The following is a 72,089-nucleotide window of genomic DNA, read 5'->3' on the forward strand; positions in this document are numbered from 1 at the left end:
ACATCCCTGTTGTAGGGGGCTGTTTGTAAAACCAGATTAGATGGTAATGATTATCGTGTGAATACTCTGTTAACAGGTGTTATGTTTTGTAATAAAATTCTGATCACTCAAATCTACCAGATCTGTGATACAGTAAAGTGCCACACTTCCAACTAATACGTGTTTGTTGTAGACACTGATACTTTTGATTGCACAATTCTTACTGCTAGAGGAAGGAGGAAAGGGGCATTATCCCCTTCCTTTATAAGGAGCCTAACCTTAGTCCAAAGTTCCTGTTTAAAGTGGAAGAATGCTCCTCATCAGTGAGCATGACAAGTTTGATGGGAACTGCCAGTCTGTTCCACAACTGACCCAACTTGATTAGATAGGTCTAATTCTATGGTTATGCTGCTCAGATTCTAATAGCAAATCCTTTGTGGACTATAATAATAAATTACAGTATTAATGAATAAAGCCAAGATAATAGCAGCATTCATGGGAAGTATGATATACTGGCAAGGCAAAATAGGTTCACGAGGGAACGTATCAAATTAAAAATGCCAAGCATAAGGTTGCCATGGAGTCTCTTGATAAATTCTAAAACCTTGTACATAGCAATTAATAATGGAAGCACTGGATTGCACAGAGTCATTAGATATAAATTGGAGAAAATTATTCTCGCACCACATATGGGATTAGTGAGGGTAACTTAGAATAATGTATGACATTCTAGTCACCTTATTAAAAAACGAACAAACAGCAGATGCTGTGGCATTAGGAATTCAAACAGGCTGGAAAAAAAACCCCTCATGTAGCTTTTTGAAGAAGATGAACCAAAGATCTTCAATGAGAGGCAGAGAGAGAGAGGGAGAGAGAGAGAGAGAGAGAGAGAGAGAGAGAGAGAGAGATGATTTTAAAAGCAAACCAAGATAAGTATAAGGTATGTGTCAAGTTTTAGAGGGGGGGAAATGAAGGACATGAGGGCAAGGTCAACTACACAAGATCAATTACAACAAAAAGGTTTTATTCCAGGAAATAGACCTTATTTTTATGAAAATGGAAGAAGCCAGCCTTAATAAGGAATATAATATTTATGATTTGGATTCAGTAACTTCACTTTCCTATTTCCCGTGATACTATGGTGGCTTTAAAAGGGCAGGAGCTACTCATGCATTGTATGGAAAGGAAAGCTGCCGGGGAATAGTGTCTTCAGGTTAGTAATTTACGTTATCAAATGCCATCCTAGATAAATAGAATAGTCACTGTGGGAAAGAGGATAAATTTAAAAAGCAGGCAAAATTTCCAGCAAAACACTGCACATTCTAACATGTTTTTGTTATTTTTACATGTTGTTTCTCATTGTACATGATTTCAACCAAGTTTTCATTTCTCTGACATTCCTTCTGTATATTTTATATACTTTTTTCTTTCTGCTTTATTGATTTTACTCTGCCTGGGAGAAAGAGAATACAGCATAATAGAACCAAAAAATGTGAACTAAAAAAACTGGTAAACACCAACACAAACTGATCAGATTAGTATATAAAGGTTTCAAAAGAACAATATCTCATTTAAGATGCCTAAACTGCAGCTCAGCTGCCCTGGAGGGAATTAAAGGGTCATAAGTATCTATAGCTGAGAATTCTAAGCCAGCTTTCTGAAAATAGCCCTAAAACTAGTATGTTACACCACAGGGAGCGGCAAAGCAAAGTGGTCAGTTGAGCATTGAAGAGAAGCACAGAGACTTGGCAGTGCCTTGTTCTGCCATTCCAAAGCTGATAAATTCTGCCTTTGGGCAGAATTTAGGACCAGGATGCTAAGAATTATTGTTGATTAATGACAGAGCCTTAGATATGTGATGTGACAAAGGAACAATTCCACTTCCCCCTTATTTTTCTAATTGTTGTGGCTTCTATACAGCAGGGAGCTATACCATACCATATTGTTGAGTAAACAGAGGATGTTCTCCCAGTCATTTCAACTGATATACAACTGTGGTTAGAAAATGACTCACATAGTTGGTGCAAGGTACAATTAATCCATGTGCAGGAGGAAGAGGGATGCGGAACAGAAAAATGGGCAGCAATACCAATACAAGGCATTTAAAAACATGTACTTCAACATGGAGGGAGGGGTTATATCTGATCTGTGTTACTGAGCCATTCAAGGTGACTTGTAACATGAAGGCAACAATAAAAACAGGTAAAGAATATTAAAATCAATTATAATGCAGAGTAAGGAGACTCACCAAAACAATTTGCAGAATTAAGCAGATTTCAGTTGATTGGCAGGAGGGCATTTTGGCTGGAATAAGAAGTGACATCACTGGTTGGCATTAAAACGGCCACAGGTTTATTATCCTCCCACATGAGGGTTGGCAACAAATGGGACAGGGAGCTAGCAGTCAGTAGACTGCACCAAAACCCACTAGAGATGCCCCAGGGATCCACAGCATTCCCATCTGGGATAGCAGATCCCCTTGCCTCCTGGAGTCCACCCCTAAGGGAAGTGATCTATGTGGAAGGTCAAAGGGCATGAACTTCATTTGGCTGCCACCCAGGCCTCCTGGTAAAATGAGTCCCTAGACTCCCAGCCAGGTCAGCCACTGTTCTTTACATGTCACCTCTTATGGATAGCCCAAACCCCAGCGAGTCCGATAGCAACCAGACCTCTTGCCAACAGGCTCCATCCCATGCAAACCCACAGCTGTGATGAATTGCTTGACAACATCTGAACCATCAGACTCAAACAACGAGAACCCAGTTACACAACAACAATTCCTAGGCGGGTGGGAGGGAAGCTGTTCCTTTGGTGTCTATTGACCAAGAGACAGAGCCCATACACCTTTTATAGGTGTCGCGGGCTCTCCTCATACCTCCCCCACCGCACAAACAGCACGTGTCCCTCGAACTGACCCTCCGCAGCATCAACTTGTGGCCCCGGTGAGTCACGGCCACACACTATAATAAATGCTCATAAGTCCTGACATTTCTCCCTGAGCATTAACAGTGAGTTAAAAATATATAATTAGCTTGAGGTATGAATTCTATAACACAGGGGTGGCTGCCCTCAAAGCTGTGTTCTCTCCCACCATTTTTCTAACACGATAATATAACTTCCCAAGTCTCTCAATTAGGCCTCAATAACATGGGGGGAAGGGAAGGGCTTTGGAGAATATAGGCCCAGATTTGGGCTTTTAAGGCATGGAGCCATGAAGGTCATATGATTCCAAATGAGACCACACTATAGATCTGTACACAGTATTCCAAAAGAGGCCACAAAGGGGCATTACAATATTGTCTGTTTTATTTTCAATCCGTTTCATAATAATCCCTAACACAGTATTTGCCTTTTTCACTGCTGCATCATACTGGGCTGAGATGTTCATTGAGCTATCCTCTATGGCCCCCTCACATTTTCAGCAGGTTTAGACCCATTAGCCATTTAAACAGATCCATTGATTCCCCTGAAGAGTCTCAAAGTAGCTTACCCTTGTTATTTGCATTAAGATGTATTGGATTTCGGGTACAGAACCCCTTATATTCAGGACATGCATAAATCAGCTGCTCATATTTTATGAATCTTTCCATTTCTTTATTTGTAATTATGTTCAGTTACTGTTACCTCTATCAAAGTAAAACTTGGCAACAGATACACATTCATCCTTCATATGTCCCCCAGAGAGCATTACACTCCTCAGACACCAACAAGCTGGCGATCCCTAGCCCCAGGGAGCCTCGCTTGGCCTCGACCAGGGCCAGGGCCTTTCCTGTCCTGGCCCTCACTGATGGAACGTGCTCCCAGAAGAGCTGAAACAATTCTGCAGGGCCTGCAAAATGGAGCTTTTCCACTAACCTTTCAATCAAGGCCCGTGAAACAACTCCACCAATCCAGAGCCCAGAGGCCCCTCCCACCATCAACTATTTCTTGTAGATATTTTAAAAAATTGAAATTGCAGACCAGGAAACAATATACAACTGCTGAGTTGTAGAGATGAAATGTAATTCCAAGTGTTAAGTGTTAAATATTTTATTGTTACAAATTCCACCATTTGAAATGTTATATGACTATGATCCTTGTAGTGTACCATGAAAATGTTTCATTGTAAACCACCCTGAGCCACAGGGGAGGGCAGTATATAAATATAAATATAATTTGCCTACTGTATATATCTTGCTCAAACCCCCTATTTATGAGAACATATAGAGCATAAACAACACATAGAGTCTTTGCTAGGGTTGGGCATGAACCAAACATGGTTTGCAAGCCAAAATTTGTGACAAGTTTACTATTACAAACTTCCACATACTTTTATGCAGTTTGTGGCGGTTCATAGATAGAGCAGAATGCCACAAAAGTAGCTGTTTTGGGGGATTTCTTGTGCCGTCCCTTTAAAGAGACCACGTGAGAAAGGGATACAGCTGCTCATCTGATTTTTGGGCTTTTTGCAAACCTCATTTAAAGGGACTGTGGTCCTTTTCAGTGGGGTACGCAGGGTCATAAATCACAAATTAGTTCAGTTCATGAATAAACTTCCCCCTTCAGTTTTTTTTAGAATCATAGAATCATAGAATCATAGAGTTGGAAGGGGCCATACAGGCCATCTAGTCCAACCCCCTGCTCAACGCAGGATTAGCCCTAAGCATCCTAAAGCATCCAAGAAAAGTGTGTATCCAACCTTTGCTTGAAGACTTCCAGTGAGGGGGCGCTCACCACCTCCTTAGGCAGCCTATTCCACTGCTGAACTACTCTGACTGTGAAAAACTTTTTCCTGATATCTAGCCTATATCGTTGTAGTTGAAGTTTAAACCCATTACTGCGTGTCCTCTCCTCTGCAGCCAGCAGAAACAGCTTCCTGCCCTCTTCCAAGTGACAACCTTTCAAATACTTAAAGAGGGCTATCATGTCCCCTCTCAACCTCCTTTTCTCCAGGCTGAACATTCCCAAGTCCCTCAACCTATCTTCATAGGGCTTGGTCCCTTGGCCCCAGATCATCTTCGTCGCTCTCCTCTGTACCCTTTCAATTTTATCTACGTCCTTCTTGAAGTGAGGCCTCCAGAACTGCACACAGTACTCCAGGTGTGGTCTGACCAGTGCCGTATACAATGGGACTATGACATCTTGTGATTTTGATGTGATGCCTCTGTTGATACAGCCCAAAATGGCATTTGCCTTTTTTACCGCTGCATCACACTGCCTGCTCATGTTTAGTTTACAATCCACAAGTACCCCAAGGTCTCGTTCACACACAGTGCTACCTAGAAGCGTATCCCCCATCCAGTAGGCATGCTTTTCATTTTTCTGACCCAGATGCAGAACTTTACACTTATCTTTATTGAATTGCATCTTGTTCTCATTTGCCCATTTTTCCATTGTGTTCAGATCTCGTTGAACTCTGTCTCTATCTTCCGGAGTATTTGCCAGTCCTCCCAATTTGGTGTCATCTGCAAACTTGATGAGTAGTCCCTCCACCCCCTCATCTAGATCATTAATAAATATGTTAAAAAGTACCGGGCCGAGCACCGAGCCCTGAGGTACCCCGCTACTCACCTCTCTCCAGTCTGATGAAACACCATTGACAACAACTCTTTGAGTGCGGTTCTCTAACCAATTCCCTATCCACCTAACTATCTGAAAATCCAGATTGCAGTCCTTCAACTTATCCATCAGAACATCATGGGGAACCTTGTCAAAAGCTTTACTAAAATCCAAGTAAATGACATCAACCGAATTTCCCCGATCCAGCAAACCTGTTACTTGGTCAAAAAAAGAAACTAGGTTGGTCTGGCAGGACCTGTTGGAGACAAATCCATGCTGACTTCCTTGGATCACCAAATTGTCCTCCAGATGTTTGCAGATCGCTCCCTTTAATATCTGCTCCATTATCTTCCCCACAACAGAGGTCAGACTCACTGGTCTGTAGTTTCCTGGGTCATCCTTCCTCCCTTTTTTGTAGATCGGAATAACGTTTGCTCTTTTCCAGTCCTCCGGGACATCTCCAGTCCTTAAAGAGGTTCCAAAGATGATGGACAAGGGCTGTGCAAGTTCTCTGGAAAGTTCTTTGAGTACTCTCGGGTGCATTTCATCTGGACCAGGGGATTTGAACTCATCCAGTGCAGCTAAATGCCTCTCGACAACCTCTCTATCCATGTTAACCTGCCACCCAGACACTATCCTTTGGCTACAGCCATCTCTAGATGTGCCTAAACACTTTGACCTGTGGGAAAAAACTGATGTAAAATAGGCACTATTTTTTTTTCTTTTTCTGGTTCCTGCTCATCCCTAGTCACTGCAATCTTGCATTGCAAAATGCTATTCTTGTGCTGCAAATGTTCAATAGATAATTTCAAAAACTTCTCCAAAGAGCTTCTAAAGAAAGTACACTACAGCTTATGAATAGTTTGTGATCTCAGCCCTATACTCCATAATCAGAATTTCTTTTGTTATTTATACAGTATTTTGACAATACAGCCCAGTTCTGTCACATATTTAATCCAGGCTCTCTTATCTTCTCCCTTACTAAATTCCTTTGCTTTTCTCTATCAAAAACAATGACTTTGTATAACAGCCAAAAGAAATAAAGACATTAGCCTAAATCAGTCCTACCTGATAAAATCATTAAAATTTTCTCTGTAACTGACAGAATAATGTAAAGAAGTCCTAAAAAAGATTGAACTAGTGGTTGGATCACGCATGTCTGATATTAATGAAGAAGGGAAGATAATGTGCCAGATCAGCAGAAGCCCAATCATCTATACATGTGAGCTTAACATATAAGCCTGGCTCAACTGAACATCTGATTTTATTCATTTTATTAGCAGCAGCATCCTGTCCATCTGTTGGAAGAGGTCACATGATGTGCCCTTCCATGCTTTTATTCTGATTCCAGCTCTGAAAAGTAAGCTCGGCTGAGAGATAGCGATGGTCCCAAAGTTACCTAATAAGCTTACACTCAGCCATATTCTACTGTTGTACAGACTATTTAGGCTATGTGGTAATAAGCTCTCCTACCACAAATGTGCATTATAAGATTTCTTGTCATTTCCATTGCCCACTGTGTCCTTGTACTTTACTAAGACATTCTATGTCTATCTAATAGCTAAAAGGATACCATGTTTAGCATAAACAAGAGAAGCTACCTACACTTTTGAGATTTTATATACTCAGGGATCTATAAGAATGGACTTACCGTGAGAATGGGGCTTTTAATTTGGCATGGCAATCACCACTTAAACAATGTGTTCTTAGAATGTAAACATCTCTCATTTAAATATTTAAGTTCTAATGACTGTGAGAATAACAAGGTACCTAAAGAGGGTAATAAGTAGTACAAAACATGGAGAACCAACTTCTTCAGCCTGGAGCTGGATCCACCCTAATTGCCTCTATTCCCTTCCCTAAGCAACATGTCAGCTGTCTAGGACAGGGGTAGTCAAACTGCGGCCCTCCAGATGTCCATGGACTACAATTCCCATGAGCCCCTGCCGGCGAGTGCTGGCAGAGGCTCTTGGGAATTGTAGTCCATGGACATCTGGAGGGCCGCAGTTTGACTACCCCTGGTCTAGGAGAAGCCTGGCCTAGTACTCAAATATTGTTTCCCCATTTAGTAAGAAAGGTTGGCTGTGGTCATGTATCTAGAAGCCCAAAACTGTTATTGATAAGGGCAAAAGCCATAGTTACACTACTCCTTGTTTAGCCAGAAAATATAATTATGTACCTTGGAGAAAATCTTATGTCTGTGAAGAAAATCCCAATGGAGAAAATCTTAAAATGGTAGCAGTGACAGATGTATGTCAAATAATGAAGCAAAGTATATTCACAAATGCCTTACTTTCCCATGTCTTCTGCAAGAATTAATTGTGTACAAGGGCCTCTTGTGGCGCAGAGTGGTAAGCCATCTGAAAGCTTTACTCATGAGGCTGGGAGTTCAATCCCAGCAGCTGGCTCAAGGTTGACTCATCCTTCCATCCTTCCGAGGTCGGTAAAATGAGTACCCAGCTTGCTGGGGGGTAAACGGTAATGACTGGGGAAGGCACTGGCAAGGCCACCCTGTACTGAGTCTGCCATGAAAACGCTAGAGGGCGTCACCCCAAGGGTCAGACATGACTCGGTGCTTGCACAGCGGATACCTTTACCTTTTAAGAATCATTTACTACATCAGAAAAAAATTCAATGAAGATCAGATTCAGGTTTTTCAGATTCAAATACCTTTATTGGCATAAGATTTGATATACATACACACAATGCCATTAATACATTTAATACATTTAAAGTGACCAGCTCACCCCAGAAGCTACTATTGGAATTGGATTCAACTGAGGAACTGTCTGCTGTGCTCACTCCCATGTTGCCAACTTCCTGGACCCAGTATCATCATCAAGCAAGGGAAGAACTAAAGAGATGAGAGGCTGTACTCATTTCCTGGCATCTGTCATACAGCTCTGCCCCATTCAGGCCTTACAAACTTTGGTTCAATGAAGATCATGAGCTGTCCAAACACAGAACCCCTCACACCTTTCCTACTATATATGAACTACAGAATGTGAATTTTTGTCCTCAGCATTATTCTATACTATTTCATTTCCACTGAATGTCTTAACCAGTATTATTGCCAAGTAGGATAAATTGCAGAGGTGTTGCAATTGCTATGTCAAAGCACAGCACTCACAACTCTGCTGGGAGCAAATTAACTTGATCTCTGAAGAATCTAAAATGTTGCCACAGGCAAAGACCGTTTTTGCATTTGCAATATCATTCAGCATTTTTAAAGTCGACTTTTTCATCCGCTTCTGCACTAAAATTTGCTACTTCAGGTGCAGTCCTAAATGGCTGCCTCACTTGCCCAGCAGCAAAGGAATTCCCAGAAAACTGGACTTCATCTTTTTGGGCTGCCTGATGCAGAAATGCATGCAATCAGGTTTTTTTTCTCCAGGCCCACCATTTTGGGAACACCCCTTTCCTCGTCACCATCCATGCTCTCTCTCCCTCCATTCTGAAAAATCTGCCTTAAAAATGGGTCTTTTATGTTACAACCCTGTTTCTAAGGGTTTTTTTCTTTAAGCAGTCTTACACAGCAATGTCATGATGTGAGATTGTTATAACCCAAATTACATTGAGGACACTTTGGGGGGAAGGGGGAGAGGAAATCAAGGGCACAGAATGGTGGGACAAAGAGGTGAAAACAAAAGTGCAAGCAGGCAAGCAGGCAAGCAGGCAAAAAACAAAACACCATTTTTGGAAAAGGGGAAGGGAGCAAAGCATGATGGGAGGCTGTCTCCATTGGAGTCAGTGCTGGAAGTATATCATGAATTTCAGGCTGGGGAATGAGGGGAGGAAAGACCAAATGTGGAAAGGCTAGAGACAACTTGCAGCATCCAAAGGAAATCCAAAGTGAGGGTAAAACAAGGTATGTCTCCTAATGTGGAAATGGTCTTAAGTTTGCCAGGGGAAATAGAGCTATTTCATCAGGATCCAGAAGCAGAGAAGGCAGTTTCATTTTACTTCTCACCATTCACGTTTCTTTTGTGGACCTAGCTCTGCTTTATAGCTGTGAGCAGATCTATATTTCAGTATGGGATCTGCCACTGCAATGTCTAATTAAGGCATCCGTGAGCAAAACCAACAGAACAGAGGTGTTAGGAAGTCGGGCAAGAAGGGATTTTGATATGTTGGAATGTTTTCATGCAGCAGCATTCAGATTTACCACAGCCTTCACATTCCTCATTCCATGGGAAGCCGATATAATGAAATCCACCTTAGAAATGTTGTTGCATTTTCTAGGCTTAATAGACCTTATTAAATATGGGCTGCTTGGAGTCTCGGAAGCAGAGTTTCCAAAATGACAGCTGCTTGATAGTATACTTTTGTAATGGATGTATTTACATCTATATTCACTTGATAGCTATGCTGCTCAGTTCTACAGAGCTCACAGTTGTACACAGTCAGACAATATGCATATTCTGCTGGTAAAAAAAAAATAAAAAGGAAGGAGCATTTCCCTGTGGCAGCCAAAAAAATCTATGTGATAAATCATGGGATCTGCAAGTATGGGATCTCCATGTGGCAGAGGGACGGTAGTAAGGGAGGCAATTAGGCAAGACTGAGTAAAAAAGCTGACTGGATCTAAACAGTTATTTTGCTTAGCTGCAAAAAAAATATCACCACCGCTGTTTCTGTTTCGCAGCAACTGGAGAGCCTAAATACCCCTAATGATGTCTGTGTCTGAATACAGAGGATGGCAGAAGAAATTAAACGAGGCCAAATGAAAGTTGGGACATGCCGCATTGGCTGGGACTTTAAGTGAATCTGATTCCCATGGATGGTACAGCAGCCTTCCATATGGATTTCCCCATTAGTTATTTTTTTTACAGAGCTGCACTATCTTTCTAAGGTAACTAAATGAAAAAGAAGCTGACCAAGGAGTTCCCCCCCCCCCCACACACACATGCAATTCCCCTTTGCCTTTGCCTTCCTTAGGAGTAGCATAAGGTGTGCAAAAATTGCCCATTTGGTATTTCTCAAAGCAGCATGCCTTATTAGTCTCAACTTTCAAAAGTGACCTCAGCTTAACAGGTGGTCCCCAAGGACAACATAAAGCAGCAGGGCCTGCAGCAATATAGGCACCCGGCTGATTCATCACTATTTGCTTTCTGCTGGTGGCTACGTGGCAAAACTGCACTGCAGCTCTTCCCAGATTCTAAGTTACTTCTTCTTCTTTTTTCATACCCGAAAGATATGATTAACACGCTGGGTAGGAATAGAGAGAAAATTGTGGCATTGCTAGCAATCCCTGTCAATTATGACAGTCCTGCTTGTTTAATATATTGATTACAGAGGCATCAGCTAGAGCTGCACAGCAACATCAAAGTCATTTCTGGCCTTACATTGTATAGCCCTTTTACACATGCCAAAATGTCTTTTTTTCTCCCTACTAGTTTAATGGATTGTGTTTCATGAGCCAACATAGCAGTAATTATAAGGCCGCCTACGCACTAAAGACATCGAAAAGGGTTATTTTGTGCCAAATTAACTGTGATTGACTCAAAATCATGTAAACAGGGCACTGGATGGGCCACACGTTAATAACAGTAAGCCATAAAACATTTTCTGATGGAATGAAATTAAAAAATCCCCTACAATTAGCAAATAATAAATCAAATAACATTAAACTCTCATTCACATCCCAGTTGGAATGATGCTGGAGGAGAATCAGATTCTATTCCCCTTCAACCCACGTTGCAGGCATTTCTGCTGCAAAGCCAGCAGAGTGACTCTGAGGTTGTCACAAAAGTGAAGAAGGGTCCTAACACCAACAAATATCTGCTGTGAATGTTTTGCTAATTATAGAGTAGAAGCATATTTACGTATCCTGGGAGGCCAGCAAGCACACATATCAAAAGGACGCTGAATCCTGATACGTGCCATTACCATGTTGTAATGAGTCCTGATACATGCCATACTGTATTGTCCAAACAGGGTTACCAATGTGTTTTGTATGTGTGCACAAATTCACATGAATTAGAACTGTGGGGAAACAATGATTGGATTATATGTACTGAAACTGTAAGAACATGCAAATTACATGCAGTGCTAGAGCATTTAAGTTTGGGACTCACCTAGAACTTGACACAGCTTTGTTCTCAAGATAAAGGACATCATATTATGGGAAATGAAAAGAGAGGGAAGAAGGTGTCTGCCTTCTTTCAGTGTAATAACTCTGTAATAACTCGAAGTGATGGCACAGAATTGCTACCCAGTCTCTAGATGTTAATAGGTGTTACCCTAAATGCTCTAAATGTGGGGGGAATCAGCAGAGCAAAAAGGGGAGGAACTAGTGAAGACTGTTTTGCCACTGTTTACAAGGTGATTGAACCCTTTTAATAACCCAAGGTAGACAACAAATATTAAAAGACTTTAGTATATTAAAAATAAAGAATGTGGTTTTATTAAAGAAATAAACACAAGATAAATAATAGACTGTATGCAATTACACTAACACATGTATGCAGAAGAAATGGCTAGGTTTCAGGGAAACCATTCTGGATATGGGGAGCATATATAGAAGGAGCAGAGCAATGCGAACAAGCCAGCATTTGAGTTGGGTTTCTGGCAGGATCCTAGATTATCAGAGAGGCAAATTGGGGGAGTCCAAGTGAAGGGATTTGATACCCTTTTCCTAGCCAGGTACATGGTAAAAAGTCAAGTAGGCTAAAGTGGGCTTTAGACAAAATGTGTGATTGCCTTCTGATTGGTATGACAAAAAGATCTGAGTGCTCTAGTATGGCACAGATAAAAGAGGGATGTTTGGGGAAGAATGGGAAACTTCAAGAAAACTCTGTACCTGGGTTGAAATTCTAATATCTAGTTGATGAGAGTAATAAAACTCCTGGCAATCTGGCATGATGGTGGGGACAGAAACGGTGTTCTTGGGGTGAACAAAGTATTTATGAGGTTCTGCTGATTACCACTTTAGGAGAACAATGGTTAGCATGGGGAGGGATATCAGGAAGGAGGATGTTCTTTGTCTTGATTGAAGATACATTATGTGCTTCCTAGCCAGTGCAAGGATGCAGTAAGGTCAGTTGGTCATGATATGTCCACTGTTACTGTCTTTAGAGTGCATTGTGCTATTGGCTTGACTTGTTTTTGCCTAAGCCAAAGTGGAAACCAGAAGTGACTAGACTGTAGTGGCTCAAGGATGCCACTCTAGTCCATGGTGAGGTCTGTTGCCATGGATAGCATAGGGATAAGCAGAAGATCAATGGAGGATAAGGGGAATAGGCATATATCTGGCTCCCAGTGAAAAGCCCTCAGAAAGCAAACTCAACCAAACCATCAACTTCTACTCCACTGTTATAGGCCTTCTATGACTGTGGATGGAGGTAATTTAAAGATTGTCTTGCAGCCTTCCATTTAAGAGTTTCCTTTCAACCCTGCTCTCTGTTCCCCTGTATTCTGAAGTACATAGAAATTCTTGGGAATACCTCCCCCTTGAGACTCTGCTGGCCTACTCTAATGTTATTTAGGCTCTGTCAAAACATTTCTCATTACCGTGGGTTTTAATTTAATTTTTTAATTTAATTTTTTTTAAATATACATTTGGTTGCCTATTCTACAGCTAGGATCAGAAATTATCCCCCAAGGGTTTTGACTTTCTTGGGACTACCTCTATTTGAGCACCCATCAAGACAAGAAATATCTCTTTGCTGCACTTCTTTTTTTGGATTATTTACTTCTCAGAGCCTTGTACCCAGTTTTGGTATTTTGGCTTCTCTTTAGACCACTACCAATAAGTTTCTATAGACATCTGCCTCCCACTTACCTCTTGGTTTTCTTTTTTTCCCTCTTGAGTGGGAAAAAAAGGTTGTTTTACTTCTCTTTGTCTGTTTCAAACTCAAACTGCAGATACCTTTTCTACATACATATACACACCCAATGTATGTGTGTGTATATGTATGTGTGACAGTCTCAAACTCTGATGAATCCTTAAACATAATAATGAAATGAACAGGATGCCAACTTCTGTCAATTTATTTCTAATGAAACGTCTACTACTACTTTAAAAAAATCCTATTAACATTCTTTCATTATAAGCCCTGGCCCCAGTACTTGAACAGCAGTCTCACAATAACATGTTCATTAAGTACAAGAGAGATTAGGGGCAACAGGTTTACTTTACTATTGACTAATGTGCATTCTGTTTTATGGATACCAATATTTCTCTGCACAGATCAGATATAAATGTATTTGGAAAACAACAAAAAATGCTGTAAATTACACACATGCAAACACCTTTATCTAATCTGGGTTCAATAAACACATTTTTTCCCAGTACATCAGTAACCTGAAGCTATGAATGTTATTTAGAAGTAAAGTGAGTAACTTTTTGTTATTGGGGACTTTTTCTTTATCAATTAGTAATCTCTTGAAATGTACATTTAAATGCTGAAATTTATGTTCCATTACTGCACCATTGCTATATTTTATTTTAGTATTTTTCTGTTTTTCACAAGCAGAAGCTACATTTTATATACAATTAACGTAATGCTCATGGCAACCAAAAATTACATTTGTGAGTTTTGCTGCAAATAGCAATTCTGAATAAAGTCTAGGAAGACAATTTTGGCTTACAAAGACAGGACTCCTAACAATAAAAAATATAGTGAGTGGCAGTCACAGCATATCGTTACATGGAACCTCATACTGAGAAATTTAGGTCTAGTTCACACATTAAAAAAATATTTCATGACTCTCTTATGTGTTAAATCTGCTCAGGGAACTGTAATATGTGAATGAAATCCCCATGGATTATATGAATGCATCCCTGGGATTGCAATAGTGCATCAGAATTTTTTTTCCATTTCGTTTCATTAATTTGACAGTGCAGACAGCATATTCTTTAAACCCTGAGAATAGTTTCATATGACAGCTGTGTTAGTCAGCAGTAGAACAGCTAGAGACCAACAAAATTTTAGGGGAGTGTGTTTGTTGGTCATGAAAATTTTGTTGATCCCTAAGGTGCTGCTGGTCTTGAATCTAGCTATTAAACAGAGAACTGATTCAACCATTTCTGTTCTGATAAAGTGCAGTCCTAAGAACATACAAAGAGCTCTGCCAGATCAGACTCATGGTACATTTAATCTAGTCTCATACAGTGGTCAACTAGTTCCTCTGGAGTTCCAGCAACAGGGCACAGAGAACAAAACCATCCTCTGATGTTGCTTCCTCATACTGGCATTCAAAGGCTGACTGCCTCTGAAAGTGGAGGTTCTTTTTACTCACCATGGCTAGTAGCCACTGACAGACCTATCCCATATGAATCTGTCTAATCCCCTGTGGCCATTGCTACATTCTCTCACTAGCCTATTGTTGTATCTATGGGTTCAAGGAATCCAGGACCACTAGACGCTCAATCAGCTCTTTATTAGGATCTCAGCATGGTGGTACAAGACACAAAACTGAACAGAGAGACCCCTCAAAAACCCAACACACACACATGGATCTTCCCACCAGTGACCATGCTATTGGTCACTTTCAAGTGACTGGATCCCGAGACGGGGAGCTGGCAGCACACTGGTCAATTACATTGCCTGCACTGATCCTACCATGGACCCAAGCTCAGTCCTCAGTAGAATTGTTAACAGAACCACATACATGACACCTAAAATACAGCGTAAAGGGGGGAGTTAATAGATTGATCTGGACAATACCACTCTCCATGTGGAAAACTTATATATCATGAAGATAGCATTTGTTGGAAGATGACACCTTAAGAACCAGTTCAAATAGGCAAATGCAAATATAGTATAATTTGTCTCATTTAGTCTTCTTCAAAATCTGTGCAGACTGAACCATATATCCTTTCTATACATTTGAATCAATTTTCATAATGAGATCATGACTTGCAAAAAGCTGCAGAATGAAAGAGTCAGTTTCTAAGTTACTAGAACAGACTAACTTCTACATTGAGAGGCCTCTATATAATTACAACATAAGATAGGTTAATTAGAACGGGGCCTTATGGCTACAGAATAATTTAATACAATGATTATTGTATTAACCTGTTGATGTGACTTTCAGTATGATTCATTTATGATCAGGGACCACACACAGTTTAAGAAGTTCCTGTTTTTTCTAGGGGGGCGGGTGCAGGATGAAACTTATAAATAGTGAATGGATGGCAGATGGAAAGGAGTGATAGTTATAAGAAAAAATGATTTTTCCAAAGTGTCAAGTATGTGTGTGTATGTGTATGTGCACGCTCATGTGTGTGGTGGTAAAGAAGGTGAATGCAGTCTTGGGTTGTATCAACAGGGATATCACATCAAAATCACAAGATGACATTGTCCTGCCTTACACCTCATTGGTCAGAGCGCACCTGGAATACTGTGTGCAATTCTGGTGGCCCCACTTTAAAAAGAATGTGGACAAAATTGAAAAGTGCAGAGGAGAGAAATAAGGATGATGGTTGGGGACCAAGCTCTGAGGAAATGGTGAGAGACTTGGGAAGGTTCACCCTGGAGAAGAAGAGGTTGGCAGGATTGCTCTCTCTAAGTATATGAAAGATACTTGGAGGAGGGAAGGGAGAGGTTCCTGCTGGCATCAGAGGAAAGGATCCACAGTAATGGCTTTCAAAGACATGAGGAATGGTAATGGTTATATATCAGGGGCGGGGGGAATTCACAGAGTAGTTCAGCTGTGGAATAGACTCCCCCTCACTAGCAGTCTTTAGACAGTGGCTGGACAGATGTTTACGAAGAATGATTTTTAGGCTGATCCAGTATTGAGCAGGGGGTTGGACTAGATGGCTTGTATGACTCCTTCCATTTCTATGGTTCTGTACATTTTCAAAAGGAGAGCAATTTTCAGGGATTTTTTTTCTACTTGTTATTCATAGTTTTATGATTTCTCAGCTACGTCTTTTAAAAAAAAAATACAGAGCTTGGCTCTCCTCATCTCCAACAGTATGCAGACTTAGTTGTATACTCATGTTTCAGAAATCAAGCTGTAAAACCATTTGCCAATCACATCCTTTATTATTATGCTATTACTATAAAGTATAAAGCACTTTCCATCACAATACTTGAAATATATTACATGAATCTAAAATACATTACAAATATTCCCAAGCTGAAAATATGTGTGTTTAGGATGATTTCAACTGATACTTTCATTTGCCTATTGTACTCAGGTATGCAAAAACTATAGATTTTCCTATTGTTAGGGGTTTTAATATTCAAAATGGCTTGCTTGATGTCTTCCTGAGCTATTTTTCCAAAAAATGTAAATTTAGATTATTCCTTTATTCTGCCATGATATTTTAACCTGTTTAAGATGTACTTTAGAAAAGTAATTAACACGTTTCTTTCCATGGGCTGGTATTGTCCTGTGTTTCACTGTACAATTCTATGCAGAGTTCTAGCTGTCAAAGTCTATTGAAAAATTTAGAAGATTTGTAGTTTTTGTTTTCTGTCCATTTGCAAACAAGAAGAATCTTAATTTACTCTTTGACAACTAGCATGTCCCTCATGGACTGCAAGCAATCCAAAATACAGTGGCACAGGTTATTTAACCTTCAAGGCCATCTGTGGCCTGGGTCCCATGTAGCTGAGGGACTGCCTGGCTGACTATGCTCCTCGTAGAGCTTTGTGCTTCCTGGCCCTCAAGAAGTACATTTGGCCTTAACCAGGCCAGGACCTTTTTCAGTCCTGGCCCCAATCTTGTAGAATGACCTCTTCAGGAGACTTCATAGTTATAAAGAGCTTGCAAACCAGAGCTCTTCCACCAGGCATTTGGTTTGGGTCAATGAATTACAGAATAACATCAAGTTGGCCCCCTCCTACAAGAGCCCATAACAGCTCTCCCCCTGGAATAGGAGTAGCAACTGCAAGGAGGCTCATACCAGTGACGGAATCCTATGCCTCATATATTTTTAATTGCTTTAACTGTTTAATGTTTTATGTTGCAAACCTCCGCAAGCCTAGGAGAGGCAGTCATATAAATCCAAATGTGAATAAATAAATAAATAATAAAACAATCCTTTTCTTCTTTTTTATCTAGGTGCAAGTGAAAATGATTGTAAACTGATTTCCTTCTCCTATCCTGAGTGGATATTTGCATCCCATCCTTTTATCCTGTTTTAGGAAACAAAAACAGTTTTAAAGCACTGAAAACATTTCCATGATCCAATCAATTTGGTTTTAATTAGTAGTTACAACTGTTGCTGGTATGGGTCACCTTCTCCAGGCTTCAATGGATAGGGTGAGGAAATGTGCTCTCTGAAAGACAGCTGCTAGAGTTAGCAACCTCCAGAAGTGCCCCACAAATTTCCTGGAATTACCAGTGATCTCCAAACTACATAGATCAGTTCCCCTGGAGAAAAAAAAAATTACTGCCTTGGAGAGTGGATTGCATGGCATTATACCCCAACAAAATCCCTCTCCTCCTCAAACACCTTCTCCAGACTCCACCCCAAATATCCAGGAAATACCCAACTCACAGTTGGCAACCTTAACTAATGCTCATTCAGAAAACAATAGTTCACCATTTAGGGTCTTGTGACCTAATAATAGAATATTCAGTCAACATTTGGTTAAGCAATACTGCTAAAGAACACAATAAGATGTTTGGAAGGAACTCACAAAAATGCAAATAATAGGGGACTAATGGCACACAGTCACAAAAGGAAAAAAAAAGTAAAGGAGCATATGAGAAAACAGACAATGATTTTTTCTTTTGCATCCCTGGCTCGCCTTATTCTTAAACTAAAAAGGCAAAGAACAGGAGAAGAGGCAGTGTGATTTATTTGTCCTTTTTCTGCTAGTGATCAAAATTAATACATACAATCATATGTATGGATACATATATACCCATAAAAAAACTAATTGGGAAATGCAGTTCTTCTACTGAATACACAGCATGATAAGGACATGTATCTATAGAGAGAGCAGCAAACGTTAACAAAATAATCAATGGAAGGGATCAATTATACCTTTAATTACAAATTCAATGTTGCCTTCCATCTAGGTAATCTGTGAGTAAACAAATACTACACATTTCAGGGGAGAAGAAAAGGGAATACGGTAAGAAAGACTGTCCTCTAGCTTCTGGAAGTGGAAGAAATGGCAGCATTGCACTGGTATGTGCTTGGTAAAGTTTTTCAGTGTGGACCACTCAGGAGCAAAACCAGGTTAAGGAAAATTCAACATTTGGTGTCAGGAGAAGGCAAGGAATTATGTATCTTACTAGAAGAAAAGCCTGTTGTATAAAAAAAATACAGTGGCTTCTAACGTCTACACAAACCGGACAGCCCCAGTGACACCTCACCAGGCTGCGGCGAGGCTGGTCAGGACGAGGGCAAACTCTGGCTAGCGCTATCAATCAGGGAGGTGTGGGCAGTTTATGGTGGCCCATCCCCTACCTGATTGGTGTTCTGGGGTGAGTGACTCCCCAGGGGCCCAATCAAGGAGGCAATGAGTTCCAACTCCTCCCACCATCCCTCTCTGGCTTTATTTATAGTACAGAATATGTTCTTTTAAACTAGCAAGAAAGCCCATTGCAACCAGGAATGCAATGGGTGCTAGGACCCAGGGGACACCGGAAGGTGCAGATCTCTCTCTCTCTCTCTCTCTCTCCCTCCCTCCCTCCCTCCCTCCCTCCCTCACAGCAGGAGCCATAGCAGGTAATCAGGGGTTGCTTGTGGTTTGGCAGGGCTCTCTGTGCCTCAGGTGTCTGGGAGCAAAGTGGCCAGCATCCAGTGAAGGAGGGAGGGAGCTGTAGGGGCAGGGCCCTATTCCAACTTGGACACCTTGGACTCGTTCCACCCCCCCAGGCTGTTTCACAAATTATAAGAGGAATAATGGATAAGGATATCAATATCCCATCTTATTTCCCTAGGCTCAAGGCAGCTAACAATGCGACAATGAGTTGCAAGGATATAAGCAGCAAGAAACGACCAGTCAAAAGGCACGTGAATATAGATGACAAACAAGAAGTCTAGCTGTGACAAGTGGGTCTGTGAGGGACAGCTTTGCTCTGCAGAGTAAAGGTAATTGAGAAACATAATTTATCACTTCGGAATGTCAAATAACGACCAATGCTTTTGAATTCTACCTTTAAAATATTATTTTAATGTTATGCCAAAATTTTCCTGACACAGGACTGATTTTTTTGTCTTCAGATAATTTTTCTTTATTTGCAACCACAAGAATGGAATCACCTCTAACTGTTCTAACCAGCTGTTCTTTTTAACTGGTTGCTTTTAAAATCTTTATTAACTGTACACTTATTTTAAAATACATTTTCCATTTGGTAATTTAATAACTTATTTTTATGGGACTCGGCTCTTACAATTATGAATTATATTACAGATCCCCATGAAGAACTATGCAAAACATATGAAGATTTAAAAAAAAATTGGACAATAAATATTCTTCATTGCAACCCCAACTTTATATCTAGATTTTAATGCAAAAAAAAGTACAGGTCCCCAACCTGTGCTCTTGAACTGGAAAGCATGCTCATGCTATCTTTTGTGCAAAACAAAATACATAGTAATACATGGAACAGCCCACAGTATCAGAAATGTTAAGCTACAAAGTAGGGTTTTATGAACAGAAGGGAGGAGACTCCAAGTGGTCTGGCCACCATTGAAGGCCATTTCAAATCACTCCACATGGAAGCTCTTATCACGTACTAAGCTGTTCTGTGCATAATGGTTCACATACAATTGCAGCAATTTTCTTCATACCGGAAGAAAATCTGAAAGAAGAGATTTGTGCTTATGTGGAGAAAATTATCTGAACCATGTGCTAAGCTGTAGCACACAAATGGTTTGCTACATGAAAACAGCAATCGTGCTGATTAATTTAAAGTGAAAACCATGTGGTGGCCATAATGTGTATCCTAGCCTCAACATGACTGAGAGTGTGAGAGTGAATGTACAATGAAGAGAAAGAAGAAAGGAAGGTGAGTTCAATGTCACAAAACATCCCAAAAGTGTTCAGCCAACAAAATCATTAGCAGTGAACTATAGTCACAGGAGGAAAGGCTTCTAGGCTTCAGGGCTTAAGATAAGAGAAGAAAGAAGGTGACAGATATACATGCTCGATTGACATAGACAAGGGATATGACATTTGCCTTGGACCCAAGAAATTAAATCCTGCTCTGAAAATCACCCCTCAGGTGATTGATCAAATGCTTTAATGACATCTTTGTTTTAAAGTTGCAGCACTAACTTTTGGCTGGCCCATTTTAAAAAAATAGATCTCCCTATTCCATGGATTCAATTGATAGGACAGTCCAGCAGCACAAGGATTTTTGTCTCACTGGTGGGGCTTGAGTGTTCCCCTGTATTTGCACACAAGTAGGTTGTAGAGACAAATGGTAAGAAAGGACATTGCTCATTCTCCTCTTCTAAAATGAATTTCTCAAGTTCTATTATTACTCAAATTGGAGGTCTCCTCAATTGTGTTACTACGGGATCTCTACTAATATATACAGGGATGTTCTCCCAGTCAGGTGTAAACTGGAAATGTTCTTTATTAGAGAAAGTTAAAGAGGTATAACCAAATACACAAAGCACATTAAAAACACACACAAGATTTTCTAATGAAAGCAAGGGGTGATGAGGGAAAGAGGCAATATTTACAATCACAATGTAGAAAGGGAAGTCCACAAATGCAGCAGTAAAGTGGCCAGCACTTCATGCATGAAGGTGGTGCATGTAAAGCACCTAGACTGGTGCTGGGTGTTCAGTTTTTACTAGGGGCCAATCCCGTTGCATTCAGGAATACAACGGGTGCTAGATTAGGGGGGTAGAGTGAAAGAACTCTGCAGACAGACTAACCCTCCTCCCAGGACCTGGAAAGGCTGCAGGCAGCTGTTATGGAACTCACCAGCAAGGGCAGCTCTCACATGGCTGGGATCTACAGCCTCCAAGCCTTAGAGGGAAGTGGAAGGAGAAGGGGATGGTCAGGGGTGGGGAACAGAAGGCAATTGGCTGGCCACTGGACAGATAGGCAAGCTGGTTTGAGGAGGCGGCACTCAGAGGGAGGACAGCCACCCTGAGTTGGTGTTAAGGCGCTTAAGCCATGAGATACACTCCTGAAAGGCCTTACCAGAAATATATAGTGGAACAGATAGGGGAAATGTTACTTCAGGCTATGTTGACATGCTATGACCTTAGGAGTCATGTGATGGATTTGTCTGAGTGAGGACAATGTTCCAGGAGAAACTTTAATGGATTCTTGTTAAATAAGATTTCTCTAACAGAATAGAACCAACCTTTTTAAATGTTTTGATGAGTCCTTGAGCATCAAGCTGTCAGGGTGTGGCAAGGTTTTAGGTGTTGCTAATTGAGGTCTGTGAGTGTGAGGGGAAGGAGAGATGGTGTAATTGACCAGATTGGTTACTAGTTTTCAGGGAACCTATTGTCCCATCTCTTTGGGATAGGGAGGAACCCATTAGTGAATCAGTCCCTGTCTTCCAACAGAATCTAAGCTAACTGTCCAGGTTTGCCCTGGGAATTAATGTCTGGCTGACATCCATGTTTCTGGATGGGTGCCTATAAACTACCCTCAGTGTGTGGGGGGTATGTGTGTGTCTGCTAACATAGTGAATTGTAGGGGTGTACCCCTCAAAATATTGATTTGAATTGAGGATTTGATCATATTTTATTTTTAAAAACTTTTGTTACTTTTTAAAACCAGAGAGACTGCTAGTCACATTATGGCATTAGCCTGATAGCTGTGTACATTGGTGCCAACAGGAAAAATGTTTTCAGGAATAAATCCCTGCTCAGCATGTGGCTGCAATAAAAAGGCAAACACTGTGCTGGGGATCATTAGTAAGAGAACTGAAAATCAGCCAGTATCATAATGCCCTTTTATAAATCTATGGTGTAGCCTCATTTGAAATTCTGCATACAATTCTGGTCACCATTTCTCAAAAAAGATACTATAGCATTGGAAATGGGGGCAAAAAGGGGTAACTAAAATGATTAAAAGGGTAGAACCCTTTCTCTATGAATAAAGGTTTAAGAGGTTAGGGCTCTTTAACTTGGAGGGATGACATGACAGAAGTTTAAGGGACTATGCAAGGTAAAGGAAGTACTTTTCTCCCTTTCTCTCAATACAAAAATTCATGAATACTCAATGAAATCGATGAGCAGTAGGTTTAGAACAGATAAAAGGAAGTCATTCTTCTCCCCAAGAGTCATTAACACATGGAATTCACTACTACAAGCATACAGAACTTCCAGAGGAGAGTATTTAAGCACATGGAGAAGAGGTCCACAAGGTATAGATAGAACACTATGTCTGGGGTAGTGATGCTCTGTATTCTCGGTGAAAATTGCCAGGAAAACCATCAAACTGGAAAAGTCCCACCTGCTTCTGAATATCAGAAATAATTCTGATTGGATTAGGGACCTTTTTGATCTTTCCAAATGCTTCTCATTAGTAAATTCCCAGCTGCACATCCCTAGTGAGTATGAACCAAAACTCTTCCTTATTCCCAGAGCACAAGAATTTTCCTGATTTGATTTTGCAATGGAATTTGATAGATAAAGTGCTTGTTGTCACCTTTTCATCACAGCTTGCTATTTTCTATTTAATATGCTGATTTTTTAATGAACTGCAGCTGCCTTAGTTTAGCTAATAAACGTTTCAAAGAAAGTGAATTTCATACACCCAAACAGCTGTATTTGAACTAACATTGGTACACTTTTGTTGCAGGCTGATTGTTAAGATGAACCCAGACAAAGACTATATGCTTTTTACATACTTAAACAGCACCAAAAAATCAGTCTGTAATGCACAAAGCATAGAACTGCATCCATCATTAATAATGTCTTAGAAATACTTACTCAGCCCATTTACAGCTTTCTCTTGACTGTCTCAGGGGCACCCAGTGTTTAATAGCTAGATCTGGGTGAGTAACTTGCTAGCTAAACTGAAGAGTCTTTACAATAAGATTCAACTGACCAGACAGGTACAATTATTCATTTTCCATGAGTAGCTGAAAAGTGATTGAGGGTATAATTGTGAATTTACCATTTTGGCACCATTAATGAGTAGGAAGTTTAGAATATGCTTTGTATGTAAAAAGTCCTATAGTGAATCACTGGTATGTTAAGATCATTGGGTAACAGGTATTGAGAAGGACCTTCTCCAAGGCCCTTTAGCCTATGTGGACTCATGGCCTTACTTGATATAAGGCAACTTTAGGTGTTCATATGTACAAACAGTGTTCCATACTCCAGATCCAACTTTGAATGTTTCCTACTATGTGTCAAGTAAAAGGCTTACAGGATCTTCACACCAGGATTGACTTATGCTAGGGGTATGTGTTGATGGAAACACTACATACATGGGGAGGCCATGGATTTGTGAGGTTCTCATGCTACATCCTTTGGGCAGAACACTCCAAAAGTACTTTCTTATGGCAAAACTGGAGTTTCCTGAGAGGAAAAAAAATCCTCAAGGAAACTTAAAGAGTAACATAATATGCTTGGACTACTAGTAAAGCCCGTTGTGTGCTGCAATGCAACGGGCGCTGGCTCATGATTTTATATGGGTTTTGTACCTTACTTGAAAGTTGGCAACCATAAGAGGAGGTCTCTCTATGTACAACAGCCCTGACCCAAGTCAGGTTCAAGCACACCTAAGAAGTGTGGAATTTCAGAACATGTGCCTACACCTTTCTGGCAACCATACTCCTTTCTACAATGTTCTCTTGACATGAAATAGGCCAAGGAGCCCTATGTGGCTGGCTGGATGGCTGAGGAGGCATTATACCCTTTGAGGCCCAACTTCCAAACCTCAAGGGATAATTCCTGGAGATTTCCTGGAATTATAATTCCTCTCCAGACTATAATGGTCAGCTCCCTAGACAGAAATGGCTTCTTTGGAGGGTGGACAGGGTTGTTGTACAGAAGAAACATTTGAGGCTTCCCACACAGGCTGTTGTGCAGATGAAACAGGAGGCAAAAGAGCCCCCACAGCACCATCCAGTTTCATCTACACAACAACTCTGCGTGGGAGGCCTCACACGTTTGGAGAGTGGGGGACAAGAAACATGCATAGCTTGGCTACATCTTCCCTCCAGCAGTGAGGCCACCACAGCAGTACTGTACATGAGAAGGGGATTTTCTGTGGCCTCTCTCTCAGCTAACTGTTAGGCAGAAGAGGAAAGTTTTCCCTCATAAATTACCCCTCAAAAGAAATGTACACATATGCCTACAGACTCCCCTGCATTGGTCTTGGGGGAGCCATGGCTGCCCCTCATTGTGACACAAAGACACATCCCTTACTTCAGTCAGTAGTTGTTAGAGGCTTCCTTCACAGCAGCCCTGAAGGGAAGGGGGAGTGCAGAATTCTGAGCAAGGACTGCCATTGGTCCTGAGCGGGGGAGGGGGGGTATTCCACCAATAAGAGGTTTTTGAACCTTCACCATGTTATCAGAAGTATTTTAGAATACGGTCAGAATTTTATAATTTATGATAAGTTCCGTAAAATTTCTCAGGACATTTCTTTCAGCCTTAAGTTGCCATTGAGATACGCTTAGAGAAACATGTGTGGGTGAATTTGGCATTTCCTCCTCAAGTGAAATATCAGGGGCATTTTGACAAGGAGGGAGAAAGTCAAAGAAGAGATTTAAATACTTTCTCAGGAAGTGGCCGGGTTTCCATATGGCTTGTCTTTTTCAGCAACTCATACACATTAACTGGAGTGAGACCGAAGATCCAGTGATGTAAGATGGCTAGCTAAAGTTTTTACTGTCTAGTGGGGGAGAAGTAAAATTCCCAGCACCATAAACACCACTGGCTTTCCCTCCTATTGACAAAATAAGGAGCCAGAGAGATGGGTTGCTTCAGCCCCTACCAAGAAGGACAATGCCACAGTAGGGGTTAATGCCAAGTGGTCCATTATTGAAATTCACAGTGTACTACCATGAATTATATAAACCTGTACGAGCATAGTAAATTACTGTGAGCATTATTTGTGCAATCTCAGCTTTGTGCAAAACTCAGTATTCATTGACAGAGAGTTCCACCATAATGAGAAGCAATAAAATACAGCACAGTTGCTGTTCCCCACACATAGACATCACACACAGCCCATTTCTACATCTGCCTACTTCCTCCTTGTTTTTTTGTAAATAGGGAAGGAACATCTGGTGCTAAGCCACTAACATAGCTCCGGGTGTAATGATATCAATTGTTTCTGCTCCCAAAGGGAAAAAAGTACTTTCAATCTGCTTTGAAATTTCTTGTTGTAAACCATTGAACTATTATATATATAGGTGGCTACTGGGAGGAATACCAAGTGATACCCGGACTACTTACTTTAGAAGTACTTACTTTACCTTCTGCCTTGATTAGTCATACATGCATACTCTTAGTGAAAGACTTCTTCTAAGTGTGTGTGTATGTGTGTGTGTGTAAAATAATGGAATTGGGGCTATTGGAATCCAATTTGATTCTGCATGACATATTTATATCTTGTAACCAGCACTTGTAAAGCAGCAGCTAAACTCTTGACAATTGACTCCAACACTGAGCCTGAGGACAAGAGAGTTATAAATAACATGTGTTTATAGATGATAATGCAAAGAAGCGAGAGGATGACATTTAACACAATGGAAACTTTTCAGACTGCAGACAGTGTGCTTCCCATGCTTTGACAGCATTTCTGTGATAGTCTTTAGGAGACAGGTCATTCCACAGAACCAGATAGTTGAAAAGTAGTATAATCATATTTAGTCCAGCAATGGCTAAACCCCAGACCATCTGGATACAGCTGCCTAACATGAATTTGGGAAATGCTAAGCACTTGCTGCCACAAGCAGAAAGCTGCCAAACATACAGCTACAGGTAATAGAAAGAGGAATTGTAGGGCCATGTCTACCAGTGGCATAGGATCTCAGCTGGGCTTCTGTTTTCCTTCCTGCAAAAGGTATTTAAACCTGGGTGTGGCCAGAGGTATGATCCTTGACTTGTACCCTATGGCCTGCATGAGCCAACCAATGGATTCTGCAGTACCCTAGTTGTACTGTATATTTTGTTTATTTGTCTAAATTACATATATATGTACATGACAAGTGCTGTAATCTGCTTAGAGTTTCCAGTATGGAGAAAAGTGGGATAGAAGTATTTAATTAACGGAATTATTCAAAAGTAATTCAAGTAATAACTAAAAAAGCAACATTTTTCTGACCTTTCTGTCAATTCTACTCTACTCTGCCTTTGAGAAATTCAGGGCAATATGTATGGTTTCCCTGACCCCCCTCCTTACATTTTATCCTTACATCCCACATTTTATCCTAGGTAAGCTTAGTTGAGAGTGACTGACTGGCTGAAGGTCACCTAGCAGGTTCAGTGGTTCTCAGAATGTTTGTGTTCTCAGAACCCTAACCACAATATCAACTAGCTGCTGGGAAGGGACAAAGCTTCTACTATGAGCCTGTACATTTAAAAAGCCTTTATGCCCAAGAACTCTGTCCATGCAATATCTTTTATTAAAGCCAATTTGATGACAGTTGCATGTGTAAGTTTACCAGAAATCTTTATCAGGACAGAAGTTACATAACGCATAGAAAGGATGCCTTTGGACACCCTGCTCTCCGATAGCATCAGCCACCATTTGGAAGTGGTTTATGGCACCAAAGAATGCCTGGAGTCTGTATGTATGTATGGTAATATCTGAATTTCTCTGTTCTAGGATGGGGACATAAACAAGTCCCTTGTCTCCAGAAAGACAACGTTCCTTCCTTAAACTTTCCATTTAAAAAATTGGATTTATGCCACTGGCTGGCAACCAGTAGAAGTTCGGGGGGGGGGGGGGCGGACAATAAAGGAGTGCTGTTGGGTGACAGTGTGACATCATTTAGGATATGGAAGGAAGGTCTTATTACCAAGGTTGACTATAAACAAATAACCAATGATTGTAGGGAGAGTGTCAGAAAAGCTGAAGCTCAATATGAGCTTAGGCTAGCAAGAAGTGCTAAACATTCAAAAAAGGCTTCTTTATTTATATTTCAAGGTGAAATAAGAGTAGGGACTCTGTAGAACCACTGCAAGGAGAAGAAAGTGAAATTATAACAGATGATGAAGAGAGGGCTGAACTGCTTAACTCCTATGTCTCCTCAGTCTTCTCTTGTGAGGGAAATAGTGCTTGATGTGGCAAAACATATTAAAACAGGGGGGGTGGGAATGGTGGCCTAGAATCACTGTAGGGGGAGTCTATAAACACCTAGATTTTAAAAAGGAAACAAAATCTTCTGGTCCAGATGAATTGCATCCAAGGGTAATAAAAGGACTTGTAGATGTCATCTTTGAACCTCTGTCCATTATTTTTGAAACTTCTTGGAGAACAGGCGAAGTGCCAGTTGATTGGAGGCAGGCAAATGTTGTCCCCATCTTCAAGAAAAGGAGGTTCTGAGTAACTATCGACCCATCAGCTTGACATCTGTAGCTGGCAAAATTTTGGAACAAATCATCAAACAGTTGGTCGTTGAGCAGCTAGAACAGTGATTTCTAAGACTCAGCACTGGATTTGCAAGAAAAAGTCATGTCAGACCAATCTTATCTCTTTTTTTGAGAAAGTGACTACCTTGCTGGATCAGGGCAATGTTGTGGAAATGGTTTATCGGGATAGATTCAAATAGGTAGCTATGTTGGTCTGAAGTAGCAGAACAAAATCAGAGTCCAGTAGCACTTTTAAGACCAACAAAGATTTATTCAAGGCTTGAGCTTTTGAGTGCAAGCACTCTTCCTCAGACTATGAACTACCATCATGACAATGGGAATTTAAAGCAAAAGTTAATTCTGTTAAATTAGTAAACTGTGTCACACATCCAAATACAGCCATATGATAATCCTTTGCCAAAACAGCCAATCAGTCCCCTTGAATTCATAGGTGAAATAAAACTGTCTATGTCAGTGATCATCGGCTCCCACCCCACCATTTGCTGCTGGCCCCATCTGTCTCCATCCAAGTGTGAAACATTCTGTAGGTGAAATGCTGTGCTGGCAACTATCTCATCTCAAGACCAGGGAATTAAACTCAAAATTCCATTACATATCATTAATGTAACCTTACAGTCACATTGTCCCAAATAAAAAAAATTGTGAGGATTGTGGATACATGAGTTAAACAAGGTTAGCATACATAGTGAGATAAAAAATCTATGTCCTTGTTGAGTCCAGCATATGTCATAGTTTTGAGTGTTGTAATAACTTGCATTTCTGCAATTGCCCTTTCTAGCCTGTTCTTGAAGTTCCTTTGCAATAAAACAGCTACTTTCAGGTCCTTATTGAATGTCCTGGAAGGTTCCAGGTAACTACCCAGACATTCAGTAAGGCTTACTTGGGAGGTGGTGGGTTCTCCATTTTTGGAAATTTTTTAACAGAGGCTGGGTAGCTATCTGATGGAGAGGCTGATTCTGTGAAGGTTCAAGGGGGTGGCAGGTTACAGTGGATGAGCAATAAGGTTGTGAGCATCCTGCATAGTACAGGGGCTTGGCATAGGTGATCCAGAAGGTCCCTTCCAACTCTTTGATTCTATGATTCTATTATTTCTGGAGAAAACACAAGTGATATAACCGTTCCTAGAATCACTGGACATTCTATGCTAAAACAATACAATTTCCAGTGATTCCTAGAGCAAAATGTTAACTTCTAGATGTTCCCCAAAGTGCCATCACGGCATCATCCAATAGTGAATTGTTAATACTATTTTTTCTTCTATTGGCTACAGGAGCAGCAGGAGGAAACAGTACCTGGGGGATCCCCAGGCCCCATTTGGGAAACTGGCAAGCCTTTACACGAAGCAGAATATATTGAGAAGCTGATCAGGGAAAGGGAACATAGGAAAGGTTATTATTATTATTAGTTTTATTACCTGCTGCTGTCGGTCAAGCCATCTCATGGTGGGTTACACAATATAATGTCCCACATAAAAATACTTCAAAACCCTTAATCCCCTATTAAAAACATAACATCCTGGTGGCAAAAACTATGTTCCTTCCTTCCAATCCAACAATCCCCCCCCCCCCGCCACTGTGCCTCAAGGGACAATCTATGGATGCTGGCTCTACTGCAGATGGTCTGTGATACTGTGTAAAGAAGTTTACTCTCAGCTCCCAGAAAAAGACAAGGAGGGGGGAATTGAGGAAGGGAAATACAGGACATAGAAGGCAAAATAAGAGAGGAGAATGCAAAGGGACAGCAACAAAGAAACCCCTGGTCTTGTGAATTAGCTCCATGATCCACCCCACAACCTGAACGAGTGTCACTGTTACTATGACAATCAGAAGGCCATGTGCTTTTGTATGACCAGATAGCACCCGTATTATCTTATCCAGATAGCTTAACAATGGCAGCATTCTTTCCATTCTCTCTTTTATAATGAATTATTTGTATTCTAGGTTAATGGCCTAATTATGGCTGTGGGTTGTTGTTGTTGGGGTTTTTTTTGGTACCTTAAAAATAGACTGAATCGATTTACTACTTAGTAAAACCATTCAATTTGTTTGTTTTCAATGAGAAGTAATGAGTTGATTTAAACTGGATTAATTCTCTTTGTATTTGGAATGTGCGATTAAGTCATAGTTACAGTTTAAAAATGGAAAAGTCAACCTGTTTGTAATCCTAGATACACAACATAATCACTTATTCAGGACTTTATAATCTGTCAAGCTATTAATCAGTAGATCTAAGTAATCAACATCATATATTATCTTTTACCTTAAATCACAGTTTTGGAAATGGCCACCATACTATGTAGAGATCATGATAAGAATGTGCTGAGAATGAAAGAACAAAAGAACCTAAAGCTTCTCCTAACAGGGCCATTTCTGGCAGTTACTAAATCACAGCTCACATTACCTTGTGAGCATTTGATGAGACTAGTTACATGGTTGCTCCTGTGCCTAGCTTTGCTGGAGCACAAAGAATTTTAGGCCACCAAACAGCAACTGATAACTGGACAGGAGAAAGTGCTTTCATTGTAGGAGATTGTGAGGCTTGCAATCTCTCAACATTTTGTGGTTGACTGTCCTTGCCCCAGACAGCCATTTTGTGATTGCACCCACTCCCCATTCTCAAAATTCCAAAAACTGTTGACAGTTTCAACAAGACTAAAGAAATGGTGCGTCAAATCTCTAAGATCAAGCCTAAGACTCAAGACCAGCCATTTATTTTTGTGAGAAGCAGGTCTCTGTTTTAGTCATCACTATGCAGATTCTGGGCCATGAAACATGTGGATATTACCTCCAGAATCAAAGCAAACAAGTGAGCAGATTGGATCATCTCAGTCTAAAAGCCACCTTAGTGCTGACTCATTTGGAATGGTTCAATAGACTGCACCTTAGCTCATTTTCAAAACACTGAGAAAGTTGACCTCGTAGCCTTAATTAGAAATTTGCCATTATAGTATCATCTTGTTTAACCTTGCTTGATTGGTTCTTGTCCATGAGCAAAGAGAGCATTTCTACCCTACCACACCATCTGCATAACCAAGCCAGTGGTGCTCTGGCATGATTAGCATATTAAATACTTTTTATACTTAGTGATACTTTAACAAACTTTCTTTGGGAAATGGATCATGCTGTGAATCTCTGACTTAATTAAAAACAATTAAGTTAGATAGTTTATCAAAATTGAGCTGAGTATCAGAGGTAAATCTAATGGCATCTAACACATAAAAGTTGTATTGTCGTTGGAGTGATTTTACTGAGTTTACAGCTGTCTTGGTCCACAAACAAAAGCCTATAGCACAATCCATGTGATACCTTTTATTAGGTTTTACATGTGTTTTGGGCTTTGCATTTGGACCTACATTGCTGTAAATCTAATTGTATGATACTTGAATTCAGCCAGTCACCACCCTGAGCTGTTCTGGGAGAGCAGTATACAAATTCTAATCATCATCATCATCATCATATGTACATTCCATCTAAAAGCAATTGCACATATCAAGAGTATGTGAACATGAAATACAATATGAGGTAATCAATATATCTAGTTCTTAGCATAGCAAAATCTGTGGACTCTTAAATCTGCAGACTTGATAGAACAGATCTTTCTACAAGCATAATAAAAGCTCTAGATTTCTATAAAAGTAAAATCTAAAAATTCACCCCCATAGTAGAAGCACCTTTAGCTTTAAGAAGCAAATGCCCACTGTCAGTGTTGCTAGATGAAGCCGTGGTTTCTGTCAGTAAAAGCCAGTGGGAGAGGCCAGATCCCTTTCCAAAATTGTTTTGGCCTTTGAAAATGACTTATTGTCAGGGCTAGGGCCAGGATTAACCATCAAACAACTTAATAACATGCAGGAGACAGGAAATAGTGTGGAGAAGGAAATACAGGGGGTAATTACAGGTAGCTGAGAGGACCGCTGTGGACCAGCTCCTAGCATTTTTGGAGGAAACTTCGGCCCTGGATCCATATCAGTCGGCTTCCAACCTGGCCATGGTGTGGAGACTGTACTGGTCGCCCTAAAGGATGATCTCTGATGCTAGCCAGATTGAAGTGAGTCAGCCATTCTACATTTCGGCTACAATTTATGTGGTCAATCATGAGCTTTTGGTCTGCCGCCTCACTGACACAGGGATAGGGGGAACAGCCCTTAAGTGGCTGACTTCCTTTCTTGAGAACAGATCGCAGAGGGTCACAGTAGAAGATAAGTTATCTGACCCCTTTGTTCTACCGTGTGGTGTACCACAGGACGAGGTACTCTCTCGTACTTCGTTTAACATCTACCCTTGTACATTGTTTAACCTCTTGCCCAGTTGGTCTGGAGTTATGGGCTGGGATGTCACCAGTATGTGGATGACACCCAGCTCTATCTCTAAAATGGAGGTCTTGTGGCTTGGTCGAAAGGGGCAGGAGCAGGAAGCACACCTTCCCTGCCTGGATGAGGTTCAACTGACATCAGCACCTCTGGCCAGGAATCTGGGAGTGATCTTCAATGCCTCACTTTCTATGAAGGCTCAGGTCACTAAGGTAGCTTGGATAGTGTTTTTCCATATGTGCCAGGCATGACTACTAGCAATCTACGTGTCCCCAGAGCACCTGGCCACCGTGATCCATGCAATGGTCACTTCCAGGTTAGTCTTCTGTAATGTACTCTACATGGGCCTACCCTTGTCCCAGACCCAGAAATTGCAACTGGTACAGAATACGGTTGTGCGGGTCCTCCTGGAGGGCCCAGCCTTTGCTGAGACAGCTACATTGGTTACCAGTTTGCTTCTGGATCAAGTTCAAGGTACTGTTTTTACCTTTAAGGCTATATGCAGCTCGGTCCCTACTTACTTGCGGGACTGCTTACCTCCTTATGCCCCCTGCAGGGCACTCCGCTCTGTGGGTATGAATATGTTGACGGTTCCGGGCCCCAGGAAGTATGCCTGGCCTCGACCAGGGCCAGGGCCTTTTCTGTCCTGGCCCCTACTTGGTAGACTGAGCTCCCAGAAGAGCTGCGAGCCCTGACAGAACTCTCTGGGCTCTGCAGGGCCTGCAATATGGAGCTCTTCTTTCAAGCATTTGGTTGAGGCCAGGTGGTGATCCTGGGGTATGAGATCTCCCTTGGTTTTTCTGGGCACAGTGTTAGACAACACCTGGAGCTGCTGGATGATCTACCCCATGAGTTTTCTCCATCACTGATCATATATTATAGTCTGGACCAACTTCAATGGCTCTGAGCCGTGGGAAAAGTTTCTTATTTTACCACCATGTTATAGATTGTGGGGAATTTTCCTAGGACGATTGTTGTGTATATATGAGATTTTATAGTTGGATTATACTTGTTTTATGTTATGTTTTATTGTGAACTGCCATGAGCCAACTTGATGGGAACAGCGGTATAAAAATCCAATAAATATATAATTGTTGGAGTGAGTTACTCAACATGCCTGGGCATTGGAGGACACTACATTATTCTGTGTTCCTCTGCATGCAGCCAGCTGAGTGACCTTGAGCCAGTCACAGTTCTCAGAGCTCATCCTCACCTACTTAACAGGGTATCTGTTGTGGGGAGTCGAAAGGGGAGTGGTTTTAAGGTGCTTTGAGACTCCTTAGGTAGTAAAAAGCGGGATACTAAAAACCAACTCTCTCTAACTGTGCATAAGTATCATCTCCTTGAATGGGATGCCTTTGTCTTAAACTGGGAGCTGTCCTCTGATCTCTCTCTCTCTCTCTCTGTCCTCTCACTCACTCTTCACTCACTCTTTTCACATGACCTTCCATAAAGACACATGTTTCTTCACATCTTTCCTGTAGATACAATACCGTCATGCTCCCATGCACATGATGCCGGACAAGCTGGCCGTTTGTGGTAGGGAAAGTTCCTTTTAGATAGTTTTCTTCCTTTCCTTTCAACAAGAATGTGAAAGTTTTTACCTTTCTTCATGGGAGATTTATTTACTGTGCTCAGTATCATCTATGATGGGGCAAAACTCTGCTACATTAACTAAATACCTTGCATGGTCCTTTCATACAACTGGTCCTAACCCAGCAGCCAACACTGTACAATCTGACATAATTTTCCCAGGTAGAGGCTGCCAGGGAAGGAGAAATCTGAAGACAGGGATAGATAAAGATAAATTGGCTTGTGGAGGGGAAAGAGAGAATGAAGCAGGAAAGGGGAAGGAGCCATGAGTGCTTTCATAGTAGGAAGTAAAGAAACAGTGGGGGAGGGTAAAATGAGATCCCCCCCACACACCACAAGTCCTTGATGTTCCCTACCTTACAATAATACTATTTGTCTTGACTAGTATGGCTTCCAACAGCTATAATATTTTCTTTAAACTTTTATATCTTTTCAAGGGTACAATTCAAAGTTCATAATTGCAAGGATTCATTTGGAATCTATAATATAAAACCCCTTCCTGGGCACATGTGAAAGGGTATCTCATGTGCTGCATGACTGAAAGTATGAATATAGATCATGCTGAATCTATTATGTCATTTTTGTCTACTCTTATAACTTGGCAGCCAATGCTTTCATGACGCATTAAATATATAGTAAGTGATCTACTGCAACGGTCAAGGCATGAATTAACAAACTCATGTGACTAGCTACATGTTTTTAAACAATGTGAACCCTATGCAAAGGCAGTGTACAGGTCAATCACGATGTTAGTTAAATAGTGAGTTTCATTAATATGATGCTGGTCCTGCTTTGATTTTTAGGAATACGGGGAAAGTTCATGAGTCTTGAGGCAGATGTGTTGCACAGGGCAGATACACATGCATTGCCACCTGTCTTCCTTTACAATTTCTGTATGAATTTGCCCTACATTTCCTATACCCCTGCCACTGTTAGTTTTGTTCAATAATTTTGTTCAATCACAGCACCGTTCTATGCAGAGTTAACAACACTGGATCCCAATCCAGATTGCACTGTAGAACTCTCAGACTGACCTTTTCTCAATTAAACCCATTGATTCTAATTGCTGCGTTTTAGAATGAAGAACTCCTAGAAGGAAGCAACTGTGAGACAGAATACTTGCTGTAGTCTGGTTGTGAAGAGAGGCAATGATGAAGTGCTGATGGATTTCAGTCTGGGAATTGTTCCCTAAGTGTTGCACCAAATGGTTTATCAGGATCTCCTTGGTAGCACTTGTCAGGAAAATGTTCAAATGTGACTCATCATTGTCAAAGCCTGAATTTGTTTTCAATGAGCTCAGGGAGCCATTTTAGTTCTGCAGTGCAATGGTGGAGAAAAATGGGTTCTTTTGTCTCTGGGGGTCACTTTGGTCCCTCAGGGTCAGTTACTACACTGTTTGCAGCTTTACAAATTCCTCAGTGTTCTTCCACTGAAGCATTATAACAATGGAAAGTCCCCCTCCCCACCCAACATGTGTCCTTCATATCACTATGCTTCACTGCCAGTCAAAGACTCCTTTGAACAATGAATTGGACTACCATAGAGACGCTCTTCAGGGAGTGGTGCTATCTATTTTTCCTCTAGGAAGAAGATGAACTCTCCCCTCCCCCAAAATAATATATTTCTGCTAAAGCCTGGAGGCATGATGGAGGCTGCAACAACTTCAAACAGTGCTACTACTAAGGGCCAATCTCAAAAGACAAAATTAAATATGGAAACAATGTCAGGAAAGACACATGCGTATTTTAAAATGTAGCATGGGAGATGGAGAGGGAGAGGGAGAGGGTATAATTATTTCCTGTTCAAGACTTAGGTTAGTAGTACCAAAAGGATTTTCTGAGAAGCAATTGTTATATTGCTCTCAATCCCCCCCTCCCCCAATATTTGCCGTATTTCTAACAGGGATATACGAGAAACAGATGTCCTTGAGTTTTTAAAGCTAGGTGTGGCCTAGGTAACAAAAAAGTGTCTGCATTGTACCAATTCAGATTGCAGTTGGGGCTTTCTTTACTAACTATACTTCCATATCACAAAAACGCCTCTACACATAGAAGATGCATCAGAAAGAAAGCCCTAGCTATCTCTCTGATATTCTAGTTTTCTATATAAAGGGATTTTTTAAATGACATGAATATTTAATCATGTGATACCTTGCCTACAATCTGAAGTAGTATGGCCTAGATCAGTGTTGCTATCTTTAGTCTGAGTATTCCCGGAGATTGTGAGGCAGAGATAGGAAAAAGGAGGGAACTCAGCAGGAGTACAAGAAGAAGAGTTGGTTCTTATATGCCACTTTTCTCTACCTAAAGGAGTCTCAAAGCAGTTTACATTCGCCTTCCCTTTCCTCTCCCCACAACAGACACCCTGTGAGGTGGGTGAGGCTGAGAGAGCCCTGAGATTACTGCTTGGTCAGAACAGCTTTATCAGTGCTGTGGTGAGTCCAAGGTCACCCAGCTGGTTGCATGTGGGGAAACAGGAATCAAACCCTGCTCACCAGATTAGAAGCCCACATTCCTAACTACTACACCAAGCTTGCTCTCAGTAGGGATGGGAATGAAGCAGAAAAATGTGGTTTGTATGTTGCCTAACCATGAACCAAAAAATGTACTTAACCAGGAGGTGTTGTTTATGGTACCACAACCCCCATTGAAAGGGACTACATTTCTTTTAAACTTTAAATGGACTATGGAAGACAGCCTAAAACAGTTGAGAAGCAGGAAGCAGGTTGCTCCCCACTGCTTAGCAGTTTATGCAGCTTCTGCAGGGAGCAGAAAGTAGGGGTTTAAAGTGACTTTAAACCCTTGCTTTCTGCTCTATCCATAAGCCTCTACAAGCTGTTTTAAAATTTCATGGAAGTTCATAATGGTAGATCCCTCATGAACTTTAGTACTCAAGCCATGAAAAGGGCAAAATTCATGAGAAAATACCCAATTCATTGTATGTATTTCACTTACATCACAAGACTATTTCTGAGATTATGAACTCTTCCAAAGGATTTGTGGCCTTTACCTTTCATACCACTTAAATCAGCCTTTCTCAACCCCTGAAACATTTTTCATGCAATCCAGGTTGAGAAAGGTCAACTTACGTCAGCTTCAGAACAAGTGCTCGATCTGCTTTGGAGATTGTTACAGAAAAAGTTTCACTACCAACCACCTTAAAACTGAGATGTGGGACTCAATATGAATTTTGTACTCCTTGGAAGTGAGCAGAATAAAAATATGATAAATACAGAGGGCCATTCCGCACAATGGTATAAATTGTGTGATGTGTGCCACATGCTCCAGCGTGATATTTTGTAGCGTGCTTCTGGCATTTTAGACTTGACAGCCATCTCACTTTTACCTTCTGGCTTGTAGCACTTCATGCGTTCTTAACTTGCTTCTGGTTAAGCACTAGGAGTGAGCCATGCACTTTAAGCTTGTAGCACTTCTGCCTTCCCGCAACTGTCAATCGTTTGGGACAACTAATCACCTCCCTGCATAGCTTGTGTGCTTTAAACTCACTCTGTTAGCCGGGAAGAATTTTAAAAAATTCATTATTATTCATTGGAACATGTTCCTGCTTATGCATAGATTCATAGGGTTGTGTGACTAGTCATTTTCTTTATTTTTTTTGTGACTAGTCATTTTCTTTCTTTCTTTCTGGCATCCCGCAACTTTGAACTAATTCTCAAGCTCGCATGACATGCCAACTGAAGGCCTGAATAAAGATTCCTGGAAACACACTTGTTCTGGATCTGCTTCATTGTGGTGGCTACCCTTGGATCTACTCTGCAATGGAGAATCTTCACCCTGATCACTCAGCTATTCCTTCTCATAGGACATAGCTATGCCACCCTTCAGAAAATGAGGGGGAACATGGTTTCTTTCAAGGAGAAGATTAGGAAGATTAGGAGAATGTATCATAGCAAATGTGCCCTCACCAAGCAAAGCCATTCCCTCTTTGCTTCTAGGAGGGCTTGAATGGCAGCCAGGCAGAGGTGGTATAGTCTCTCCGAGGTGTGGTTCCCCAAGCAGGTATGGGTGGACAAGAGGACCACCGGCTGGTGGGATAATTTTGTGTTTGCCCATTGGAGTGATGACCAATGGATCCTAAACTTCAAGATGTCCAGGGGAACCCTCAGTGAGGTTGTAAACATGCTTCAGGGGAGGATGCAGCAGCAGTAGACATGCCTGAGGCAGCCTATTCCAGTGGAGAAGCATGTGGCCTCTATGGTACCTTGCCAGCCCTGTATACTACAGGCTGATCTCTGAGCAGTTTGGGATAGGAGTATCTACCGTGGGAGAAATAGTGCCTGGTCAATGGACTTGGAAAGGTAGGTGGCCTGTGGACCTCTAAAAATGGATGGAAAAGCTGTTTTTTCCTTGCAAGTCTCGCAGGAACAAATAGCCATTGTTCTTTGACCCCAGCCCTGCAGACAACAGAACGGAGGGCAAAGAAGTCAGCTTTTCAGTCTCTTCCAGTCCATTTCTCATAAAGGTTTCTTTCCTCTACTGATTGCAGAGCATGGATGGATTTGGAAGGCTAGGCTTCCCACATTGTTTTGCTGTAGTGGATCAGAGATGCATCCCAATCAGAGCTCCAGAGGGTAGCATTAAGGAGTATGGAAACAGAAAAGAATTCTGCTCTGTGCTACTACAGGGCACTGTGGACCACTCTGGATGTTTTAGTGATATGGAAGTGGAGTGGAGCAGGAAAAGACATGATGCCCAGTTCTTCCAGTAGTCCTACTTGTGCATTACCATGGATGCTGGGGTCTTTGTTCCTGGAAACCCCACTGTCACCATAGAAGGAGTCTAGGTTCCCAAGCTGATTCTAGGTGATGGAGAATATCCCCTTAGAAAGTGGCTCATGACTCCATACAAGCGGTCTAAGACAAATGTGCAGGGCTACTACAACCTCTGCCACTCTTGTACCTTTGGACACTTGAAAGCTCTTTGGAGATGTCTTTCCACAAAGTTCCACATCCACCTCAATCACGTGACCCCCTCTAATATCATGGTACTTCACCTCCAAACCTTTCTTTGGCTGGTGGCGAGCTGGTTGCACACAGCCAGCTAACACTTTATTTGGGGGGAAATCACTTTTTTGGATTCTCCAACTCTCATTGTAATTCACTGGAAGTAGCAAGAGTTATGCTGGAAGGACTCGGGATGCGGACGACATATTGTGAAACACCGAAAATACAGCATCTGCAAAAGGTAAGCTTGACAGTATTATTTATGAGTACAGAATAGCCCTGAAAATTAGCAGTAAAAAAACAGTAAAAAAGACACAGAGCTGTATAAGAACTATCATACAATAACAATCTCTTTCTTGCCACAATGAAATCCCTTAAATGACAGCTAAAAATGCAACATTAGATGGTGCTGCAGTCATATTTAGCTAAAGAAATGCCATTACAGAACAATAGCAGCTCTATGGGGTCTCACAATGTAGCAGGCCACATGAGAGTTCAACCCATGAGTCCAAGTGCACTGTTATAGGCCCTTGTTGAAAGCAGGAAATTCAGAGCCATAACATCTCCAGGGAATAGCCTCCCTTTTGCCATTAAAAAGTATCCCCTAAGATTGAACTGAGATCTATCCTTTCTGTAATTTTATTCCTCTAGGACTAATATTGTCTTGTAAAGAAACAGAGAAAAAATCTTTTCCCAGAATGTTGTCATGACTTCCAACATGTCATAGAATCATAGAGTTGGAAGAGGCCATACAGGCCATCTAGTCCAACCCCCTGCTCAATGCAGGATCAGCCCAAAGCATCCTAAAGCATCCAAGAGGTCAGACTCACTGGTCTGTAGTTTCCTGGGTCTTCCTTCCTCTCTTTTTTTAAGATCGGAATAACGTTTGCTCTCTTCCATTCCTCCGGGACATCTCCAGTGCCTAAAGAGGTTCCAAAGATGATGGACAAGGGTTGTGCAAGTTCTCTGGAAAGTTCTTTGAGCACTCTAGGGTGCATTTAATCCAGCCCAGGGGATTTGAACTCATCCAGTGCAGCTAAATGCCTCTCAACAACCTCTCTGTCCATGTCAACCTGCCACCCAGACACTATCTCTAGTCTACTGCCATCTCTAGATGTGCCTAAACCCTTTGACCTGTGGGAAAAAACAGATGTAAAATAGGCGCTGAGCCATTCTGCTTTCTCTGCATCCTCTGTTAGAGTTTGTCCATCCGCATCCAACAGTGAGCCTAGTGCCTCCTTTACTTTACATTTGCTCCTCACATAACTGAAAAATCTTTTCTTGTTACAGTGGGCTTCCCTGGCCAATCTTAGCTCACTCTCAGCTTTGGCCTTTCTGATGATTGATCTACAGTGCCTTGTAACCTGTAGGTACTCTTCTTTAGAGCTCTGTCCTTCCCTCCATTTCCTGAACATTTTCCTTTTCTTTCTTAGTTCCTCTTGAAGTTCTCTGTTCATCCAAATAGGCTTCTTAGAGCTCCAGCAGTGTTTTCGTCTTTCTGGGATAGTAATTGATTGAGCATGCAATAGCTTTTGTTTGAGTAGCTCCCACCCTTCACATGCTCCCTTCCCTTCCAGCATTCTCGTCCATGGTATGACACTCATCACGTCTCTGAGTTTATTAAAGTTTGCACTACGAAAATCCAACATCCGCGTCTGGCTACAAGCTTCCTTGGCTCCCCATCTCAAAAGGAATTCTATGAGGACATGGTCACATCCCCCTAGGGTCCCCACCTCCTTCACCTCATCCACCAACTCTTGCCTGTTGGTCAGTATTAAGTCCAGTATGGCTGAACCTCTTGTGGGTTCATCTACCATTTGATAAATGAAATTGTCAGCCAGGCAGGTCAGAAACTTGCATGACTGAGGACGCTTTGCAGAGTTTGTTTCCCAGCATTCATCTGGGAAATTCAAGTCACCCATGATGACAAGGTCCTGACACTTGGATATTTCCTCAAGCTGCTCACAAAGTGCAGCATCCACATCCTCTCGTTGGTCAGGCGGTCTGTAGCAGACACCAACCACCACACTGTTTGTTTTCCCCTTGCTTATTTTCACCCAGATGCTTTCCACTGTAGATATACTCTCCTCCACTAGAATTTCCTGACAGGTAAGCCCTTTCCTCACTTACACTGCCACTCCTCCACCTCTTCGATCTATTCTGTTTTTTCTGAACAGTTCATATCCATCCACCATTACATTCCTGTCATGAGAATCATTCCACCAAGTTTCTGTGATGCCTACTAGATCATACCTTTCCATCAGCATGTCCTCTCCAGTATCTAGTTCCTTCAACTTTTCCTCATAGGACCTGACTTCTGAACTTCAGTCCATCTTCACTGCCCTCCTTTGAATCTGTTCCAGTGTGTCGACCTTCTTTAAGTGTAGCATCCTGAAGTTGGCACAATATTCCACATGAACAGAACTGTGCTACTACATTATGTCTTTGATACTACTCTTAATTCTGCCCACAATCACATCAGCCTTATTCACAGCCACATCATTCTTATGACTTGTGTAGTTTGTGTCCTTCTCTGTTGTTTTCCACAGCATCTAGAATTCAGAGGTATATTCTTTCTCAACATGGACATTCCATTTAGATATCAAAGCCAATCTTCCATGCATTTATTGAATGCCTTTTTAAAGTCATCTAAACCAGTGGCCATCACTAAATCACTAAGAGAGTGATTGCTATGAATAATAAAAGCCATTATTAATCCTCTAATCACATATGCCTATTTTCTCAAATAATTTTGATAATTAAAATAGTGACAGGGTAATCAAAATAGAGATACTCTGAAAATTTGCAGAATAATCTTTTAAGAGCAGAGAGTAATATATACATGTATCTGTTAAGCACCAGCTGTGATTTGAGGTGTATTAAGCTAAACAATTAGCCTGGGTTAGGTCATGTTTTTCCTATATTTAGAGATAGTTGAATAATGAACATTTATTTGAGACCTTTAATCCTGTCCCTCAGCAAATGAAAACTAATTAAAATGAAACATAATTTTTATCCTATAGTATTCTTAGACATTTTAATAACATTTTAACTAGCTGTTCATGACACAATCAACAGTACTTCTAATCAATACATCCAGATGCTTAAAAAACCCCAGCAGATTTCAATAGAGCAATTATTGCTTGTTTCATAAAGCAAATGCTTTCCAGTTGCACAAATCCTACTTTGAGGGACAATGGTGTACACAGTAAAAAATACTTAAGGAAACAATTCAGGATTTATAAAACCTCCATTTATTTAACCTATTTCAGTCCATCTTTCTCAAAATGAATTGGCTTAAGGTCCCTAGGTATGTCTTAGAAGTTATTCATTAAAAGAAAAACGACCAAGAATTTGACTCCAGAGGGGAAGAACAGAGGTAGCATTACTTTTTTCAAAGGGAATTTTATTCACTTTAAAGCATTTATGACTCACCTCTCCCTGGAAGTCTCAAGGTAGCTAAGCTAATTCTTTTAAAAAGCAGTTACCATGATGCAACATGGTAGGACTGGGTCCCAGGATATAATTCGAGGGCATACGATGGAACAACACACCTGAAGCTAAGCAAGCATGTGTCTAGTCTGTGCCTGGCCTTGAGCTCCATAGTGGAAGAAAGGTATGATGTCAGTATAATAAATGAAATTAATATTATTCGAGTTTCCATTTTAACACAGATACATATTTAGTATAGTGGAACTTGGGCAGTGGACTAAAAGCATTTGTCTATAAAGTTACATCAGGTACATCTGCTGTCTCTGTCCTTGACACACAGCCCTTATGAATTGCTCTGAGATCATCTTGGCAAATTCCCTCTCATGTGTTTTTGCATTTGAGAGCATAATACAGACTCCAGGTGGCTTTCTTTGGAGATTCTTAAAAGGACATTTCCCATTTTTCTTCATCATGACATTGATGGGGAAAGAGGTGTATTGAAATCCTTACACCTGCTTCTCCTGATGAAATTAAATATGGATTTATGCCTGCTATAAAGTATGGGCCTTTTTGATCAATTTGGTTCAGCTAACCAAGTGAATGCAGAGGGAAATACTAAGACTGATCAAATAATAAAGAGAATATGGCAGGTGTATATGATATAATATTAAAAAGTCATCTAACATATACACTATCACTGTATTAAGATTTCCTTCTTTACTTACAGTTTTTTCAATTGAGAAAAGCACTGAATTTCTTTATTTATTACTTTCCTGTATCACTTTCCTGAGAGCCAGTTTGGTGTAGTGGGTAGGAATGCGGACTTCTAATCTGGCATGCCAGGTTCAATTTTGCACGCCCCCACATGCAGCCAGCTGGGTGACCTTGGGCTCACCCTGGCACTGATAAAGCTGTTCCGACCAAGCAGTGATATCAGGGCTTTATCAGCCTCACTCACCTCACAGGGTGTCTGTTGTGAGGAGAGGAAAGGTAAGGCGACTGTAAGCCGCTTTGAGCCTCCTTCGGGTAGAGAAAAGTGGCATATAAGAACCAACTCTTCTTCTTCTTCTTCTTCTTCTAAAGGTAAGGTAAAGGTATCCCCTGTGCAAGCACCAAGTCATGTCTGACCCTTGGGGTGACGCCATCCAGCATTTTCATGGCAGACTCAGTACAGGGTGGCCTTGCCAGTGCCTTCCCCAGTCATTACCGTTTACCGCCCAGCAAGCTGACCTCGGAAGGATGGAAGGCTGAGTCAACCTTGAGCCAGCTGCTGGGATCAAACTTCCAACCTCATGGACATCGCTTCAGACAGCATTTCTGCTGCTTACCACTCTGTACCACAAGAGGCTCTTCTAAAGGTAGAAAGTGATTAATAAATGATTTGCATTTTAATAAGACAGACAAATGGTAACTTACAAGAATTATATTAAAGACAGCACTAAATCAGTATTTTGTTTCCTTATGCAGATGAAATATTTTCTACTCATGTCCTATCTGTCTCCAGACTGTCTGGCCACAGTGATTCATGCAATGGTCACCTCTAGACTGGATTTCTGAAACTCACTCTATGCAGGCCTATCCTTGTTCTTGACCCGGAAACTCTAGCTGGTGCAGAATGCAGCTGCTGGGGTCCTCACTGGTACATCCTGGAGGGCCCATATGCAGCCAGTGCTGTGGCAGCTGCATTGGTTGCCAGTTATGGCCTGGATCAAGTTCAAGGTTTTGGATTTTAACCTTTAAGGCCATCTGCGGCTTGCACCCTACCTATCTGAGCTAGTGCTTATCTCATCCTCCCCCCAGTCGGTAAAATGAGTACCCAGCTTGCTGGGGGGTAAACGGTCATGACTGGGGAAGGCACTGGCAAACCACCCCGTATTGAGTCTGCCATGAAAACCCTAGAGGGCGTCACCCTAAGGGTCAGACATGACTCGGTGCTTGCACAGGGGATACCTTTACTGAATGCTGGATTGACACTTTAAAGAAATATTGTCCTTAAGTCATAAGAAAGTTCTACTTGTGGTTATAGATATGTGATGGTTCAAGTCACCCCATCATGTTATACTTAAGAGGTGCTCAACAAATGGAAAAACACTTTTCTCTTCCTCTCCGAATAGACACCTTGTGGGGCTGAGATAACTCTAACAGAACTGCTCTGTCCTAAGAGAACTTTGACTGGCCCAAGGTCATCCAGCAGGCTGCATTTGGAAGAGTGGGGAATCAAGCCTGTTTTCCCAAATTAGAGGTTGTTGCTCATAACCACTATATGATGCTGGCTCTCTAAAGCAATCAGGAGCCAAGTACTTAAACAGGAAACCAGAGCTGTGCCTTAAAGAACTGGCAGCCTTAGAGGATAATTTCAGTTATCTTTCAAATGAATTGGTTGTGCTTAATTAGGATCTTGAATAGCTTTTATACAAATGAATTTCCCTATATGAAATATGTTGGGATTTTTTTTATTCCCCAAAAACTTTTGCATTGGCCCCAGACATAGTAGCGGATCTGGAGGCTATTGCAAAGGTCAGCCAACTTCTTTGTGGCAAAAAAAATTAATTTAATTTAAAAAGTCCAAAAAGTATCTCTCTACCAGTCTTCTTTCAGCTTCCAGGAGTATCCACATGCTGGTGTAGTATTTTGAATAATTAAGGAATGATTACATGCACAATCATATTTTAAAAGCAGCAGTACTGGAATTAATAATCCCATTTTAACGGAGTGTCTGAAATAGGAGCAATAACATTCAATTTGTAAATACAGACAAGTATTGCTCCAGCAAGCCATAACAACAAATGAAGATTAATGCTCTCGAACATTTATTTAGCACTGCACGTCTATGTATTTGGATTCCAAGGAAAGCCATTTGTACATATGTACCAAGGATAATGTAACAGTCAAGACTTCTCTTGATGGCTTTATTACCTGGCATGCATAGACATGCTCTGATCTCCTCTCATTCGTCCACATTTCACAAACTGATCCCAAATTGGTCCACCACTAGTTAAAAAAGCCCCCCTATCTTGACAAGAGGAATCCTGTGTGAAGGATAGAACCAAAACATCAAGGCAAAATGCATTACAAAATAAAGTATTACTATGGTCAGAGAGAGCCACTGGGACTCTGAAAGCATCTGGGACCAGAGTATCAGAACAACTGTCTACTCCAATGTGTCTCCGCCCAGCAATAAATATCTTTCCAGTGGTAGGGCCTCATTTGTGAAGCTTCCGCCTTATAACTGTTTGACTGGCACTGATAACATTACTGTTTCTCAGCAGGGCATTAGTAAGAATGATACAGTGGCTGTTGTGTGTCATTGTTTTGCCCCACCATCCACAAAATAAGTATTTCTAGCCAGTTGTGTGAGAACTTCCATTTAAATAATGGCAATTCCACTTAAAGAATTTCCATTTTCTAAATTGGGATATTTCAAGCGAGCAATGCTAACATAATTGAACTTTGCCTCCTCTCTCCTATGGCAGTCTACTCTCTGCAATCATAAATCACTAGAAATAGCAGGGAGGAGTTAAGTGGGAAACAGTTTCCAACTCCAGGTAGGGAAATTCCAGAAATTTGGGAACAGAGCCGGGGGAGGGGAGAGAGCTCAGCAGGGATGTCATACCATAAAATCCATCCCACTGATCTGTATAGACTGGTAATCAATGATAATTCGGGAAGAATTCCATGTAGTTTGGCATCCCTAGTGGGAAGTCTGCTGTGCAACAGGGAGCAAGCAGCAGGAAGCAACAGGAAATCTGCAAATATCCCTCCCTTTTCCTACCAGCAGGAAACATAGTAAGGATCCATGCCAGTTAATTTAAGTACTGTTATAAACTAAGGATAATGTGACCAGATTTCCGGGGACACAAGGCGGGACGCGCTGCCGCAGCAGCAGTGGTGGTGGCAGTGGCAGCACTCGGGCCCTCCCCCTCCTCCTCCCCTCCTCTCCCCCTCGCTCTCCCCCCCCCCGACTGGCCTCAGAAGGGCGGCGGCTGGTCACCTTAACTAAGGACCAATTAACCACATAATAGGATTATGGTTTCTTTCTTTACATCTAAGCCATGTGTAAATGTTTCAGTGTATTTTCCCTGAAGAACAGCAAATTTGTTATTGACCCCTGGCCCTGGTAGGATGAGCTGCCAGTGGAGATCCAGGCCCTGATGGAGTTGTTGAAGTCCCACAGGGCCTTTGATATGGTGTTCTTCCTCCAGGCCTATGGTTGAGGTCGGGCTCAGAAGTGCTATGGGCCTCCCTCCGCTCCTTTCTATGTTCCCTTCTTTCCCCCATGTGAGACTTCCTTTACAGGGGAGATCTTCCACAATTATCATGATTACTGAATTCACCAGCCATACTGCAGAGGCTACAGAACTAATTGTGTTTTATTATGTTTTTATAATTTTATAGTTTATTGTTGGAAGCTGCCCCAAGTCCACCATTGGAGAAGGGTGGTCTAGATTATACACACACACACCTGCCTACCTACATACTTACATACATCCTTACTGGGGTTCTCTGATATACTGTCCTAGTAGAATAGGTATATTGGCTGGAATTCAGGGTATTTATCATATTTCTTTGATGCTATATGAAACAACTGGACCATGATGGTCTATCTGGTTCCAGGCTAAGAGGTCTCTACTATCTGGCTAAGTTTCGTATTGTGGTCAACACTGAAGGTAAAGCTAATGAATATTTTAGGTTTCCAAGCATGTGAATAGCTACAAAATGACTAGAGTACCATGACAAATCTTCCACACTGATCCTTTTATTCCTTTCTTTTACATTAGAAACTTTTCAGGAGGATACTTGTCACTTTGCCTGAGGCTTTGGTTAAAACTGGCAACATTCAATTCAATTGGCCCTTCTACGGGGGTTGGATTATTTCCAGTGTTACAAGGGATGGAAGAAGATGTATGAAAGACAAGAAGGGACTTTCAAGAAAAGTGTCATTCTGTATTTGTTGTGCTGCAGTGGATTCTGGGAACAGAGAGCTAAGGAAACATTAAAGTCGTCGAAGAGGTCTCCAGTTTTCCCATTATTTCTACAAACTGTCGGCATTGACTGTTTTGCTTGAAAAATCTTGTCCTGTATTGCACAATATCATATATATATTTTAAAAAACCTAAAAGTCTTTGTTACAGTGATGAAACAAGAAAGTGACAACTCACCATGGAAACATAAGCTATGTGAGAAAAAAAAATAAACAGATGATGCACCCAAGACAGCTGTGCTTTGGTTCGTGGGTGGTTTGTTGGCTTGTAAACTGGAAGATACAAAAAAAAAGTTTCTCAAATAAATAGCTGCAAAATACACCACGTACTGGCAGTCTTGGTTTAAGCTGCTTTATACCAACTAAGATATACTTGAAAAGTACTCGGGAAATGATGTAACTTTAGTCAAGCTCAGCAACAGACACTGAGCCAGATCCAACTCCATCCCACTAAGCACAGAATCTCTCTTCAATTATGCAAGGGTCCTTCTACTAGCTCAAGCCTGTATACTAAGCAGACGGATTCCACCCATTGTTATTGTTTTGTGCTTTTAATTATGTTTCTGACCTTTTCCTTTAGAATCTGAGGATATAATTAATTAGCAATTAAAAACTCTACATGGCTATATTACACAAACAAAACAGAACTCATTCAGAGGGTCTTCATTACTTGAAGAGAAAGAAATTGAAGGGAAATCTGAAGGGTTTTGATAGATATTCACACTTCCCCTACCTGTGTTGTGTGCAAGGAGCTGCTCAATAACAGCATTCTGCAGAGTGCTCATTCTGTCAAAAGTATTTACTCCATCTAAATGCTAGGTAGGGAACACTTAGCTGGACAGAAGTTGTGCTATTTTATATACCTGATCATCAGAAAAATCTTAAGCACAATTATTCCTTTCTAAGACCGTTGACTTTTATGGACTGCACTGGAAGTTGTGCCCTGTGATGTCTCTTGCCTCAGCCTGCAGGAGGAGGAGATTCCTTACCACAAAATCAGTGAGATAGATAGGAACACTGACCACTCACCTTTCTGATCACTCCGATGCTGTCCCTATCAGAAAATGCAGCTTATGTAAGGGAGATTTCATGTTCTGAGGATCAGTTCCCTTACCTATGATGAGGAAATCAACCCAGAAACTAAACCTCTAAGCAAAACTGTTTAACAGTCAATTACACTCCTATTAGAACCGTAGTCTCTTGATCTCTAGAGTGAATAGTACTAGAACCATATTCCCTCTCAATCCATTAGCTGAGAAAAAAACCCTGTCCCTCCAGCGCCTGAATCCATACAATCAGATATGCTCATGAGTATCACTACATTGCTCATATGGCCTTACAGCTAGTATCTTTCTAACATTTAGGGGTATACTGACTTTAGGAACTTTTTAACATATTTATTAATGATCTAGATGAGGGGGTGGAGGGACTACTCATCAAGTTTGCAGAGGACACCAAATTGGGAGGACTGGCAAATACTCTGGAAGATAGAGACAGCGTTCAACAAGATCTGAACACAATGGAAAAATGGGCAAATGAGAACAAGATGCAATTTAATAAAGATAAGTGTAAAGTTCTGCATCTGGGTCAGAAAAATGAAAAGCATGCCTACTGGATGGGGGATACGCTTCTAGGTAGCACTGTGTGTGAACGAGACCTTGGGGTACTTGTGGATTGTAAACTAAACATGATCAGGCAGTGTGATGCAGTGGTAAAAAGGCAAATGCCATTTTGGGCTGTATCAACAGGGGCATCACATCAAAATCACAAGATGTCATAGTCCCATTGTATACGGCACTGGTCAGACCACACCTGGAGTACTGTGTGCAGTTCTGGAGGCCTCACTTCAAGAAGGACGTAGATAAAATTGAAAGGGTACAGAGGAGAGCGACAAAGATGATCTGGGGCCAAGGGACCAAGCCCTATGAAGATAGGTTGAGGGACTTGGGAATGTTCAGCCTGGAGAAAAGGAGGTTGAGAGGGGACATGATAGTCCTCTTTAAGTATTTGAAAGGTTGTCACTTGGAGGAGGGCAGGATGCTGTTTCCGTTGGCTGCAGAGGAGAGGACACACAGTAATGGGTTTAAACTTCAAGTACAACGATATAGGCTAGATATCAGGAAAAAAAATTTCACAGTCAGAGTAGTTCAGCAGTGGAATAGGCTGCCTAAGGAGGTGGTGAGCTCCCCCTCACTGGCAGTCTTCAAGCAAAGGTTGGATACACACTTTTCTTGGATGCTTTAGGATGCTTAGGGCTGATCCTACGTTGAGCAGGGAGTTGGACTAGATGGCCTGTATGGCTCCTTCCAACTCTATGATTCTATGATTCTAAGTTGACTTCTTATGTGTGTTGTTTCTGCACTATCAGCAAGTCATTTTATGGCCCTCAGACTGAAAAGAATATTCAACATACAGTGGAACTGAACCTAGTTGGGAAACTACAAGGGAATTCTTTATGTTTTTCTTAAGTGGGTCAGGCTTAAAGCATCCAAATCACAATAGGATATGTTCATTAGTGACCATTTAGCCTCAGGGTGTATGTTTATTTTGGATAAGATTCATACTGAATTCCATTAAGCACTAATTATATGACTTGTGACCTTTACAATGGTGGCACAAAAGGGTAGTCAATTAAGGTCAGTAGCTTTACCATTTTGACAACCTGCCCTAGTGGATGGGAAAAGTTTCATTCACTGAAAACAGAAAAAAAATTCAAGCCACATAATGGGAGTTTTATTTCTCCAATTGCCATATTAAAAGTTATGACCCAGCTCTGTCCAGGTAATTAGCCAACTAAGATTGTAATTTTATGTACCTTATGCTTATACTGCTGATTTAGCTTTAGATGATAATTTAATGGACTGAATAACCTAGATACAGATTTGATAGTGGCGATCAGGAATAATTCCAGTCATCTTAGGCTCATTGTAAATGCAAAATTTCTGTGCCCTCTTTTATTATCTTGATGACTGGAGGCATTGAAGAATTACAAACAAATTACTAAAAGAAAAACTTCTTCTATCAGTGCTGGATAGAGGTGACTTTTAGTCATTTTGTTTATGGGTCAGGCTCAGAATCATATAAGCAGCAGCAGATTATATTTCTTTAACATACTTGGATCCAAATGATTTAATTTAGGGATGCTTTCAAATTTCTCATCCTTGAGTTCTTACTCAAAACATGGAAATTGTAGTCAGTTAAATCATTTGTGCATCAACATATTATATATTATATATATGTATTCTATGTAAAAGGAACTGTATTGAAAAGCAGAGATTCCCAAATAGTTGGCAAAAATGTAAGCATCATTTTAAAATAAATTTAATTGGGAAAAATTGCTCACCCCCTAAGGTTTGGATCCAGATTTCTGAAGGCACAAAGATTTCTACCCACAGACTGCAATTTTCTTGGGGGGAGATGGTACCCCATGGCACAGAATTTCAGCAGGCTTTTCAGGCTGCCATGGGAAGAACGAAGTGGGAAAAACCATGCTTCGTGGAGGGAATCCTTAAATCCACAGAAACATTAGTTTGGATTGAACACTAAACCTGCACAAAAAAGTATGTCACATACATTAACATGTCCCGCATAATTACAGTTCCCATCAGCTGAACAGTACTATTATAGCACAGAATCTCTAGTACCACATTTCTACTTTGGCAAGCAATGGAGAAGATGAACATCTGCACCCTTAAACTCAGAAATACAACTGAAGCACCCACTTGAGGGTAGGGATCATACCAATCTTTTGCTCTTCTTTCTCCTTTTCTTCCTGCTTCCTGGTGATTGACAAACAATCCCCCCACACACATAGGTTAATCGCCTGCTTTCAGTCTCCTGTCAGTGAAAAGATGCAACCAGCAGTACTAGAAATATACATTGCAGGAGTCTGGAGATCCCATGCAGTCAAGAGGATCCCAAACAGAGAGATAACCTAACAACTGAGGTCAATCCTCTCATCCCAAGATTCTTTAATCCTGTCATGAAATAAAGGGAATTTTTATCACACATCAAGTGTGGTGATGGATGATCATCTATATGACTTCTTAACAGCTTTACTATGTGCATGCTTGTCAATGCATGATGTGGTTGTTAATTATTTCTTATTGTAAACAACCTCGAGCCCACTTGTCCCCTAAATCATCCGTAAATTATTCAAAGACCTAGATGGGAATCTTGCCCCACAGTCAGTGAGACCTTAGTGGAGAAGAAGAGTTGCTTGACACTACAAGTTGGAAGTCTAAAAGAACGATATTCATCTCAAGGGTTATTATGATTATTGGCAGGCCTACTCCGGACTACATGTGTCCATAGATTGGACCTTCCTCCTGGTACCATCTTTATCTCATTCAAAGCTGGATTCAAGAATGTGGTAACTGGTTAATCATGAGAAACTGTGGCCAACTAGATGGGAGGATGGAATTAGGAGTGGATGTTACCAACTTCTGGAAAGTTCAATCAAGAGACATTCCTGATTGGATGTGAGAGACTACTGGTTGCCAGAGGACAAAATACTATAATAAGGCTATAGGTCAGAGGAATGCCATGCTAACTTTGTTTTGCTGTACTAGTACACATTGTTATGTTATACTGCATCATGATAGACAGCTATGTATAGAATGTTTTAGATTACAGCTTGGAGTCTTATACTGCAAAGGTGTGCCATCTAATACCAAGTACTAAATTTATTAGAAAATTAGTTTTCTGTTTCTTCACTGCTAAGCAATTGAGGCTATATTGCTTGTAAAAAACTGTTCCATAAACCTTTATATATTTCACAGAAATCTGCTTTATTTGTGTACATTCTGCCTCAAGGACCCACAGGGCTTAGGGCTAAAAAGGAGTGAAATGCCATGGAATTCACCCTCTAAATTGGCCATTTTATCCAGATGAGCTGACCTCTGTCACTTGGAGATCAGCTGTAATATCAGATGGGCATGAACTGGAAAATTCCAGTTTGGTTTAGGGTTCAAGGTGTTTCCAAACCAAATCCAACCAAACCAGAATCCATGAAACAAACTGGCCAGTTCTGTTTTGCTTTCTTCCCACTTGGAAACAGGGGGAAATTAAAGGGACCAGACAGCAGACAGGGACATTACCCTGATTTAAGGCAGAAATTTCTGCAAGCAACTTACTCTTCCTCAGTTACCAAGAATCATCCTCAACTTCTTAGTATTCTATATTGTTATATGCTCCCAACATTCTTATATTCTAATAGTGAAGTCAGGATACTTTTAGATACTTCCATCTGATGACTGGAGCTGTGAATGGGCAAGACTGAACTTTCTACAAAACCAGGAAGAGCCCCAGGTTTGCAGAAACCAATGCAATAAAATATGAAAAAAATCATGGAATTAAAACAAAATTCATAAATGACAAAAGAGGAGTGCCTGTAGGCTGCGAGGTGACCACAGTATTTCAGGATGGTTTATGTGAGGGAAAAGGCAGGGAGAGGGAGCATTGTCTTTTCCAGGACTATTTTGTCATTTAAGGGAGGACTCATCAGAGCTAGGATGCCTGCTTCAGGTTTTAAAATTCCTAGAGATTTGGGGGTGGAGACCGAGAAGGGCAGAATTTATGGAGGGGAAGGGACCTCAGCCATATATTATGCCTAGGTATACGTGATTCAGTTCAGATATTCCAATATGCACCTGAATCACCAAATCAATTCAGACACTTTTTGGGCTACTACTAAATCAATCTTCCCTTTGTTAAACTGTCTGAATCAGACTTGTCCGAACCACCAAACCATGATTTGGGTACAATTTGGCCATATAGATATCAGGCAATTTAAAATTTAAGGTGGTCAAAAATTTCCTTTTCTATTTATTCTGTGGTCTAGTGGGCAGGGTTATGAGGTAAAGCCACCAAATTTGTAGTGAAACCGTGGGAGTCTCTCCTCAAAAGAACCCCCAAGTTTCAATAAGTTTGGACCAAAGGATCCAATTCTATGAGTACCCAAAGAGGGTGCCCTATCTGACCTCCTTTGTTTCCAAAGGTTTCCAAAGGTGAGGCAATAACAGAGAATCTTTTCCCCTTCGCTTTTATAAACAATGGATTTTGACTGGCAACTGGTGTGGAATGGGGGAGACTTACCAGGAGCAGAAGGGAAGCCCAGATGAGATAGAACCAACATGTCCATGCCACTGCCCACGTAATCCAAAAGTGGTGCCATCCTGTTGGGGACATCAGGGTAATGTTCTGAGCAAAAACTGTATGGTAAATTTGGCTTCTATCATAAGGTTTTTGCCCATATACCATAATATGATGATGTCACTTCCAGGTCATGTGAGTGGTGACAACACATCACTGACTGTCAACTCTCTCTTTTTTAAGTTAAGTTCCTCCTTTCAGCCAGCAGATCAGTGGTGGGACCTGGTGGTAGGTGATGCCTACCTCCAGTTGTGTGGTCTGGTAACATTTCCTTATGCATGATATTAATTATTATAATGCCTTATCATTTTGTTCCATAGTAGGGAGTATGAACTGTTATATCATAAATGTTGTGTTTTATTTTCAAGGGGGAGGGTTGTTTTTGTACATCTTTAAATTCACTTTAAATTTTGTTTGGCTATTATATGTATTCTACATTTTTTTTGTTAGTGATGGTTTTGTTTCTTGTTATTTTATTATTTACTATTTTGATGTTGTAAGCAGCTCCATGACTCCATTTCAGTTGAGGAGGTGGAATGAAAATAGAGTTCTGTGATGTTCAAGGTAACCTTAAACACTTTTGCACAACAATAAGTCCAACACAATGGAAAGAATACACAGGACTGCAGCATAATGCTGAAAATGTCTGCACATTTAAATGGAAGTGGGTCCCATTGAACTAACTGGGATGTTGCTTAGTAAATATGCTTAGGATCATGCTGTAAATGTCATAGGTATTTTTCAGCACATTGCAGAAGTGCTGTGGAAATGATAAATAATAAAGTGCTAGTATGAAAGACCTCCTTTCACCCTTCAAGTGGAATTGTTAATCTGAAGCTAGAAGGGGAGCCTATTTCATTCTGTCTTCTGCTATTATTATCATCAACAGCAGTTCTAAAGCTCCTTTTTATCCATCCATTGCAGGATAGCATCAATTCACTTCAGTCACAACACAGCTAATTCTATTCCTTTCAGGCAACTTTGTTTATTTGAAAATAAGCCGTCACTATGGTGATAATTTCAAATCTCATGTGATGTTCTGCATTTAGAGTCCCTGAGACCCCAGGAAGGGGGTCAAAGTGGGTATTTGATCAGATTCAGGAGATTATTATTCTCAAGCGTTCTTTTTTACCATTTAGTCCTGCCAATTAAGCACATAGGAATTCATCACTATGTATATACAGTTTTTGTAATATATGAAGTGCTTTACTTGATATCTGGTATCTTGTACACCTTCACTCGAATTGCACTCAGGCAGAGGATCACTGTTCCCATGAAATCCATGGCTGAACAAGGCCTTAAATATAGGTCTTTCAGGTTAAACCACATCACACTGTCCTTTGAAAGAGGGAGATGTGACCCTGGAATCCTAAGTACCGTTCCTAACATGCAACACTGAAAGGCTTGACCTTTATTTTTTACAGTTGCTGAAATACAGAAGCCATTTCAAATGAAGCAAGGTGAGCAAGGATTACAAACTAGGTTAATAACTGTGACAATGTCTGTCTTGGGTTCTTTCTTTCTTTTTCCTTGAGCTCAATTTGAGCAGTGAGAGAACAGTAACTTCTCTTTAAACCTTTGGTGTCAGAACTTGAGAAAAATGCATGAGTCATTTTGTAATCAAAAGATAGACCAGACTAGATAGGAAAAGCAGACCCTGTGCTGAATTTGATCACCCTCGCTGAGTAAGTTGATCAACTATGACAGGAAGTATGAATTTTTGCCTTACAAAGGCATACAGAAAGGGTATTTCACCAGAAGCACAACCCTAGATACAATCTGTCCCAGCAGCATATTGGCCCAGGAGATGCAATTGATAAATAGAATAATGGAACTGATTTCTCTCCCCCCCCCCTTATTCTAAGCATCCATTTAAAGGTAGATAAGCCTTGGCTTCTGCTACATCTGATTATCCTTCCATGCAGATGTTTGTAACATTATGTAAGACCTGAGCGTGTTCTAGGAGAGCTCAAAGAAATAAAAATGGTATTCAGTGTACAAAATTTAGGATGCTTTAGGATGCTTTGGGCTGATCCTGCGTTGAGCAGGGGGTTGGACTAGATGGCCTGAATGGCCCCTTCCAACTCTGTGATTCTATGATTCTACAAGCAGGGGCAGCCTTTCCACTAGGCAATCCAGGTGATTGTGCAGGGGTCTAGGGGTGGAAGGCTGCCATCCCAGCTACCACAGCATCAATATCTACCTTGAGAGATGACCTCAGTGGGTGGCCAGCAGGGAGCCTGTTCCCTCTTTCCAACCATGCATTTGGCAGCAAGTGAGGGCAACATTGGCCTTATTCCTCATAATCAGAGGAAGGGGGTGAGGAATGACAGTGGCAAAGTTTTGCTAAAGTGGGGGGAAGAGAAAGCTAATATCATCCTCCTGTCTCCCTGCAGCCAGGTGTGGGGATGAGGAGGATGGAAAGGTGCCATTGTCAGACTCACCCTGCTGCCAGTAGCCAAGGATGATAGACACCAGCTTCCCACCCCCATGTGACTTGAGAGGGAATGAGGAGAGTTGGTGCTACAGTATTCTTCACTTGGCCATCAGGATGAGGAGGGTGGGTGATTGCTTCTGCTGCAGTGCAGGAAGGAGAAGGGATGGTACAATTTTGCAGCCTAGTCAGAGAGTACAGGGATAAGGATGGTGAGCACCATTTTCCTACAATGTGTGTATGTGTGTCGGGGGGGGGATGGGGGGGGACAGGTCAAACACCCAAGTCTGCAAAATAGTCCGCCAACCTTGTGCCCAGCAGCTTAGCTATAACACCATCCTACAGGAGACATATTGAGAAAGCAAGCCTGTTGAGCCAGGCAGTTGCAATTCTATTAAAAGAAGAATGTCTAATATGTCCAGAACATACTATCATCATACCAAGGTAATGAAGTCTAGAAACCTTTAGAAAGCACAACTAATCTCCAAGCTTGCTTATCTTATGCACTTGATAAACTCTTTCTGAGTGGTTTTCAAGTTTGTACTGTACTGTTGTGCCTGAAATGAATTGATCTCATGTCCCTATTACATCAAGTTTCCACTTCTATTACCTTAAGAGTTTGTAAGCAGAGAAGCCTTCAATAGGCATTACAAGTCTGTGTTCCTTTCACAATGTGGCTACTACAATGGAGGCTAACATGAAGATCCAGATTTGTTTTTAGTGATAAGACAAAAGCAGAAATGCTAGTCACACTTCAGATTTTGCCCATATATTTCCTGGAAAATGCATTTTTCTTTGGAGGGTTGAGCTAAGCAAAACCTTCCCTTTGAATTTTTGGAAGTTTTTCTCTATCTTGCCAGATAACAGGCAGTGTGCATGTGTGAGAATAAATTCAATTGCTTTCTAGCCTCATCTTAGCTACCCTTTTAGAAATGCTAATAGGCCTATCAAGAAACAATCAGATTGCCATGATCCCCACATATACAAGTGATATGTCTGTGGTTGGAAAAAGAGACATGATAAAGCTCCTGAGGCCAGGCGTGCTTCCCTAGGGCCGGGGACGACCAATAGATTTTCTCCCGCAGAACGTAAAGCTCTACGGGGGGCATAGGGCGATAAGCGGTCCCTCAGGTATGTGGGTCCCAACTCGCGTAAAGCCTTGAAGGTTAAAACCAAAACCTTGAACCGGATCCAGGCAGCAATTGGCAACCAGTGCAGCTGCCTCAGCACTGGCTGGATATGGGCCCTCCAAGGTGTGCCAGTGAGGACCCTGGCAGCTGCGTTCTGCACTAGCTGAAGTTTCCGGATCAAGGACAAGGGAAGGCCCGCGTAGAGCGAGTTACAGAAATCTATTCTGGAGGTGACCGTTGCATGGATCACCGTGGCCAGGTGTTCGGGGGACAGGTAGGGCGCTAGTAGTCGGGCCTGGCGAAGTTGGAAGAATGCCTGGCCTGCTACTCTTTTGATCTGCGCCTCCAAAGTTAGGGAGGTATCAATGATCACGCCCAAATTCCTGGCCTGGGACGCAATGGTAAGATGCGCCCCTCCCAGGGTGGGCAAGCGCGCTTCCTGATCCTGCCCCCTGCGTCCCAGCTACAGGACCTCCGTCTTGGAGGGGTTGAGTTTCAGACGACTCTGCTCGAACCATTCTGTCACCGCTTCCAAACATCTGGCAAATGGTTCCGGGGGAGAGTCCGGGCGGCCGTCCATGAGGAGATAGAGCTGGGTGTCATCAGCGTACTGGTGGCAACCCAGTCCAAAACTCCGCACCAGCTGGGCCAGAGGGCACATAAAGACGTTAAATAATGTGGGGGAGAGGACCACGCCCTGTGGGACTCCACATGGAAGTCTGTAGGAACGCGAGAGCTCATCCCCCACTGCTACCCTCTGGGTCCGGTCCTGGAGAAAGGAGCGTATCCAGCGTAAAGCTGTGCCCCGTATCCCCGTTTCGGCGAGGCGGTGGACCAACAATTCGTGGTCCACGGTGTCAAAAGCGGCCGACAGGTCCAGAAGAACCAGCACTGCCGACCCGCCTCTATCCAGCTGGCGACGGAGATCATCCAGCAGGGTGACCATTTAAGCTTAGGAGCCTACCATATATTTAAAATTTACTCATGTATGTATGGAAGGAAGGACAAAGGAATCAGACTTTACTGGTTTTGCTTGGATCCTTTGCTCAATCTGGTGCTGCACTGAGAGTATGCATGTGTACATTTTCTTTCTAATAAATGCTTTATAACTGCTAATGCTGGTAGCATTTCTCTGTACCACCTTAGACTTTTATCATTCTACACAAGCTATGTTAGAAAAGGAGTTCCATGAGAGAGAGCAGTCAGTTGGCAAATGCCTATCCCCCCAGTGGCACACAGTAAGCTGTCGCCATGGTAACCAGATGCTGGAAAGTAGGAGACATGGAGGCGAAGTCTCACAACACAGTGAGGATGCTGGAAGCCTTGGCCTTCTCAGTGGGCAATTCCTACAAAGGCCATATTGTGGCAGCAGTTGAACACACAGAGAGAAAAGTCCCTCAGGGTTTGAGAAAGCCAGTTGGGTGTCACATGCCAGGTGGATTCCATGGACATCCTCTGGGGCCCAGATGCCTTGGAAGCCGTGGTGCAATACGGTCTGCAGGTCAGAGCAGGACTATTTAATTGCATGCTTATTTGTTTGAAGCAGGCCTGCAGAATCTCTCTTGTTCACATCACATTTTAGTTGGTTGGTTTTTTCCCAGTGTGATGAAACCAAATGAAATGCCACTAATTGAGCAGGACAAAATAAATTATCCTCTTTAGCATTCTTCCTTATTCAGGCTCTCTCAAATAAAGAAAGGCAATATCAAACTGCAAGGTGAAAAAAGTACACATGTAAAGTTAGAAGAATCATTTAGGCAATTAGAAGAGGGCAACAATGACACATTTGTGCTAGATTTAACAAGCTTTTAATGTCACCACAGAGTCAGGGAAGTTATTACCGAGACCATAACCCTACTGATTTGGCATTTGAAAAAAACTTTTTTCTCCCTTAAGGGTGAAAAGGTAGAGCAGTCACAGTTAATTAGGCAGAAATTCTGCTCAGAAAATACAGAGTGATTTGTTTTTATTATGAGCTTGTCCCCATTTCTTCTAAATTGCTTGTGAAGTATGCAGCCAATGTAGCCGTCTTCCTGCTTAGTCTGGTTTGAAGTTTGGGAAGAGGCTGTAAACCTAAGAAGATCCATTTCTTTGAGTTATGACAGCAATACCTATAGCAGGTGTCACAGTCCCACATGTCAGATCAGTGGTAGAGAAAGCAAAGTGGCTAAAAATTATTATACAACACAATCCCTGGGCCTTTCAAGAGGAGATCAACTGAGAGGAAGCCTATTCTATTAGGCTCCCAATAAATGATGTACTTGTTTCTTCTTCTCACGCAGAAAACTGGGTACAATTTTGATCAATGGCTGTAAGATAGCTAAGCAAAAGCATTTAGTTTTATACAAAGTGTGAACAAAAAAAAGAAAAAAAGAAAAGCAAAATATGCATGACAGACCTGGGTGACAAAGTACTGTTTACTTGCTATCACCAAAACTTGCTGTCACCAAAGTGGCTTGCAACATTACGCAGAAGACATACACTAAACTAATTATTGAAATCATCCTCCCTTCCACAATCTAGCAAACTGATCATGCAGTTCAGTGGAGCCAAACAGCCACTGTCACATAGACAGAAGGGACGGAAATAAGACAGGTGTTCTAACCTAGCAAGAGGCATCTGGGCCCTGCAGTAGCCTACAGAAGGCAAAGAGTGATTACTCTGATTCACTCTATAAGCAAATAATGGGAATTCTTTGATTGTGTTCACAGTGTTCAATTGGTAGGCTGCTGTCAAGTTATTTCTGGAGGAGGGGAAGAATATAAGATAAAGTGACTCACAAGTCTGATCTGCAAGCACAAGGAGCCTTGAGACAGTCAAAACCCCAAAGAAAGAAATACAAGAGGAGGGAGGGGAATATCCAGCTCAGGCAGCAGGTTGCTGCCCCACACCATTAGCTCACTTCCACTTCCATATCAAGCTGAAGAAAATCAACCAATCACTGATCAGACAGTGATGAGAGTGTGTCCTTTAGGTAGACAAGGATATGTTGTGGAGGCTTGGGTGCCATTAGGACAACAATGACAAATCCTTCATCCATACCAAGCTCATTTTTTAAAACTCATATCCAATAAATGGTGACTAACTCATTAACACAGCTGGGTAGAACTGAAGGGGAGCTGGACAGGATAAAGAGGAGGGAAGATGAAGCAGGTGATAAATATGAACAAACAAAAAGAGAAAAGATGCAAAGTCAAAAAAAAAGAATTATTGTTTATTTATGTATCTATTGAATTTATAGACTGTCCTTTCCAGTTAGGTTCAGGGCAGTGTACAACCATTATAACATAACATTGTGATAAAACAGTAAAATCAATAAAAGAATAAAACAGGTTAAACAACGTCCTATATGCTTCATTTTTGTTTCATTTCATGGAGTTGTTTCTATCTTTGTCTCTCCGGCAATTTTTTTTGTGGTACGGAACTGGGGGGGCCACTTGATTTTACTGTCTTGCCCCTGGTCTCAACCATATGCCTGGTAGAATAATGATGATTTGCAGGCCCTGCAGAACTTTGATAGCTCCATCAGGGCTTGAGTTTCTGCCAGCAGCATATTTTACCAGGCGGAGGCCACAGCTGAAAAGGTCTTGGCACTGGTCAAGGCTAGGCACACTTCCTTAGGTCCAGGGACCACCCATAGATTAGTATTTGATAATGTTCTTCAGGGGGAGAGGTAGTCCCTTAGATAGGCAGGGCCCACACTGAGTAGGGCCTTGAAGGTTAAGACCAGTACAAGTACATCATTACATTTTTGGGAGCCTAATAGAATTTAATCCAGAATTCAATCACTAGCCAATGCAGCTGTTGGAAGACTCATCAAATGTGGATCCTTCACAGTGTCCTAATAAGGACCAGTGCAGCTGCATTTTGCACCTGTTGCAGTTTCCAGGTCAAGGCCAGGGGGACCCATGTAGAACATGTTACAGTAATCCAGCCTAGGGATGACTGTCACATGGATCACTGTGGCTAGGGTCTTCAGGATCAGATAGGGTGTTAGGAGCTTCTCCTGACAGAGATGGAAAAATGCCTGATGAGTTACCCCATCATATGTTGAAATCTACTTTTGAAGCAGAACTGGTACCACAGCATAACAGTATCTCCCAATCTCAATTGTAAAAGGCTGTCCAAAAGGATACGATCATTCATGGTATCAAAAGCAAAAGGATCCACCTCCTAGCATATATAATTCATCAAGGTTATCAAGGCCATGTCTGTCCTATACCCACACCAGCAACAAGATTGGAATGGATCTCCACAAACTGTTTCATTCAGGAACCTCTGAAGTTGGCAAGGCATGTATTCAATCACCTTGTTCAAGAATGGTACATCTAGACTGGACAGTACTTCAACTCTCCTGGATCCAGAGTAGGTTTCTTTAGGAGTGGACACACAGCAAGAGCAACCACCCTGTCTCTCAGGGAGGCATTGATTGTCTCCCAGACCCAGTCTGTCACTGCATCAGAAGATTTAAGCATCTAGGAGGGACAAGGATTGTACAAGGAGGTGTACATTCTCATCCCGAGCAAGTGGAAATGTACATATTTCATATTTTAAAGTTATATTATTTCCAACTCAGAACCCTCAGGATAAAAAAAAAAAACCTTAACAGACATATGCAATAAGAAAATACAAATGCAGCAATATTTGGCCTAAAGTATCATTTGAATAAACAGCCATGTCAATACAGCAGGAAATTCAAAGTGCAAATGATCTAAGTTAGTTTTATTTATTTATTTATTTATTTGCTCATGTGAAATAATTTCTCCACTTCTGCTGCAATAATACCTTCCCCTGATTGCATGCTTCTTTTTAACCTGTAGTTACATTGGTTTTATACCTAACTAAAAAGCCATTTTTTAAATTAAAAAAAGCATACACAGATGCCTGTGGCAGATGGTATACCAGTTACTGATAAATTATTTTTGCTGTAAAATTAGTAATATTGACAATTATGGACATACTCCATCATAGTAGATTGGAGAGTGATTTTAAGGTGACTAAGAGAAAATAACCCTTTATCTAATAAATAGAACAAATGATGCCAAAAATACCTGAGGCTGAAGGTGAGAGATTATTAACCTAGTTTGAAATTATTCCACTTTAGTTTACATACACCAGCTGCTTTCATACTAATGATGACCCCTCTCCCCCAATTCTATAGAGGAATACTGGCAGGCAGGCAACTTAGCACCAGCTTGGTGTAGTGGTTCAGAGTTGCAGCTCTAATCTGGAGAATTGAGTTTGACTCCCCATTCTGCCACATGCAACTAGCTGGATGACCTTGAGCCAGTCATAGTTCTCAGAGTTTTCTCTGCCTCACCTAAAACACATAGGGTGTCCGTTGTGAGGAAAGGAAAGGAAGGCAATTGTAAGCTGCTTTGAGATTCCTAGGGATGCCAGGTCCTAGGTGGAGATCCCCTGGAAATATAGCTCATCTCCATATCAGTTCCCCTGAACAAAATGGCTGTTTGGACAGTGGATTCCATAGCATTATACTTCACTGCAGACCCTCCCCACTCCAAATACTGCCCACTTCCATCTCCATCCCCAAAGTCTTCAAGTGTTCCCCAACAAGAGCTGGCAACCCTATTCAGGTAATAAAAAGCAAGGTACAAAAAAACAGCTCTTCTTAGGAATTCACAGTCTACACAGGATTCATTTTTTTTTTAGGTATCATGCCTTCTTTTACAACTCCAACAGTTCCCAAGTGTATACCACCTTTCTTCTCAATAGACATCCCAAACTGGTACAAAATACAAAATGATTTCAGCTGAAATACTAATACAAATATCCAAGAGGTCTATGGCACCTAAGAAAATGTCTTAAATCAGTCATCTTTGACCGATAGGCTGGGCCTGCTGCCAGAGAGCTAGAGCCACCACATTTCTTTGCATGTACACTGAGAAGAACAGTCTGATGAGGAGGCAGCTTTATACAATGGTAAAAGGGAATCTTTGTAGCATTTAGCGGGCCTCTCTCTACAAAAGCTCTGCCTTGTCTTCTCTCTTTCCAGGTCACTCAGATCCTGGTCACTTGGTCTACCAATGTTAAGTCTGCACTTAAAACCTGGAACTCTCATAATTCTGGCTCCTCTTCTTCCTGCCATAGAACTCTATCACATGCTTGCAGGCATTCTGAGGTCCAGGGAGTCTCAGGAGATGTCTAGTTTTTATGTTTGCTAATGCTGGGTTGGTAAATTTCTAGAGATTGGGAGGTGGATCTTGGGGAATTGCAGGGTTTGGGGAGAGGAGAGACCACCCTCCAAAGCAGCCACATTTCTCCAGGAAAACTGATCTCTGTTGTCTGGAGATCATGTGTAATTCTGGTAGAGCTCGAAACTCCATCTGGAGGTTGGCAACCTATTTGAAGCCCTAGCAGACACCACTGTCACTATTGTGATTCTCCTCTTCATCACTGTAGTAAAAAAAAAGAGACCCCCCCCTGGAAACATAATCTGAAAATAATGTCTCTGAGGTCCACTTTGAGCCTGAGACCTAATGTCCCTGCACTCCCCTCTGATGGCCCCTGTGTGCTTGGCAATTCAGTAGGTCTGCTGCCTGGGATTAGGGGCAGGTTGTAGGGGAAGAAGGAAAGATCCAAAGCAGTAAAATCCAAAAAGTAAAAAATGTATTCAGAGCAAGAATGAGCTAAAACGGGGTTCTTGACTTTCAACCTCTGTTTTCCATTAACTTCGTCAGTGGCTATTTCCTTACTAAATGGTATGTTGTCCATTTCAAGAGTGTTTGTATTCAATCAAGATTATTCTTTTGCTTATAATATACCTAGACCTATGGTTCATCTGGTAAAGGAGGTTACTTGCATATCAGCTGAAGTGTGCCTTCCACACTTCACTTAGATAAATTATAAGAAAAAGAATAATCTTGGCAGACTTTAATCTGGAGAACTGGGGTTGATTCCCCATTCCTCCTCCATGTGAAGCCTGCTGGGTGACCTTGGGCTAGTCACAGTTTTCTCAGGACTTACCTCACAAGGTTTCTGTTGTGGGGAGAGGAAGGGACAGGCATTTGTAAACTGCTTTGAGACTTAACCACCGTTGAAAAAGTAAGAACATTGCCACATTTCTGTTAATGGACCACGTATCCTAAATCCAGTTCTGTCCTTGGTTGTTGCACCCTCTATGAAATCTTACAGCACCAAGTTAGACCTTTACTTGCTATCTGCTTATTTGAGATGTTTAAGCCTTCAACTACAATGTGACAGTGGCTTGGGAATGGGGTGCAAATATAAAAAATATAATGGAACAAAGTAAATGCAGTTAATATTAGGACTTTGGGTTTTTTTCCCAAGAGATCTGAATAGTGGAAGCAGAAACTGCAGGACTGGAACACCTCCAAACCACAATAGAATATTGTTTGTAGCATAAGAGCTATCTCTCTTTGTGAGGAAGGCTGCAATATAACCTATACATGGCACATATGTGAATCCATGACATTTGAAATGACAATGCAAAGTCTCCTCTTTGTGACTTTATTTCCATCTATATTGAAAAATGAAAGGACTGGGAAAGCAGGCAAGGAGAAATAGTAAAAAAAAGGTGTCTAGAAACTTGGGTACAAAATGATATTTTGAACATTGCTACACATTAAAAGGTAAGGATAAGGAAAGAAGACATTCCATTTTGCAATGAAAGTGAGAAGATATCAGTGAAATGTGGAATCTATTTTAAAATATAAGATATAATAGGCTAGTGAAGCAGGTTTTCAAACAATATAGTAGAGGCAAAGTATGGATATGCTGATGGCTGACAATGACACTTGTTTCCAATGTTGGAACTCGAATTCTCCAGTCCATGTCCCAACTCCTTCAAACAGCATTTCAAAAGAAATAACTAAAAATAAGATATTAATAGATTTGTTAAACAAGGAGACCACATGACAATACACTTGCGTGATTTTTCTGGGAATGGATAGTTCATATTTAACCATTTTGAAATTTTTCCTTGCTAGCTCAGCCTGAAAACTGCATTGCAGTTTGCCTTCTCCATGCATATAAACCTGTAACATTTAGTTATACACTATCCTTGCACTTTTCCCCTTAAAATGTTTACATTTTTCAATATTATTTTTGCTTCAATAAATCAGTCAATTTCAGTTCGTCCTTCTCTTTTGTAGATTTATTTGTATGAATTACGTCAGTGATGCCATATAAGTACTATAGAGAGACAGAGAGATATTGGATACAACAACACACTGTGTACAAGGAAATCCACAAAACTAACAGGAAAAACAAAGAACTGAAACGATTGCTAAATGTAAACAAAATTAAAAAGAAACAAAGCTCACTTCCGAGTTTCCTGCTTTATACATAGAAAATGGATCTGGGATCGCTCAAGTTCAATGTCATTTAACTAAGTCACTGTTTTATGTTTTTACAACTTAATCTTTGTGTTTAGAATCTGTATCATTATCATAACCTCTCTCATCAAATCATGATGCATTTATACATTCATGCTCCAAGCATTCTTATACAATCATATGTCTACAACATGGTACCATTTCCATCTTGTAAATATGTACTTAGAATACAATCATTCCTCAATACAACTCAGCAGAATAAGAATTAACATATGCATTGGACTTTATTTAGGAGCTTTGTATTCAGACTTTCAACTGTAAAATCCTTATGATAACTTACAGATACTAAAAATACTATGCACATGTAATAAAAACACAGCATCTGAATTAATAAGAATCAATAACCAGTATAAAATCCAATTTGAGCAACAATAAAATAATAATAAATGAATCACTTTTGTCCCTTGCAGACAAATTCTAAAGGCTGAAAAATACTGAAACACAGCCTTTGTTTTCACATGGGAAATGAACCTGTATAATCTGTTCATATTCATTAATAATATTCTTCAGGTTCCTGTAGTGCAGGGGTAGTCAAACTGCGGCCCTCCAGATGTCCATGGACTACAATTCCCATGAGACCCGAGCTTATGGGAATTGTAGTCCATGGACATCTGGAGGGCCACAGTTTGACTACCCCTGCTGTAGTGGGTATCAGGAACGATTAGAGAGATTTCCAGGACAAACAAGGTAACCAATGGAAACCAAAAATATGAATATGATTCAGACAACCATCCCAATCAAATATTTTAAATGAATTAATCTCTGGCACAAAAAAAATAACAATTTGATAAACTCTACTAGTATAGAATCTGGAACATATCAGGACAAAGCTGAATGTATGGATCTAGTCTTCAAAAGTTCTGGACTCCAAACTGAGCTTGGCTGGGTGACAGGGAGGGGACAAAAATGGGGTACTACAGGCCAGGTTAATCAAATGATCTAAGGCAGAGGTAGTCAACCTGTGGTCCTCCAGATGTCCATGGATTACAATTCCCATGATCCTTTTGGGAATTGTAGTCCATGGACACCTGGAGGACCACAGGTTGACTACCCCTGATCTAAGGCACAGTAATAGCATAGAAATCCACCATGCAATGGCTTGAATCCACTTGTAATTTTGACTGAAAGGGAATTCTGTTAGCAGACCAAATTCCGTCACTTCCCCTTACCACAGCATCCTCGAATTTCCACTGAAATACTGTTCATTGGGGACAAGGAGCCACCAAGAAGAGCATGGGGAAGCAAGAGGGTTAATCAGTTATAGTCATCCCCTTCCATTCACAGAATTTATCTAGTGTATATAAGTTGTTATAATTTGCTTTTCATATAATTTTTCCTGTACTCCCATCTTTGTGGGAAAGAAGGCAGCATGGTATAGCACAGTTTAATCAGATCTTGGTAGCTAAAGATCAATACCTGGATGGGAGACTTTCAGGGAAGACTCTGCAGAAAAAACCACCTCTGTGTGAGGTTCTCCACATGCTCAGATCATAGTACAATGCTCTGACAAATTCACAGAGCAGTCTGACCCATTGGCTTCAGGATTGGGAAAGCAAATGGCCCTCCCTGGTTCTACCACCTTTGACCCAGATCCAATATCCACTTGCCACATTTCCCCCAGAAAGGCACAAAGGCAGGAGAGGTGGCTGCCTTACTTTCCAGGCTCTATCAGCTCCCCCTTCAGATGAATATCCAAACATTAGAAGTCTCCTTATACTAAATCAGACCAAAGTCAGTATTGTCTACTAAGACTGGCAGTGACCTAGAATCATGGAATCATAAAATCATAGAATCATAGAATAATAGAGTTGGAAGGGACCTAATGGGTCATCTAGTCCAACCCCCGGCACTATGCAGGACACTCACATCCCAATCGCTCATCCACTGTAACCTGCCACCCCTTTGCCTTCACAGAATCAGCCTCTCCGTCAGATGGCTATCTAGCCTCTGTTTAAAAATTTCCAAAGATGGAGAACCCACCACCTCCCAAGGAAGCCTGTTCCACTGAGAAACCGCTCTAACTTCTTCCGGATGTTTAGATGGAATTTCTTTTGAATTAATTTCATCCCATTAATTCTGGTCTGTCCCTCTGGGGCAAGAGAGAACAATTCTGCTCCATCCTCCATATGGTACCCTTTTAAATACTTGAAGATGGTTATCAGATCCCCTCTCAGTCATCTCCTCTCTAGGCTAAACAGACCAAGCTCCCCCAAACTTTCTTCATACCTTCTAAGATCTTTTGCATAACACCTGGTCCTTTTAGCTATAGATGTTGGGATTGAGCCTGGGACCTTATGCATGCCAAGAAAATGATCTGCCCCTGAGACATGACCCCTCCCATTCTCTGGGTTCCAGCCTCAGCCAGTTCCTCCTCCTCCTGCCCATCCTGCCCACAGCTGACTTCTTTTTCTCAACCTGATCCTTGGCAGGTCAGCTCCTGGCTAACAATCTCTCTTGAAGGTCATTGCTCAGTGATGATGACAGCTACAATCACAGTGACTGTGCCTGAGTCTCGCCTGCCATGGAAATAATTTCTGATCCTCCCCAGCTTTGGAAAAAAGGCTTAGGTCTCCAGTCTGAGGCTGCAATGCAGTATTGGCTGGAGGCTGCCCTTAACACGCCACTTATCAACTGCCTTGAAAGTTTTTTGCCTTGGTCACTTGATGTCACTTATGTATGTACATCCATTTTGGTATTTGTCAGGGTGGAAAATCTGTTAGTAAGCAGGCACCATCCAGGCAAGTAATCAACCTAGTCTGTTCCTGGTTGGTTCTAGGCCAGATTCTTCCAGCAGCTTATGTGATGAAAAATTACTCAAACTTTGAATCCGGATCAGAGTCATTATACGATCAGGAGTGGCCCCACTGGACTATTCTGTTATCTGACTCCTGCTGAGAAGGCAGAATCTACAGAAACAGCACAGAACTGCCAACTAGCCTTTTCAAAAGTAGCATACCAACACACTAATGTACAGATGAACCCTGGCTTTCACACAATGGTCTCTTTCCTATGTGCTACTTTTACTCTGACAAATCTTCCATTGTCTTCTACAGGAATTCCGCTTAAGAAAAACTCTTATAATTGTATCTTGATTGGAAACATTTGAGCTGCAGAGCCTGGTTGGCAAAGGTTGTAAATTTCCCAGCAGAACACCATTTTAACAAGCAAGTGTTTAGAACAATTCCATATAGCAGCAGGGAAGGTGTCCAGTTGTGATTAACAACATACTCTCTCAGAATCTTCGCTGGAGTGAGGAAATTGTGCCATTTCATCTTGCCCTGTTATGGGGATGTTTATTACATTAGATTATCCTTTTCTTCCCAAGCAGCTACTGTGTTATTGCTCCTTTCATCCTAAATTTATTATTATTATTTGTTGCTGCTGCTGCCATGTCAAGCTTCTTTTTTCTTTTTGAAAAGTTCTCATCTTGATTTATGTTTATTTCTTGCAGATTCTGGTTTTAAATGGGAAGTCTTTAGGAGGTAGTAAACACCCTCCTCCATTCACTACCATAGTCACCAAAGGTTAAATGTAAAATGGTTTGGTCATTTAGGGCAATATAGGAATCATGTATAGTTGACTTGAAGTATTGTTGGTGGCTTACAAATTGTCCAAGATGCAATATTTCTGGATATGCACAAGATTACCAGAATGAGGAACAGCTTAAAATACTATGAATATGAAGAGGAACTAAAACTTCTTATGCAGATGCTCCAAGTTTTGTTCTAGAACAATCTAACTACGTATGATCTTAGGGAAAATTTCCAATTTTGGGAGCCCACTGGGGAAAAAAAGATGGGGCATAATGAATTTAAAAAATAAAATATAATAACCAATTCATTAGCACTGTTGGCATAAAATTGCAATTCATTAGCACTGTTGGCATAAAATTGCAAAGCCATGACTTCTTTGGTTAGTATGTTCTAATACTTTACAAGAGTAGGGAACAGCAATCCTACACATTCACAAAAACCATAATGGAACTTAATGCTGAATCTTGATCAAGCTTGGTGACTTGGCCTCCTAAATAATTTTTTTAATTTAATTTTGTTTATATCCATGGATACTTAGAAAGAGACCAGGCTACTGGGCAAATAAACAGCTCTTGATTGGTGATCTTAGCAGTAGATATATGTTGTAGCAGGCCAACAAGATCAAGCTTCCCCCCCGCCCCCCCAAACCCTACATATGGCAGACAAAAGAACTTCCCGTGGTTGCATGCTTTGGCTAGATTGAAATTGATTGCATCCAGCAGATGAGATCCTTGCTGTGCACTGGACAGTTCTGTGAATGCCTGGATCCTGCCTTGGACCTCAAGCTTGGTCCTTGGCAGATTCACATGCATAACAAAATGCGGCCAAAGACTCACTGTAAGCCGCCATTGATGCGGCGGCTGGGCAGGAGGGAAGGGGGATGCTCCCAGGAGCGCCGAGGCTGCGTGCATGGCTCGGGGAGCCGCATCACGTGTGAGGCGCAGGCTCACGGCACCTTAAAAGGCGCCACGTGAAGCAAGCACGGCCTTTTCCCCCCTGGCAGCGGAGCGAGCAACAACCCACCCTCCCTCCCTACGTTTTTTGGGTTGCCATGTTGGCACTTCTGAGTTTGGAAAATAAAAATGTCACAGCTAGGCGGGGATAGCAAGGGGATGGAGCCTGAAGATGCGTCAGGGAGTCTTGAAGGAAGAAGGGACTCCCTGGAAGTAATGCCGCCTCAAGAGTGAGGGGCAAAATTGGGTTGAGTTACCCAGCTGGGTAGCTCAATGGGATCCAGAGGTGGATGACTTGGGATGGTCCAAGGGAGGTCCACGCCTCCTGAGGCATCACGGGCATCCACTCCATGGGTCAGAAAACCTTGCAGCAGGGATCCCCGCAGATCCATGGGGATTCTGGCAGGGTCTCCAGGGGCTGTGGGGTGTCTGGAAAAAAGGGCCTTAGGGTCAGGCTCCCTCTCCCCTTGCTGGCCAACACAATGTTAGTGTTTGGTTGTTAATAAAAGCTGTGGCCTGTTTTGCCAAATGTTACTTGGAGTGTGCGTCTCCTTTCTGATCAGAATGCTCGCCTGCAAGTCAATACCTTTCTTTCTCATGGAGCTTAAGGTGGCTTACGATAGATAAATATAAATATATTAAAAATTCCTTAGAAGTGTATATGAAAGCAAAATTTAAAAGCAAAGGTTAGGATTGCTTTAATCAAATACAGTCCTAAATAAATTTGTCTTCAGGTACCTTCTAAGTGTTGAAAGTGAAGGGGCTAGCATACCTGCTGTGGGTTGCTTCATAATTATGAGGTTGCTACCAAATGAGCTTATTTCATTATTTAGATGGCGAGGAGGGTCTTTGCCAGTGCTCTTAATTCCTAGGCAGAAGCATATGGGAGAAGCTGAACCTTGAGATACCCCAGTCTCAAGCCATTTAGGGCTTTAAAGATCAAAACTCAAAATCATTGAGTTAGGCTGATGGGTGGATGGGTAGCCTGTGTAACTGCTGTAGAACTGGAGTTACATACTCCTGATAGCTGGCCACAACCAGTAGTTCTTCACTATTTGTTTTCTATACATACAGATGAAGAAAAAGAAGAGTTGGTTCTTATAAGCCACTTTCCTCTACCAGAAGGACCCTCAATGTGGTTTACAATTGCCTTTCCTTTCCTCTCCCCACAACAGATACCCTGTGAGGTAGGCGAGGCTGAGAGAGCCCTGATATTACTGCTCAGTCAGAACAGCTGTATCAGTGCTGTGGAAAGCCCAAGGTCACCCAGCTGGCTGTATGTGGAGGAGTGGGGAATCAAACCTGGCTCGCCAGACTAGAAGTTGAAGCTCCTAAGAACTCCTAACCTAACTGATGTAATGGTTAAAATGTTGAATTTGGCGAAACTTTGGTTCGCATCCTCACTCAACCATGAAGCTCCTTAGGTAACCTTGGGCTAGTCAATATTTCTCAACAAAATCTTTTTTTCATAAAGTTGTTACAATAGTAAGAAATCCAAGTATGCATCCTATTTTCACTGGGCATTTTCACAGATCTTTTGTCTTTTCTTAGCATTTTCTTGACTCCAGAACTGCCTTTCCTGTTGGAAGATTTGCCCAGCAACTGCTGCTTTGTACAATGCCATTTTGTACCGTGTTATGTGGACAGGCTTTGCCTCCCTCACTTTTCCTCTCCTTCTTAGAGCTTAATGACTAACTAATGGCCTGAAATATCTTTTCATTTTTCTTCAGTTGTTTCACTTCCTTTGTTCATAAATGATTTTGTATTGCTTTCCTACGGCAGCTGGACATTCTGCTACCATTAGGAGGCATAATTATGATTATAAACGTCAATAGAAAGGCATAGAAATAATTTACAATCTAATACTTTAGCTAGATAACCACTGGGGCATAAAGTCCCCCATACACCACAAGCTCCCACTCAAACCCTTAATCCATAATGGCCAACAAAATGACCAAAACAGAACTTAGACTTTGACAGATCATAGGAGCAACCAGATGGCCTACTTTGTAGTCTCAGGATGCTGCAGTTTTTACTTCGTATTGCTGTGAAATTTCACACTAAGAGTAGATGTATAGATTATTCACCTATTACCTCCACCAGGAGACTTGCATGCTCCAATTTCCATAACAGTATTATATTCAAGTATTATATTATTTTCTTTCTCTTTTGTGTCCTTTTTCTTAAGAAAAAAAGCCGATTGTCTCAGCCATAGCAATTGGACGGTTAAGAAATCAGCTCCACTTTTCTAACATCGAGATAAAAGTGC

At 41.4% G+C, this 72,089-nt stretch overlaps 1 long non-coding RNA gene across 1 annotated transcript; it reads left to right on the forward strand.

Annotated features, from left to right (window-relative positions):
- The first annotated feature begins 9,264 nt into the window (after nt 1-9,264).
- LOC143841776 (uncharacterized) lies at nt 9,265-47,200 on the forward strand. Its single transcript, XR_013232819.1, has 3 exons — nt 9,265-9,385; nt 19,375-19,525; nt 47,040-47,200. It is a non-coding gene; the product is annotated as an uncharacterized LOC143841776 (long non-coding RNA).
- Nucleotides 47,201-72,089: the final 24,889 nt, after the last annotated feature.

The sequence above is a fragment of the Paroedura picta genome, chromosome 7 (genome assembly GCF_049243985.1).
Source record: "Paroedura picta isolate Pp20150507F chromosome 7, Ppicta_v3.0, whole genome shotgun sequence".
Taxonomy (NCBI): Eukaryota; Metazoa; Chordata; class Lepidosauria; order Squamata; family Gekkonidae; genus Paroedura; species Paroedura picta.